This window comes from Notothenia rossii, assembly GCF_949606895.1.
Source record: "Notothenia rossii genome assembly, chromosome: 4".
In the NCBI taxonomy this organism is placed as follows: Eukaryota; Metazoa; Chordata; class Actinopteri; order Perciformes; family Nototheniidae; genus Notothenia; species Notothenia rossii.
The window spans coordinates 81,544,755-81,616,843 of NC_136902.1; the positions used below are offsets into that span (position 1 = coordinate 81,544,755).

The 72,089-nt window shown below is 41.1% G+C and overlaps 1 protein-coding gene and 3 long non-coding RNA genes across 4 annotated transcripts; 3 read left to right on the forward strand and 1 right to left on the reverse strand.

Annotated features, from left to right (window-relative positions):
• Positions 1–38,305: 38,305 nt before the first annotated feature.
• On the forward strand, positions 38,306–47,923 carry fzd4 (frizzled class receptor 4). Its single transcript, XM_079679630.1, has 6 exons — positions 38,306–38,903; positions 41,982–42,119; positions 42,316–42,702; positions 43,291–43,436; positions 44,017–44,264; positions 44,466–47,923. The coding sequence occupies exons 1-6, from the start codon at positions 38,640–38,642 to the stop codon at positions 44,882–44,884; spliced, it is 1,602 nt and encodes a 533-aa protein (XP_079535756.1). The 5' UTR covers positions 38,306–38,639; the 3' UTR covers positions 44,885–47,923.
• Positions 47,924–56,022: 8,099 nt separating this feature from the next.
• Positions 56,023–57,395, forward strand: LOC307037264. The gene is made up of 2 exons (XR_013807644.1): positions 56,023–57,075; positions 57,293–57,395. It is a non-coding gene; the product is annotated as an uncharacterized lncRNA (long non-coding RNA).
• Positions 57,396–60,012: 2,617 nt separating this feature from the next.
• LOC307037626 lies at positions 60,013–61,013 on the forward strand. Its single transcript, XR_013807730.1, has 2 exons — positions 60,013–60,693; positions 60,911–61,013. It is a non-coding gene; the product is annotated as an uncharacterized lncRNA (long non-coding RNA).
• A 192-nt stretch (positions 61,014–61,205) lies between these two features.
• LOC307037625 lies at positions 61,206–63,154 on the reverse strand. Its single transcript, XR_013807729.1, has 2 exons — positions 62,786–63,154; positions 61,206–61,916 (listed from the first exon to the last, which is right to left on the reverse strand). It is a non-coding gene; the product is annotated as an uncharacterized lncRNA (long non-coding RNA).
• Positions 63,155–72,089: the final 8,935 nt, after the last annotated feature.

A 72,089-nucleotide genomic window follows, 5' to 3' on the forward strand; every position in this document is an offset into this window, starting at 1 on the left:
GTAGGTAGAGCGACCAACAATTTGATCAGTTGTTGCTCTGCCTCCTGAACTAGTTGACTCCCAACAACCAGTCTTGCTCTGTCTAAATGTCCTGTCTCTTAACCTTTTTATTCAACATGGTATATGTGTAAAAATGACATGGGTTGCCAGCGAGGCTACCAGTGTCGTGGTAATCTAGTTTCAGCATGAGTGCGACAAAGACACATACTCCTTTTCTCATCTTGGAAAGAAAACAAATATCAAACTATTCCTTTAAAGCTTTTAATCCATGTCTACCAGGAACCTGCACTGACAACCCACCCAAAGAGCAGGCTTGGAATTAGGCCCCGTCCACATGGAAACGGAGACGAAACAGATTTCGAACCAAAGTCGATTTCAAAAAAGTCTTCTGTCCACACGGAGTCGGCTCAAGAAACGTGTCCGTCCACACAAAACCGCTCGAAAAAGCTGAAGACGCTGTAGTACATATGCCGGGCCTGTAGGTGGCGCTGTACTTCCGCCACAAAATACACTAAAAGCAGCGAATGACGATTATTATTATATTATTATTGTTGCTGATGGTTGTGGTAGAGGAGCTGTAGATTTTGCACTAAAATCTGTATCATGGTCAGTAGCGTCTGGAGCACGAACGCAACCCTGTGATCCACCATTGTTGTTGTTGTTGGCGAAACGCATCAGCAATGACGCGGGGGTGAGCAGGAGAGGTGCGAGGCGGGGCTATGGCGTCATAGTTTCAGGAAATTATCGTATAGGGTGTACACACGGAGCCGCAAGCGTTTGGTCTCCAGACTTACCCACTTTGTGAGCCGTTTTCAAAGTGTATCGTTTTCGGGCTCCGAATCCGCGGCTCCGTTTCGGCTTTGTGTGGACGAACCTTCTATACGATAAAGAACGTTAGCGGATAGAACTGATATCGTCTCCGTGTGGACGGGGCCTTAGTCTGTATAGAGAAAATACAAACTAACTAACTATTTAAGGTCCATGTCCATGTGAAGAATAACACAGATTAACCACCAGACAACCTTTCAAATGTAGCTGATGTCTGCCTGCTGCTGTCTGGTACTGTGTATTCTGGGTGCCTGCCCAACTATTTGTCTGCCTGACTGTGTTTTTAATGACTGTATATGCATACTGCTGTTTACTGTATTGGGTTACAAATCAATTATGACTTTGAATTTCTATATGATTTAACTGCAGTAACATCTCACACATAGCACTAACGGACCAATTATAGACTTGTGAGTCACTTATAATGAGTTTGAGATTTGAAGGAGTAATAACATTCTGTTGGCTGAGTTGACCCGGGAACTTTTTGGGAAACATACCCTGGGACGCAGAGGGGGCAGAGGTTGGCTAAAATAGGGACATACCATCGTAAGTTGACCATGAGAAATTCTCCATGTGTGCTAAAGTATGCACTTCACTGTTTGGGTTTCCGAACAAAGTTTTTGTGTGTGAATATTAGTGGAGACACATGTGTGCATCTGTGCATGTGTGTGGCCTGAGTGTGTGTGTCTTTTTGTATGCCTAATCCATATACAATGAGGGATCTGTATAATATTTCTTGAGCTTCAGCCTTGATGACAGAAGTGCTTTTCCATTAAACTACCCTGCCTCTTTGTCTCTCTTCTTTCTTGTCTTTCTTTAGTTTTTTCTATTTTTCCTAAACCACCTGTCTTTTTCTCTTCCATCTTCTCCAGTCTTTCCCCTGATGTCTCTAAATCATTAATCTCACATCTTTATCTTTTATGAACTCGGTCCTTTCATACTACCTCACTTCACACTGTATCTATCTAATTTCCCTCTCCTCCTGCTTTCCCCCCCCCCCCCCCCCCCCCTCTGTCACTGCCGCTGTACGTTTTCAGGCCTTGTATGTGCTGACAGTCCCAATGAGGTGGTCCACTGGCAGACATCTGAAAAATGTACCTGTGCAATTACTACCACTCATGTGTAGACACAGACACACAGAGCAATGGAGAAAATCAAATTCCACCACGGTGAAACATGTATTTAGAATGTCAACACTTGACACTTAACAGAATCACACCGACAGAATGACATGCACCTTAACTTATCAAAACAAAACACGCACATTTTGACAACTAAGACTTACACAGGTGAAGTAAGATCATGATTGACTGTTTTGTTGTATTTTATTGTGATGCAATAGACAGAAAAACTAATCTGGTCTAATATGATTTGCATTGTTAGTGTTTTATGTACCCATTTAAAAAGATAAATGTGAGGATAATCAAGACTACACAGAGCGCAGCTTGTTTGCTGATGCACGAGTACTGTATGTTATATTATCTGCTTATGCGTGCAACTGTGTGTTTTTGTGTGCCATTATGTCATGTCCAGCCTTTAAGCAAATTTTTTTTTTTGAAGGGTTTGTACGTATCAATTGTCACAAAACAAGGGGAAAGAAGGCATTCCAGCGGAAATATTATGTGTGTGTGTGTGTGTGTGTGTGTGTGTGTGTGTGTGTGTGTGTGTGTGTGTGTGTGTGTGTGTGTGTGTGTGTGTGTGTGTGTGTTTTCAGTGTGTGAGAGTGTATGGGAGTGAAACAGAGACAGAGGCTATCATATACAGCCTTTCAGGAAGAGCCATTGTCTGTCAGGAAGCTTTATATTGTCAACCGTGCCGAAATAACAGAATAGGGGACATCCCAACGGAAGTGTGTGGGTGTGTGTGTGTGTGTGTGTGTGTGTGTGTGTGTGTGTGTGTGTGTGTGTGTGTGTGTGTGTGTGTGTGTGTGTGTGTGTGTGTGTGTGTGTGTGTGTGTGTGTGTGTGTGTGTGTGTGTGTGTGTGTGTGTGTGTGTGTGTGTGGGTGTGTGTGTGTGTGGGTGTGTAGGAAGCTTATTGTGACAGTAAACTAACATGCTCGGATAGCTTATACCTACAAGCAACTCTTGTGACAACTGATGAAGGCCTGACCTCGAAAAGATTGAATGTGAATATGAACGAAAAAATCTACAACAAATCAAGTCAGTGCAAATTCAGCACATCATATATAGACCTATATGTTAGGGTAGATATTGTGAGTGCAGGCATTATGGAAATTGAATGAGTGCAATTTGTTTACGTCTGTAAAACAGCATAAAGTCACACCGACATTTGAAATGGTCAAATTGTGTAACAAAATAATCTAATTTAAATGGAAATGCTGCAATCTGTGGGATCACTACAGAGTTTGAAGCTATGCATATTTTTTTGAGAATGAGTTTGACTTTGAGATTACTCAAATTTGCGCTGCTAACTCAGAAAGCCATCCTGACAATTCTAACTTTAAGGGGAACAGAATGTCAAATGGAGTAAGCTATCTTTAACAACTGTCTTTCTTTTGTTTTTTAATGTCCATTCAGCTTTGCAACCTAGCTAAAAGCCTAGCTATTGATTAGTTCAAACTATCCTGTCCTATCCTATTCTGAATTTGTACCAAAGTTGATGCTTAACAAGAGCTTCACCAAGACATACATTATAAAGTTGCCAGCCTGTACTTTTTATTTGTACTTTCATTTTAAACCCATCATATGATTAATGATCTGACATGTTACAACTTCAAGAGGTCTTGAAATAATTTGCTGTAAAGCTTTTAGATTAAAACACTTGCTCTCAGCCACAGTGAAAGTGAGACCTATGGAGCCACCGAAACATCGTTAGAGCTTTGAGGTATGCAAAAACCCTCCAACCATAACAATAGGACCAGAGGGGCAGCGAGCCGTTTTAATTGCCCGAAGCACTCCGTCCATGCTCTGAACCTTTAGACGGCCATATCCACCATTTCAATCTGCACTCTCATTCACTCTGTGCCTCTCCCTTTCTTTAACTCCCCCTCTTCTTTCCATCCTTCTCCCTCTCTCTTAACTAGCTCTCCATTTCTTTGGCTTTTAGGTCTTTATTCCATTCAGCCTCTCCTGTGAAACCAGCTAACTAATTCATCTCCAGACAAATTGCCAATCAGCTGCGAACAAAGAGAAGAGGAGAAAAGAAACTGGTCCTCAATAGAGCTGATCGCTGTTTTACTAAACGTTCCTTCAGGATAAGGGGAGGGGGATAGTGCCTTTAAATGTGTGTTTTTCTGTGTGTCCGTGGGGTGTGTATAATTTTAGTTTGTAGGGGTATTTGTAAGTGTCAGTGGGGGTGTATGTGTGTGTGTGTGTGTGTGTGTGTGTGTGTGTGTGTGTGTGTGTGTGTGTGTGTGTGTGTGTGTGTGTGTGTGTGTGTGTGTGTGTGTGTGTGTGTGTGTGTGTGTGTGTGTGTGTGTTCATTAAGGTGGTGTGTGTCCTCATCACCCCTCCTGCCAGGGTTCAGCACTTTCTGTATGCAGAGGTTAACGACCTTGCCGTCCAATCACATTCTCCTGTCAGGGCCCCGTCGCCAACAGCAACAGGTGGTCTGGCCAATTGGTATCCTGCAGAGCGGAAAAGTAGGGGGAGAAAGAGATGAGAGGATGAAGGATGGAGAAAGAGTGAATGGAAGGACTGGATCATGAGAGCGTCGTTTCAACGTAGTTTTACTCCTAAATTACTTTTGCGTGCCGTCTTGTCGTCCAGGGTTCTTAAACTCTGACCACAGATCCAGATGACGTTCTTTGTTAGGTTCATTAAGCAAATCCAGTGCTCAACACTGATGTGGACCCACCTGCAGTCCATCTTGTGCCCCAAAAAACCGACCTTTCTTTCATTGCTGCAGCTATTTATTCACATGTTTGCTTGAAATGAATGACACACCAACATTGATATAAAGTCTCACTGTGTGCACTGATCAATGTATATAGCCACCTGAAGCAAAATAAGTGCTGCTAACCTTATACTTGTCAAACATAATGTATCCTATTCTACATCCCAAAATCTCATTCCGATTTGCAGGCATTTAGAAGCCAAAGCTTGCCCACATTTTATCTTCCGGTGCCAGAATACAGCCAAGTGCCCCAACGCTCCCCAGCCTTAATCAGCCTGACTCAGATGGCAACCTGTGGAGCAACTTTAGACCAATTATAATCATGTTGAGCTGTCAAATGACTCAGTGACTCCAATAACAAAAAGACAAATTAACTGCAAACTTTGAGTGGGCAATTGGTCTATTAATGTTTCAAATCATTTTTAAATGGCTTGAGTTTAAGTTTTTAAGTTATGCATTTATTAGAGAGGGCATTTATGGGTATGTGATTGAGAGCAGGCTGTTGTTGTAATTTAAAATGTTATGAATCTGCATTTCTTTGTGACGAAAGATGTATTTCTGCATGTTGAATGAATAAAAGTCTCTAAGAATAAATAAGTGCATACAACCGTGCATGATAACGTTTTATGTCGAAGATATATTTTAAACAGCAATTTGTCAGGGTAAAGAATATGATCATTACTTATAGCTGCACTACTGTAATGAAAACATGTCTAACCGAAACGGGGCCAAAACCACAGCTGAAAAAACTCTTGCAGTGTCCTGTTTCACTTTATATACATGTCAGTTATGTTTTAAACATATATAATGGTCAAGGTCAAATAGCTGAGCAGCTGCATTTTAAAGTGGGTTTTAAAAGAAACCAGGTTGTTGCAAAGCAAATTATTTCCTGCCTTAACTTGAAGTTCCCAAAATCCCGGTTCCTTGTGTATACACAGCAAATGTCACAGGAAGAACATGTGAGAAAGGATGGCTAAAGGAGGGGTACAGGAAAGGAAAGGGTGGAGCAGCTACAAGTTTAATAGCTCAAGTCTTTCAGTTCATAATCACAGTGATGTCTCTCTCTGCCTTACACCTTCTTGTCCTCCATTCCTCAAACTCTCTTTCTCTTAAGCCACTAATTAAGCTGCTAACAGTCATAAAAAGAAGAGGGGGAGACAAAAGGGCGAGGAGAAAGGCGGCATTAGTCTAGGCTGAGTGCCCCTGTCTCGTTAGATAGAGAGGGGGACTGAGTGAGACTCCAGCATCTGTCTGATCATTAACTCAGTTAGCCAGACGCGCCTATAAAACCTGTCACCCCTCCTGCCTTTTCTGTGTACTCTTTCACAATCATCGAGCGCTGTCATATCTACAAGTACTAGCCTTCTATTTGTTTTTCCTGTAAACCCTTCTATCTTGTCTGTCTATTTAAACACTGCCCATAAGGTTTACAATTCATATCAGCTCCTGGTTTCTGTTCACACACACACACACACACACACACACACATAAAAACACAAAGACGCAACCGTAGCCCCTCCCTCTATACAGACTCTATAGGAGAACGCAGGGTAAGGTATCACCGCTATGAGTTCAGCATTGTATTAAATACAACAGATTGTCCGAAGGGGAGGAGAGGTGGTCCTTTACATGGTTGTACACTACACACAAACTCAGACACTTGTTTTCTCACAAACCAGATAACAGAAACCAGATTGTAGAAAGAAAAGGCAGATGTGGCAGAAAATTCTACGAAAGGAAAGAAAAAAGCAACAATAGCTAGTGGTAATGTGAGATGAGGAAAGACAGTTTGGAAAGTCTATGAGAGCAGAGAAAGAGGGAATGTTAATGGACACAAATTCAAATTTTACCCAGCTTTTCCCAGATATTGAATGCAGTGTAACATCCAAAACAGAAGGAAGTGAGGGCAGAAAGGGGGCAGAACATCAAAAGAGACACACAGAGAATGAGAGAGACTGAGATAAAGAGGAAGGAAAGAAGGATTTGGGCCTGTTTCCCGAATGTGATAAAATGTAGGAAAGCAGGCAGACTCAATGTAGGCCCCAGAGCTCCTGCTCTCACCATTACCCCCTGACAGACTGTCTGTGCGTGCAACCCAGTCTCATGGCATTTCGTGTTCACCAACACCATTTTTAATCTATTGATTCTGTTCACCAACACGATTTTCCCCTTTTTTTCGTGTTGCACAGCACGATTTTAAAAGCAATGTATTTCTATTGGTAGTCTCACGACATTACGTGTTATAGGAAGACCGGAAGCTGTGTGGTTCATAAAAGCATGTTCTTACTCAATATCAAGCCACAATTATTGCTTTTATTTTAAATCGTATAATTTCGGACATTTGTTGCCGTCTGTGAGGAAAATAAATGGGGCTGAGAGCCTCAGGATACTGAAATCTGTATATATGTAAATCTTTTTTTCCTTCTAATTTTTTATTCTTTTCAAAATAACACACTGTTATTTACTCACCAATAACACACAATTATCCTTGTTTTTATTTATTTGTTTAATTCCATAATCTCTGGTTTGTTTGGCGTCCGTCAGGAACTGAAATTCAAAATAAAAATAACCGGAAACAGATGTACGCATTTCGAGTTCAGGATGGCTGAAGACACTACAATACCCATAATACCCAGCTATCGTTTAGGACTACAGTCCCCGTGATTAATCTTCAAGCTCTGGGATTGGATGTTGGAATGGCAGTGCGCCAAGGTTACGCCGAGCGTCAAACAGCTGTTTGAAATGGAACGAAACCACGCCAGACTATCCAAAACTGGAATCGAAGGCCCCCCCAGGACTACACATGCTATGGGACGTCTCTACTGAACGTTTTCGTTTTTCCCACAATTAGAAGTTGCCAGTATTAAACACATTGGTGTTATCAAATGTAAAACATATAATTAATAAATGGGTGAAAATTGCTTGTGTCCATAATGCGCAGCATTAATATATACCCACATGACAGCTCATTGTTACTTTGTAATTCTAATCCACTACAATTTAGAGGTTAACCTGGTATTTTTACTCCACTACATTTATTTGAGTAACTTTGCAGATTCTGATTAATGATGTGAAATATAAATAACCCTCACAGAACCATTTTAAAAGCAATGTAAATAATAACAAATTAGAAGGAAAAATAGATAAAAAAATACAGATTTCAGTATTCTGACACAGAACGATTTAGAAGCAATGTATTTCTAATGGTAGTATGTTTCGTGCCTGCACCAAATAATAACAAATTAGAAGGAAAAAAAGATGACAAAAAATACATATATTTCAGTATTCTGAGGCTCCGAGCCCCATTTCTTTTCCTCGCGGACAGCAACAAAACTCAGACATTATACAATTTAAAATAAAAGGGATAGGGTTAGGCTTAGGGTAAGATATTGAGTAAGAAAATGTTTTTATGAACCACACAGTTTCTGGTATTGCAAGACCCGACCGGACAAAAAGACGTGGTGCAGGCATGAAACATACTACCAGTAGAAATACATTGCTTTTAAAATCGTTCTGTGTGACACGAAACAAACTCGAAAATCGTGTTGGTGAACACGAATCAATAGATTCAATTAATTTCGTGACCATAACATGAAATGCCGTGAGACTAGGTTGAATAAAAGGTTGGTGTTAAAGTAGGTCAAGGTTCAAGGTTAATTTATTTTCATTTAACAACATAGGGTTGCGCACAGAAATGCAGTTGTAGTCCCTTAATGCTAGTAAACGGTCTGTATACTTAGTCAGAACTTCTTGTCGGATGGTCATTTATCTTTGAAAACCCCCTCCCCTCACACCCTGATAAGATTGCATTTGGAGGCTCAGTGTCCGACCATTTATGCAACCAAAACCAAAGATCACACTGTAATTGGCAAGGTGTGTGGAAATAGGAAGAGAGCGAGGGTTTGAACTTCTTTCTATAGCTCTCTCTGAAGTGGTTCTGTCATTTGACATGTAAAAAGGTGAGTGCAACACTTTGGATGATTTCCCAGGAGAGACTGTATGAAAATGCTGTTATTTCTATATTCAAGTAGAAAGTAAGTGAGCACTTTTCACGTTTCCCTCTTCCTACTGCTTTAATTTGGGAAGACACAAGACCTTAAATGGACATCTAGTGAATTTATTTTTTGTCTTTGTGTTCTAACAGCCCTGGCCAAGATTACATCTCACCCCAATCACAAATGGACTCACAAAACACTGTGAAACACACAGACACACACTCACACACACATACACAGACACACACAGACACACACACACAGACACACACGTCTATAATTATTATTCACAAGATGTCCAAACAAACATTCCTCACACCAAGCAGGGTAGAACCAGGATCAAAAGTGAGTCAGTGAGTGTATGTGTGAGTGTATGTGTGTTTGAGCCTGTTCCTGGTTTAATGCTATAAAAGCACATATATGGTATGTAGACTACTGCCTTGACAAATCTCCCTAAATATCTACATTTTATGGGAAAACCATAAAATGTTGACGTACCGCCAATGTTTAACAAGTGTCAATCAGATTGAACCCTTTATAAACAGTTAATAAAAGTTAAAGTATAAATCTGACATCTCTCCTTTATCTTTCTTACACACAGATTCACAAACGCAGGCACGCACACACACACACACCCACACCCGCACCCACACCCACACCCACACCCACACACACACACACACACACACACACACACACACACACACACACACACACACACACACACACACACACACACACACACACACACACACACACACTAAAACAAATAAACTTGAATACAGAAATTCATGGACTATTCCTTTTGTCCGCAAAAGTACAAATCATGTGATGTTTATAAGCAGGTTTATGAAGACGTGTGACAACAGTGAATGATACTAGAGGGGGTTTTCCTAAGACTTTGTCCAATCAGGACGCCGGAAGCCAAACCCTTCCGTTTAAATACACACACATGCATGCAAGCACACACAAAAACACACACACAGAAACTAGATAAATAAGCAGAGCTAAAGCAGTATGATTCTCCTAATCTTTCTTACATCAAGGTCGGTGCCTGGCTCTGCATCGCTCCCCTGCTCATACACACATACTCAACTACGCACTCACATCCATACACAAAAATCAACATAATATGCATTCCGTCATACATTTCTGTAGCTCGCTTCGTTCATTCGCTTTTCTGCATCATGTGTATTAGGCAGGCACATGCCCATAAAAACGCAGACATGTGTTTTGGTGTCCATTTATAAATGTGTATGTGTGCGCATGAAAGTGTATGCGTTTTTTGTGTGCACGTGTGTTGGGGGAAATGGGCTAATTTGTCTGTGTATCCTGACCATGTTCATACGCGCTGCTGCCGCTGCTTTAATGAGGAACACATTTGGGCTGATATTGCTTCCACATGTTGTGGAGACGGGAGGGGGGCTTTTAGAATACAAACAGTGCTTATTCAGCACACTCATGGATACACACTAACACTGGTCTTTTAATTGTACTCCATCTTTATAATTGTTAAGGATATAATTGGGTTAATTGGAGGGCTGCAGTAGCAGTACAACACAAAGAAAACATTAATATAATCCAGCCTGTACAGTCACCAGTACACACTGATTTATAACATAAAAAAGGTTTAATCAATGTTAACACAGTAGGTTACTGTAACTGTGTAATTGAGAATTACATATTTTATTCAGCAAAGCGTGTGCACTGCAATGTTTAACCAGCATGCGTGCCATATCGCACGAGAAAACTTAGAGCTAAACTGCTGAAACTGCTGTTTACTGAGGTCCATAATGTGCTAAATGTGCCCTGAAATGCGATTCCCAGGCAGTTTCTTTTTGGCTTCCATGTATATAGATCCTGACTTCTTCAGCTATGGCTCTAATCCTACTAGTGCTGCCTGGGCGGAACTTACCATGGGAAAAAGCATGCACATCAGGTAGAAGATCATTGTTATACCTTACCAGTCAACCCTATCGCCTGATAGGAATGTTGATATTGTGCAATTCTGCAAAACCCCAGATTATATGTATCTAGGAACTGCAACCTCAGTATAGTTAAGGATATGGGAAGATTGTGGTTATGGAAAAAAAGGTCAAGATTGATGTCTCTCGTCATAAAAGCTGGAGGTACTGCATTTCAACGCACCACCCTGACCTCCAAACCTTTACACTCTTACTACATTAAGGGAACAGAGCTCTTGGACCTTATTTGTGTTATGGAAACTTGTTCAATATAAACTTAATTCCTCGGGACACACAAAAGAGTAATTGAAATATTATATGATATTATAATATACAACAGCATTAGCATACAAAGCTTGACAAAAAACAAAAGGACATAAGAAACCAGGTAATTTTGAGAAAACAAGTAAAAAAACATGTCTTATAGGCAAGAAAAACATGTCAAGCTTGCGTCAAATAAGTTTGTCTATTATAGATCAGCCAACTTTTGACATCCATTTATTTATAACAAAGGACAGAAAGTACATACAAGGCCAAAATCAGATTACAAATTGGATCTAAATGTAACCTTTTGGGTGACAAGGTTTCTGAGGTTACTTGGTGTGTGATGTCATTTGAGAGATGATAAAGACCTCTCAGTTTGACACACACATAAAGGATGGATCTGATCTGCTGACAAATCATTCATTGTCAAAGAGGAATGACAGAGGGAGGCATGGCGGAAGAGAAAGAGGGAGAGGTTGTGAGGGAAAGAGAGGAGAACGGTTTTGAATAAGGATTAGGGGAAGGGAGAGAGGAAGTCAAAGGACGAAAGAAAAACAGAGAAGCTAACATGGATAAAAAGACTAGGGTTTTTTGTTATCTGAGGGAATGCAGAGAATTGAACGTCTGGACATGTGAAACAGTGCAGACCCACACCCCGAGCCAGTTCACTTCCCCAGGAGAAGATATGGAAACAGGGGGTGGAAAAAAAAAAGTATGGTGGAAAGGAGAGCCAAGGGTAATGTTGGATAAAAGATATGTCGATTAACTCTTAAGGGGAAGACGGAAATAAAAAAGGACATCAATAAAATGGGAGACATTAGAGTGGGGTTGAAACCAAGGTAGTTTGAAGGATATCGAGCAGCAAAGGGGACAAGATGGAGGGGGGAGGTGGAGGAAAGGAGAGGAGAAAATGAAGGAGAAGAGGAGGAGGGGGTCATTAAAGAACTCTAATGACCTGCTGATTGACGAGGGGCCCAAACTCTGACCCCAAATTACTGCAGAGCCTGAGAACTAGTCCTCTGTTCTGCTAGTGTGTGTATATACAGTGGGGCAAAAAAGTATTTAGTCAGCCACCAATTGTGCAAGTTCTCCCACTTAAAAAGATGAGAAAGGCCTGTAATTTTCATCCTAGGTAGACTTCAACTATGAGAGACAGAAAGAATCCAGGAAATCACATTGTAGGATTTTTAATGAATTAATTGGTAAATTCCTCGGTAAAATAAGTATTTGATCACCTAAAAACAAACAAGATTTCTGGCTCTCACAGACCTGTAACTTCTTCTTTAAGAGCCTCCTCTGTCCTCCACTTGTTAACTCTATTAATGGCACCTGTTTGAACTCGTTATCAGTATAAAAGACACCTGTCCACAACCTCAAACAGTCACACTCCAAACTCCACTATGGCCAAGACCAAAGAGCTGTCAAAGGACACCAGAAACAAAATTGTAGACCTGCACCAGGCTGGGAAGACTGAATCTGCAATAGGTAAGCAGCTTGGTGTGAAGAAATCAACTGTTGGAGCAATTATTAGAAAATGGAAGACATACAAGACCACTGATAATCTCCCTCGATCTGGGGCTCCACGCAAGATCTCACCCCGTGGGGTCAAAATGATCACAAGAACGGTGAGCAAAAATCCCAGAAGCACACGGGGGGACCTAGTCAATGACCTGCAGAGAGCTGGGACCAAAGTAACAAAGGCTACCATCAGTAACACACTGCGCCGCCAGGGACTCAAATCCTGCAGTAACAGACGTGTCCCCCTGCTTAAGCCAGTATATGTCCAGGCCAGTCTGAAGTTTGCTAGAGAGCATTTAGATGATCCAGAAGAGGATTGGGAGAATGTCATATGGTCAGATGAAACCAAAATAGAAATTTTTGGTAAAAACTCAACTAGTCGTGTTTGGAGGAGAAAGAATGCTGAGTTGCATCCAAAGAACACCATACCTACTGTGAAACATGGGGGTGGAAACATCATGCTTTGGGGCTGTTTTTCTGCAAAGGGACAAGGACGACTGATCCGTGTAAAGGAAAGAATGAATGGGGCCATGTATCGTGAGATTTTGAGTGACAACCTCCTTCCATCAGCAAGGGCATTGAAGATGAAAGGTGGCTGGGTCTTTCAGCATGACAATGATCCCAAACACACCGCCCGGGCAACGAAGGAGTGGCTTCGTAAGAAGCATTTCAAGGTCTTGGAGTGGCCAAGCCAGTCTCCAGATCTCAACCCCATAGAAAATCTTTGGAGGGAGTTGAAAGTCTGTGTTGCCCAGCGACAGCCCCAAAACATCCCTGCTCAAGAGGAGATCTGCATGGAGGAATGGGCCAAAATACCAGCAACAGTGTGTGAAAACCTTGTGAAGATTTACAGAAAACGTTTGACCTCTGTCATTGCCAACAAAGGGTATATAACAAAGTATTGAGATGAACTTTTGTTATTGACCAAATACTTATGTTCCACCATAATTTGCAAATAAATTCTTTAAAAATCAGACAATGTGATTTTCTGGATTTTTTTTTCTAATTTTGTCTCTCATAGTTGAGTTATACCTAGGATGAAAATTACAGGCCTCTCTCATCTTTTTAAGTGGGAGAACTTGCACAATTGGTGGCTGACTAAATACTTTTTTGCCCCACTGTAGGTGGGCATCAGTGTAGAGGTGAAATAGAAATTAGCAATTCTAAGCCACACTCAAACTTCTGACACACCCCCTAACATATGCAAGGACACACACACATTTGAAATACATTACACTGTTTAAATCCAGCGATTGCAATCATGCAAACATGATTAAATTATGCATTCTTCAACGCTTACGGGTAGAGTAATGTCAATGTCGAAGAGAAAGGCAACCTGTTGCACCTAAGGTGAATCTAAAGTTTGCCAGCTGTCTAGAGATGTTTTTGGTTAGCCTGTAAATCATAACTGTCAGTGTGTGAGCGTACCGGCTCCAAATCACTCATCTACATTTTTTTCAAGCTCATAGAGATTTGAAACCAGGTTACTTTGGGTTATTAGAAGAAGTTTCATATACTATTTTCTGGGATTAAACCATTGTCATAACATCATGGGTTTTTTCTACACGTATCTATACTAATTGAAGCCGCTGAACTAACACATTGTTATATAAGCAATGGATCATATGAGAACTTGAATGTTAAACAGGCCAGTCAGGACACCACAGATCAACTAGTACTTCTTCCCCCGGGTTAAAAAAAAACTGTTAAGGCGAATATACTTTAGTTACTGGCTTGTGAGGCATTAAGTAGCCAAAGAGCCATGTTCCCACTAGAGTTAATGGCAACCTAAAAACAAATAAAAGGAAAGTGAACATTGGACTCAGGTGGATACAAACACACCTCTACGAGACTACTCACGTACCTCTTAAACTGCTGGAAATGTAAACAGTTTGATAGCCAACTCGCTGTATCAAGTTCAAAGGCTCTTTTATTTACAGCTTTAACGGGTTCTCCCCATAAACTGTTATTTTGGGTTGACATGGCTTTTTAAAGGCTGATGTGTAGTGGCCATACATAGGTATATCAATTGTTTTTCTAAAAATATTCAACCTCTCTACAGAATGAATGTGGACATTAAACAACAGACAAGATGTTTGGAAAAGCAGCAGCATGTGCTATGTAGCTGTAGACATATACAGATGAAGAAAAATACAGAGATCTGTCCTCTGACCGATCAAGACACACACACACACACACACACACACACACACACACACACACACACACACACACACACACACACACACACACACACACACACACACACACACACACACACACACACACACACACACACACACACACACACACACACACACACACACACACACACACACACACACACACACAGGAAGACATAATATACAGAAGCAGCCAAACATTTGTAGCCAAATGAAGACCAGATGAAGCAGCAATGAGATACTGCTGAAACACATGTTCACACAAATACACAGACACACACACACGCACACAGACACACACAGACAAATACACAATCCCTAAGCTTGTGCCCATGCTTCATCTAGAACTGATTTCTCTACAGCCCCGATCTTTCTCCCATGCATACACAAACAAGTCGCACAGCAGGGGCAGCAGCTTTGTTCCTGCATTACAGGCCTGTAAAGTGCAGAAATCTGTTTGCACCTGGTTAACATGCAATAAAACGTCCACTTTTCCACTCACCCCTCGCCTGCTTTCTTCTCTTTGTGAGTAAACAAACAAAGTTGTTCTTGTTGACTTACACAATCCCGCCCACTCTTCACTAACTTTATACTCTGTGGGATTCTGGTGCATATTTAGCAGCTCATTAACATTTTCTGCCAACTGTACTGTCTATTACCACAAGCAAGAAGGGTGGCTGTGTTTTGTGCTGATCCATAAATCAGGAGAATACCATTTAAACCCGCCTTGACACCAAATACAGTCAACATGTTGAAGTATCCTCGGGCAAAATACATAACACTAAATTGCTCTCATAGGCATGTCTATGGTACTGGAGTTTGTGTTAGTCACTGGTAAAAAAAAAAAAGGGTCAGCCAGCCAAAAAACAATGTAATGCATAATTTGAGCCTCCCTTATTGCAAGGGAGCCTGTTTACTGCATAATACTGTCTTCATGAAGCAGAACATGTCAGAATGAATGCCAAGGGAAATTAAATGCAATTCAAAATTCATTCAAAATTCAACAGAGAGAGAGATAAAGAGAGAGAGGGTGCAAGGGGAAAAGACAACAAAAAGTGTGTATATGTACATGTTTCTGTGCGTGTAATTGATAGGAGGATTTGGCCCAGAGCACAGTATGACCTCATTGCCTGCCTGATTTTTCAGCGTTCAACGTTTTACACAAGCTTCGGATCAGGTTAACATAGAAGGCTAGCAGACAGACAGACGCACACACGCACGCACGCACAAACATATTCAATCTTCACCATTACACCACATCTTTCAACTGCTTAAGAAAGCTATTCTCCAAAGCTCAGGCCAACCACAGACTGCTTTGAGAGGGCAATTCTGTGGCTGTTGACACATAAACACACACACTTCCACAGCGGAGAGATACAAGCACACAGAAACTGAAGAAACACGCGGGACTAAAAGTGCACCCAGATAACATCTTAAAACAGCTATTGCTTATGGTGTGTAGTGTTGGATAAGTGCTGAGAAGCGTTGAATGTTACCTTAACAACATACAGGAGGGAATTGGCTAGAGAGGTACACAAGTGGAGGGACAGGGACCAAACAAATGAAGAACGAAAACAAAAACCGCATTATTATATACGTATGCCAAGTTATTTTGCAACATCATTTTGTTACTCAGAAATAGAAGATCTGGGGCCGTATTCACTAGGGATGTGCATCTCCATCACTGAGGCCGATGCGATGCGCATCTCGATACGTTGCCACGATACGATACATTAACGATACCTTTGAAACACCAGGCGATGCGATACGATACGATTCACCCCTGTTGCGATACAGTTCGATACGATTTGATTCAACATTATGCGATTCGGGGCGATACGATGCGATTCAACACGATGCAAAAATAATGATACTTCAATATGGTACGACAGAGGATTTTTGTTTTATTCCTTATATGCAGCAAATCATACATTAACAAAAAAGTGCTTTACATATTTGGTACTGCACATCCCATCATGCCGTTTATTTTTGTACCTTTAAAAGCTCTCCAGAGTACAATTGTATAACACCTCACAGTTAAACAATGTAAAGATGCATTGCTCATGATTAACAATGTGCAAATAACAGCTACCATAGAGCAATGCCCATACAGCTGCCAGCCTGATGTGCTTAACACTCAAAGGCTAACTCACCAGTGAGCAGAAAGCAGTGGTTTCTATCTGAACAATAAAGAAAACAAATAACCTTTCACAAACAGGTATTTCATAACTGCTTACAGTAAGGAAGACATTTACATTATTATTGGCCGTCACAGGCTGCTGTAAGCTAAACACCTCTCTCTGACAGAACACCTCACTGAATGATTTAACTCATATGTCTCACTTTCAGGTTTCTCTTTTCAGCCGCAGACCCCACGTCGCCTCTTTATGTGCGTCGCTAAGTTCCTCGTACTACTTGTGTACTTTAAAGCGGCTCGGCATCGTTAACAATTTGCGAGTGATTTTTGAAGTTGACCGTCTGTAGTAATAGTGCCGCGCACATATACCATCAGGACGTTACTGATGGGGTGCGGCTGCGGAGTGATACTGTGTGTATGCAAGTCCGCATCTAGGACGGATCTATGTATAATGGCTGTAGACCTGTTAAGTAATAAAGATACCTCATACAAAGGTCTACGGATACCTTATTACTCTCCATGACCTGCGGTCAACTATATAGCATAAATGACTATTACACCGTCTTTCTTGAACAATCCGAAGTGTTGCCAAACGTTTGATTTGTAGGTATTCTTCGGTGCGCTGTGTTTCTCTTTCTCCTCAACTTCCGTGTGTGTTGATAACTGAGACTCTCGTTCTCCGTAGTGGCGAAGCAAATATCAAAGATCGTCTCTGCTGAAAGTTGACAAGATAAGGGGATTTTATATGAATGAATCGGTTTTTTACCGATGCAAAGACGCTACGCAATCGATGCATCGCGAGTTCAACCCAAACTGTAGCCGATGTGCACTCTTTCAATCGGTGCACTCGCATCTTGAACGTTTATGCCGGTGCACCGATGCGAATCGGTGAATCTTAACATCTCTAGTATTCACAAAGCATTTTATCTTACCGCTAGGAGTGCTCCTAACTCGCGCGAAAACATTTTACGTAGGAGTTTTTTCTTAAAAGTTATTCACAAAGCTGCTGAGACCTACTCAAACTAAGGATAAATCACTAAGAGTGAACTAAGAGTGACGCGCCGTTGCTATGGATTACGTTGATCCTCGTGCATGAGTTTTGAAGCGGTCAGTACGGTGATTGGTTGTTCAGAGCAGGCGGTCTCGGTGAAACTCATCCGCAATATCCCACAAACGAGCCCACTAAATCACCGAAAAACAGGGAAATAGCCTAGGCTAGAAATGTATTCCTATCAAATAGTTATGGACAGTGCAGTTAGCAGAATACACGCATGATGACAAGTTTGGGCCGACCACGATAATGACGTTGCACGTTAAAGAGAGAGAGCGAACAGTAAAAATACGTAAATTGCATTAAATCAAGGAGGCAATTAAAAGCACCCTGCAAACTATTATCCAATGAGCATATTTCCAGCACTTAAACAATTTCAATAACAGCCCATACGCCGTTCAAGTCCCCCTATCATGATGAATGAAAGTGAATACAAAGTTAAACGCAAGTGACACCCAACTGGTACATGGTGCCTCTCAAAAAGCTGCCCCAGACCGCTCTCCATTAAAATACGCGAATCATGGGTAGATCCAGGCCACTTTGCAACAATATCAAGAATGTTAAAAGTTGCATCAAAAACAATCTGCGTGTTGATGGAATGTACTTTCTTTCTATTGACGAACACGTCCTCATCTTTTGATGGCACAATTATTTTTATTTGCGTCCCGTCAATAGCACCGACCGCACCGGGCATACCTGCAATTGCCATGAAGTTGGCTCTGATCCTGTGTAGTTGTTGATTGACCAAAGGAAACCGGATAAACTGTTGAATGATATGTGGTCTAGAGAGCGAGTTGATGGTTTGGTTTATGGCACGGCTGACTGATGGTTGCGATATTCCTAAATCGGCGGCATTGCAAAGTTGCATTTTCCCTGTTACTAAATATCGTAGTGTTGCCAAACATTTTATTTCCGGACTAATCGGGTTATTCCTGTTAGTCGGGGATGTTATTGCATCCCGCACTAATTCCACAAAAAGTGTGATACCCTCACGATTTAGCCTATATCTCTTGATCAATTCACAGTCTTCCATTGTCTCCAAAACATTTCGTCTCGCAGCCATTTTCCGATTCTTTGTGAATAGGTCTTACTGAGTTAGGAGTCCTCTCGAGGACTTTTAAGCTCTCCTAAACTTAGGTGCTACTTTTAGGCCTAAAATACTTTGTGAATTGCTCTTAGTGAATAAAATTAGGATTCCTAAATTTAAGACTGACACACCCATTATGTTTAGGAGTTTCTTCTAAATTCGCCAGTTAGGAGCTACTTTTAGCCCTAAGATCCTTTGTGTATACGGCCCCTGGTCCTTAAGACGTCCAGAAAGATTCTTCTGAGTATCATAATAATACAGGACCACATAACACACTACTTACCCGATCCAAATTCAGACAATAGATGCAAAACTCACAAGATTTCACACCAATGATCAGACTTGGACTAAAAAACAACAGCTAAGTTGACCTGAGGTGATGCAATGTAGAATAAACTATTTTGCATTTAGATTGGTACTGAAGTGCATTTGTATGGCAAAACTGTTTAATGGCCCATAAATGACATCCAACATTTGAAAATAAAGAAAGCCAGTGGGTCCTTGGTCCCCTAAAAGGAACTTATTGTGTTGAGTCTATCTTTTCTAAGGGCACAGATGTAATCGTAAAAGCAAGAACAGTGACAACAAACATAACGCAAAGGTTACAACAACCTGGAATCTTTTCAGAAACAAGGGAATTAAAGGGTCATGAATAAATGAGAGTGAAAACCGAGCGATGGAGGCACACAGCCAAAGACCTGCGGGGTTTGAGGGGCCCTGCAATGCTCCCTTTGGCTTCTAAGGTGAGAACAAGAAACCCACATGAACCTGACACAACTCTATACACACACACACACACACACACACACACACACACACACACACACACACACACACACACACACACACACACACACACACACACACAAAGTCTGTACAAGCAGATGGTGGGATGGCGGTAGGGCTGGCAGTCATGTTTACTTTCTGTTTGTTGTGCTTTTTTTTCCACTTAAGACATTGTGGGATGTAATTGCTCTCCTGGCAGAAAGCTGGCAGCGTTTGACGGGAGAGTTTGTCTGTGTATCCATGATGTATGACAGACTTCACATGTGTGTCCGTGCACCTTGTTGCTAAAACATGCAGCTGCTTTTGATGAAAAAGTATGTACAAGATGAATGTTAAGACAAAAGAGGCGTCACCAGTAAAAGCAGTCTTAGACAAAGATTCAAAGATAAAGAGAAACAGAGAAGAGGATTTCGGAGGGTAATGAAGGAACAAATGACCCATCCCATGTAGAGAAGAAGGGAGAGCCAGCTGGATAGATTCCCAGTTTGTACATTTATGGCAGCAGAGTACTGAGGTGAGACTGAAAGGAGAAAGCCAGTACAATATGGGAGAGCAACACATACATGCACCATGATGAATACATTGTCAATTTCACCCATCTATCAGGGGCGGATTTGTAACAAGGGAGCTTTAAAATGTCAAAACTTAGTGAGAGATTACCGTGATTTTAGAGGGAAAACAGGAGACAGGCCAATGAAAATTGAGGGGTCTAGCTACGTTATCTCAACATAGACCTATTCAGTCTGTTGAACTGGAGATAGATATTATAATTTCAACAATAGCCAGCAAGCCTAAAATTCACCAGAAATAAAAATGTTTTCCGACTTATGGATATTTTTGTAATTGGCCTCCACATGTATATATTATTATATATTTCATTATTATTGTTAAACACTTACAAAAACTGATTAAGATGTGCAGGATAGTGTTATTGAATAAAGTTGATCATACAAAGCAGGGTTTTGGGCAAGTTTCAGTTTCTGTCGCAACATGAAATTGCAGTTTTTAATGCTTAGGGATTATTGTATCAGCCTTAATGACCCTTAATCAAACCACTGCTCTATACAAGTTTACACATTTCCATTTGAAACCTCAACTTACAAGAATGAATACAAAGTGAATTCAGGTCCTCGGAGAAATGAACACATTTTACAATAAATAAGGAAAGTGTTAAAGACAAACAAAACATTTAAAGAGAAAATTACAGAAACAAGAGGTTCCAAACAAGATGTAGAGAGGCATAGAGAGTAGTTTCCTTTTTTTGACCCAGGCACAGCTGGTAGTACAGAACATGTTCTCTCTGTGGGTAAAGAGAAGGTAGGAGGCCTCCTTCCCTCTCCACTAATCACACTTAATGATTCAAATCGGCCTAAGAAATACCTTTGAAATCAAATCCACTTACAACCACACAAAAGTGCACACATGGACTCAGACACATACACCAAGCTACAGCTAAAGACACACAACACAAGGCACACTTTTACCCAAATTCACATTCTCACACACACACACACACACACACACCCCCCCCCCCCCACACACACACACACACACACACACACACACACACACACACACACACACACACACACACACACACACACACACACACACACACGCACACACACACACACACACACACACACACACACACACACACACACACACACACACACTGTGAGCACAGAGAGTGTTTGTTATGGAGGGAGATGTATCTGAAGAAGTGTGTTAGCCTGGATGTTTCCAATCCATCAGCAGGCCTCTAACTAGCGATGCCGCAGCTAATTGCTCCTAATGACCTCATAGGCACAGGCGCACACATGCACGCACACACACACACAAAGTGGCACATGTACTGTAAAGGAAAAAGAAGTTGAGCCAACTGGTGACCATAAAACACTGGCCTGTCAAACTGTGTGTGTGTGTGTGTGTGTGTGTGTGTGTGTGTGTGTGTGTGTGTGTGTGTGTGTGTGTGTGTGTGTGTGTGTGTGTGTGTGTGTGTGTGTGTGTGTGTGTGTGTGTGTGTGTGTGTGTGTGTGTGTGTGTGTGTGTGTGTGTGTGTGTGTGTGTGTGTCTAAGTAAAACCCTACAGCTACATCAGGCTCCTATGGAGGCATTTCCTGAAACCTCTACACAGCACAAGATATCCTCTTTCACCCCCACCCCCAAACACACACATCCAGAAACAGAGAAACTGTAGCCCCCTTGCAAACTTCAAAGTAATTTGCTGTAGGATAAAATAAAGCTCTACTTTTCCATTTTTCAAAGATGTACTGTGTGTGTAAGTAATGAAAGTGTATTATTGTTCTCTTAGAGGGTTTTTATGGGCAGGCAATAGGCAGTGTTTGTTTCTGAAATTATTTTATAGTGTGTAAGTGTAAAACCTCAGTGTATGGTTACTACGCCGTTAACAATAAAGGAACTCTCCGGATGCTAAAGAACCAGGTTCAAATTAATCAGAAAAGTTATTTAAATGTTTACCACCATCCATACACAAACATAGCAAAACCTTCACAAGTAGGTCAGGATTGAATTTATGTTCATTTAAATGTGAAAGTGCCTTGAATAAACTTGAAGTGCACTTGGATAGCGCAAAACTCCGCCAACGCCAAATGGCTGATTTCGCAATGTGAACAAAATTCAAAATCAATTGGTGTATCTGTCAGTTACTTAGATAAGCTCCAAAATGTAATGGGCCCAAGCTTTACCTATCCACCAAGTTAAATTAAAAACTGCCCACAAACAGACAAAGAACCAAACGGAACAGAAAACATAACCTCATGCTGAAGGTTATTGAGTACACTCATTCATTTGCACACAACATGAGCCAGAGAGCTTTGAAGTTTTGGTCATAAACCACAACATTTTAAAGATACTAATCAGTTAAACAAAAGACAAAATATTCTCATAGAAAAAGTAAGTGCATGTGTTTGTTTATATGCCTGCCCCCCCCCCCCCCCGCCCACCCAAACACACACTCATGTGCATTCACTCATTGACAACAGCACTTCTGCTTCTGGGTGGCTGTTCACACTATGCACTGGCATCTGCAGCTCTCTTTCTCACCCCCGCTAATCACTTCATTATGGATTTTTATGGTTACCAATAATAGGTGGTACACAGAGCTGTGTTTCTTCAAAACAGGCCTCCAGGACGATATAAACACCCTTGTAAAGTAATATAATGGTTGGATGCCATTATTTCAATCCTCATGCAGAAACATGTTTTATCATTTATGACACACAGATTCTTTAGACTGATGAACAACAACAACAACAACAAGTTATTTTTAAATGTTTTCGTCTTTTAAAAATATTTCAAAAGGATTTTCAATAGAAGTTATCTAGTACTGTGACTTTTTGTGGACTTCAGCTTGATGCTTACCAGACTCTTTGGCTCTAACAATATCTTGTGTTACCAATAGTGATGTCATAAAATTGGAGGATGATATGCTGTTGGGATTTGAGTATGTCTGTCACAGAATTATGTATATCCTCCTAATCTTCAACATACTATTTGATTGTTTATCATCCTAGCAGAAAAATAAAACTCATCTGTGAATAACAGGATAAATACCTTGATGAATTGCCAAAGAGTCAGTCATCCTAAGAAATACAACAGAATCAGTAGTTTCAGGAACATTTCCGCCATTGCTACTTGCAGCTTCCTTAAAACTGGTCCAATACAGTTCAGTTAAAGGGAAATCACACCCAATTCTGGCTACGATAGCAATTAAAAACACCAGTGCAATAAACATAGTGCATGTAATCATTTCCAACGAATAGTTCAAGTCAGCCGCAGTTGTAAAGTAATGCTTGGATTTAATTAGAGGAGGTATTTTGCCGGGGGTAACATTATAGACTAGTGAGGAAAAAACCTACCCATCTGATTTAAGATGCAATGGCCAATTGATGCAAAGGAGATGCACACTCATACACAGAGATGCCTCCTCTTGTAGTTAGACTAAAGGTCGAGCTAATCAAGTAACTTGAAATAAAATCAATAACATAATTTGAGCACTGTCTTTGGATGCTTTACAACGCCATACCCAGGTTAGGCGACAGAAATTATTGGAATACTATACTATATGTCTGAGAAGAATTGTAAAATGTATTGTCTCTATATACATTTTAGAAACAAAGTTACTGGTGTGTTAGTTTGTGTAAAGAAAAAAGTAGCATGTAGCTGGATGTGTAGCAGAAACAGAAAGAAAAGATTATCAGGCAGCAGTAGCAGCTTTGAAAAGAGACAGATTTATGGGACTAAACAGACATGTATATAAATCAGTGGTTCTCAAAGAGGGGGGCGCGCCCCCCCTGGGAGGCACAGAGGCATGCCAGGGGGGACGCGAGAGACCAGGAGGAAAAATGGTTATTAAAAAAAAAAAAGATTAAAAAGATTAAAATAAATAAATAATCATCATTTAAAAAATTATTGATTCGAAAATAATACGATACAGTACTATTACGTCTAGGTCTCTGTGTTTCATTAAAGCTCGGCTCTGTGTGTGTGTGTGTGTGTGTGTGTGTGTGTGTGTGTGTGTGTGTGTGTGTGTGTGTGTGTGTGTGTGTGTGTGTGTGTGTGTGTGTGTGTGTGTGTGTGTGTGTGTGTGTGTGTGTGGAACGAGCCATTTTGTGTGTGCGAGCGAGAGAGAGAGAGCGCACCGGTACCGGAGATCGTTGTTGTTAGCTTCTGGTGCTAGTGAGCTACGCTAACGGATATAAGGAGTTTTTTCAACAACAAAGTGGAGGAGAGTCCTCTCCTGTCAGACTGAGAGGCTCAGTGAGCTAAAGGACTCTCTCAGTGTTATCTCAGTGGGTCTCAAACGTTTTGGTCACCATTAATGTGAACAATTATTTCCGAGGCACACGTTTATATGATCATTATAGTTATAAAAAAATAAGAGAATAAATGAAAAACAGGTATGAAATACTAAACTGAACAAAAATATAAACGCAACACTTTTGTTTTTGCTCCCATTTTTCTTGAGATGAACTCAAAGATCTAAAACATTTTCTATAAACACAAAATAACCATTTCTCTCAAATATTGTTCACAAATCTGAAAAAAATCTCTGATAGTGAGCACTTCTTCTTTGCCGAGATAATCCATCCCACCTCACAGGTGTGGCATATCAAGATGCTGATTAGACAGCATGATTATTGCACAGGTGTGCCTTAGGCTGGCCACAATAAAAGGCCACTCTGAAACGTGCATTTTGGCTTTATTGGGGGGGTCTGGGGTGTCCGAAAACCAGTCAGTATCTGGTTTGAGGGTTAGGATTAGGGTTAGGGTTAGGGTTATGTTGTGAATCGAGTGGCCTGTGTTCATCGTCCATAACATACGCCTACCCATACCATAACCCCACTGCCACCATGGGCCACTCGATTCACAACATTACTGCAAGACATGGCGTTTAGGATACATTCATACAATTTACAATACTTTGTTCCATTTAATCAGCTTGTTTTTTGGGTGTGGAGTTCTAAGCTATGTGAACCAGTCAAAAGGAACACACTCATGCGCACACACACAGACACACACACACACACATACATCTCCTTGTGTTGAGTTGGGAAAAGCAGGCCGTCTGCCAAATTGCAGTCAGACAAAATGGCTGCAGCCTTGCTAAATACACTGTGGTCTGTGGTGGTGTAGCACTCAGTTAGACAAACAAACACAGCCCACAACCACCACCGCATTCAGAGAGTGTGTGTTTTCGTGTGTGTGTGTGTGTGTGTGTGTGTGTGTGTGTGTGTGTGTGTGTGTGTGTGTGTGTGTGTGTGTGTGTGTGTGTGTGTGTGTGTGTGTGTGTGTGTGTGTGTGTGTGTGTGTGTGTGTGTGTGTGTGTGTGTGTGTGTGTGTGTAAACATAACCAAGTCTTTGCATCCCGTATGTATTCCCGTACCTTAGTACTTGCACGGTATTAATGCATTAGCGTGTGCCAATGTATTTGTGTGTGCAGAGGTGTAAGTGTGTTCACTTGCAACTATCAAAGCCAAAACTACACTCTGCTGCCAGGATGGAAAGAAAAGAGAAAGAGGAGAGGGAAAATAATAGCTATTCACAGCTTAAAAAAACAAACTCTTCCAATAAATGTGCCCCCAATCCCCATCTGCCGCCCCCTTTTTCTTGTTCCGAGCTGCTTTTATGGGTGAAATTAGTCGTCCCCAACCCCCTGACAGGGCAATAAAAATCTCTGCCAGGTACATACACTTCTACTAGGCCTTGGAGAGCAGAGAGCTGAGAAGAAAGAGGAAAAACAGAGATGGAGGAAAAGAGTAGACCATGGGGGAAGAAAGAATTGAGGAAAAAGGAAGAATGGGAATAATATGAGAATAGTGAGAAATAAGCAAATGGTTGGGCTAGGAATAGAAATGTGAGAGTTGAAAATCTAAACGACGCTAAGAAAAGCATGAAGAAACAAAAGTAGGGTAAAATTGGGAAAAAAAGAAGGAGAGTGATTGATCGAGGAACGTTGAAGAAGGAGGCAATACTTTTTGAGGGGAGAAACAGCAGAGAAAATGACTTTTACATCTGTGGCCAAAAGTCCCTCTGGACGTTTTAACACACAGCAACATACGGAGACAAAAATATGCACACACACTGAGATTCATCCTTGACTCTCTTCTGAGAGTTTTAAAACTGAAAACATTACATCCTGAATTGCACATAGATTTGAAATATGCATAGAAAACCTTTTTTCCACATGGAAGGAAACGGAGGGATGTGGAAATACATAAATTCTGAGGGGCTTTTGACAGCAGCCAGGAAAACAAGATGACTACTTGCCACTAGTGACCTCATCGGGGTCAAGGATCACACACCCTGAGAAAAGAAGCAATCGGAAAAATCTAAAAAAGATGGAGGGGGATGGTTGATGGGAGAAGAATAGTCCCTGGCTGTTCACTACTTTGACTTCCATGATACAATGCTTTTACACAACTTCAATCTGTAAATGTTTATTATTCATATTTCCAAATGTTTCCATTGGCCTAGATTGTGGTAATTACAGTTATCATCAAGTTGAAACTATATCTGTTTATTGTAGAAATAAGCTAGTTCACATCTTGACATGAACGCATCTTCATCATAATAACTTGTTCCCTCAAGTTAACATCATGTTCTCCTCCGCTTCCTTTGGGACATCAGAGACCGCATATTTTTCAAAACAGATATGCTCCTACCTAAAATGGAAAAGTATGTTCAAGACGATAGTTGACCGTTAAGGGAAGACTAAATACTAAATACCTTTTCCAGATCCAGACACTATCTTCTTAATCCAGCATGGATTATTGGACCCTATTTGCTCTTATACTTCCACTTGAGGCATAAGTTATTTTAATTAGTTCTGGAAATGTTAATCTAGAATTCCTTTTCACCTGTGTTATGTTCCAGTAAAAAGATAAGATGTTTGCAATCAATCGCAGGAAATGCCGGTAGGAGTCAACAGCGCTATAAACCATGTCCATGAAAAATGCCTCGTAACACATTCCACCAAGCCTCCTCACTATGTTGTGCATGGGAAAATGGGAAAATGTCAGAAGGGTGTGAGGATAAAAGTTTAACTGTAATACTTTGGTCTATAAAGAACTGTATCCTGTATCAAAAAAGTGATGGGATAAGCACCAGAGGCAGAATACACAACTTCTCTGAAGCAGTTAGTCATAATAACACAACACATTTTGATAAAAGTTTAACCATACAATGAGTTAATAAGAATAACGTGCAAATACAACACAATAGTGTCACACCGCTGCCGCCTAACATCATTATTCTGCAGCTCACAGAGAGCTTTATCTCAGTCCCTGTCTGCTTCAGTCAGACAGACAGGGACAAGTGTAATTGTGGCTTGCGGCTTTGGCTGTGCATTCAAACGGAAAAGCAGCTTGTCCACATCTCTGTCGGTGTGTCAGCAAGGTCCATTTGTCTTCTAGGATGTGTGTGAATGTGTGTGTATAGAAGGGCTCAGTGTACATGAAGATTACGTCTTTTAGCCACTGTCGTAAATCTGGTAGTGGTGAGAAAAAGATGGGACACATGGACACACACACACACACACACACACACACACACACACACACACACACACACACACACACACACACACACACACACACACACACACACACACACACACACACACACACACACACACACACACACACACACACACACACACACACACACACACACACACACACACACACACACACACACACACACACACACACACACACACACACACACAGAAGTCAAACCACAAATGGGCCGATGGACCTGGTATGGTGAGAATGCTACGGCGGGCGCCCACTGCTGCAGTAAACTTGAATGAGCCATTTGTATAAAGCCCTTTCCGAGCACGCACTCACCCTCACACACACCATATGCTGAATGATATATGACTGTAAACCCACATTGGGTATCAAAACTTAACACCCACATGAGTTGAAACTGTACACACAAGCATTATACGCTCAGATAGGCATAATCACCACAAACAAACATCACCGCTCTGAAAAGCTCTTGTTAACATCAAGTATTTAAAAGCTATTTCATTTTTATTTTAGTCAAATGTAATAAAAAAAAGAAAAAAGATGTCAGAATTCAACTGAAATAACACTCTGGTACAAAGTACTGGGATATTTTTAGAGTTTGTGAGTGCAATGCATATGCATTGTTTTTAGGTTATTTTTGTTGAGAATGTATGAATGAGCGGCAAGAAAACAGGAATTGGCGTAACCTGAGGCCAGGGGCTGAGTCCAATACACAACCCAACTATCAAACAGTTTGTGCGTCTGTGTTGTGACCTGTTGCCTGTTAGGAAGTGTTTGTTCAGTGTTTGCATAGTTAATAGAGAAATAATCTAAATGTTCCGCCAAAAAGGCAGTGTTTTGCCTTTTTTTCCTTCAGCAGTACAAGAGAAAATACTGTCTGGATGAATTACTAGAACCTGCTTAATGTTGCATTAGTGCTGCATTCATGTGGTGTGGGAAACAGAAAATTACTTTCAACTGATAAAACTCAAGTAAATGCCCCCACTAATAGACTACACTATCAACGTGATGTTTTTGAGCAATAAAGTATCAAACATCTTCTTTGTAGTGCAAGATTTGTTTCCACATTGCGATTGTACACACCAAAGTCCACTCACTTCAAAACTGAAAGGGGAACGTCAGAGAAGCACTGGAATGTGGTATTGGCCTATGATGAGGTATACACTCTCCAGAGCCGATGTAGTTTTGATAAAGATAATACAAAAGTTATACCAAAGTTGCTAATGTTTTAAAGAGCCAGCAAGAACATTGTGTCTTACTTTGACACTTGCATTAAATCCACTCCCTACAGTCCTTGTCTACATTTGAACAGCTTAATAACACAGTGTATCATGTACACACACCCGCATAAATATTAAGTGAATTTGACATTTACAATAGTAAGTACAAAGGTTATCTTGTAAACATAAACAATCACCTTCATGGAAACTTGATTGTAACACCCACTTTAAATATTTGGACGGTTCTCTCGTGCGGTTTTATGTTTCTACTCTACAGTATTTTTCTTTGGAGCTCACACACACACACACGCACACAGTGTGAGTGTCAGTGATTAAGTCACAGGACACCATGCAGGCTGTCTCTCAGGAGCTCAGCTCCTGCGAGGCTCTGCAGTCTGGGCTGGCATGACCTGAGAGGGGTCAAATGTGAAAAACAACATGGTTAATTTCTTATGCATTACACTTTTGTATAAGTCATATTTTTGTGCGATCAGATCTCCTTCTGCACAAAACATTATGTTATTCTACTTTAGATCAAAACAAATACTCCTACATCATGGTAGTTCAGATGTTTCTTTGTAAAGTACTTTTTTAGTTTGTCACAAGTGTATTGCAGAGAACATTACCTAAACTGGGAGACGCTGGACTTGGACTCCACAGCACTTGTTGTCCATGGCTGGAGCAGACCCTGGCAGTGTGCCCTTCAAAAGGGCGTAGCATTCAAACAAACAAACATTTATTAAACCAGCTGTTTCAGGCCTATTGAGCGATGGCCTTCTGCTTCGAGACCATGCGTCTTCCGTACTAAGTTGCATTAGCTGCTTGGACCCTTGTATAACAGCGCACTTCTTTTTTGTCTTGGTTGTAAGGTGGAACACATCACAATAGCACTAAACCACTAAGGTCCAAGTAGATCAAGTAAATCCTCAAATTGAATTTTGCAATAGCGGCTGATAAGGAAGACTTGAGCTGAAAGGGCAGATTTAAGAGCTTTTTCTTTAACACTATGCTTCAGAGGATTTGTCCGATGGGGTATAACATTCATTGGGTTGATTTAATCAGTTTATCTAACAAGTTAGAATTGTGAAGACTTTTTACCAAGAATTGCACAGCATAACACAATATCAACCATTGTCAAAGCAAGATATAATTCAAAACATTGGCTACAGTTAGGCCACAGGCTTAAGAGTGATTGAACATGAACAGTGTGTATATTACTATAGAGATAACATTGTATGTGTGAGTGTTTGTGTTCTTGAGTGTTGGTCTGTAATCCCACGGCACGGTCAGTGTTTACTTTCCCTCTGGAGACATGAGTTCTATTTCAGGGAGTGGAGCAATAAGACGGGGAAGAGACAGGTGCCAAGGAAGTCAGCGCAGAGTCTATGAATAACAAACTGAAGGAGAAACGGATGATGGCGTGTTGGCGGTGAAAAGCAGCTCCCTTACAGAGAACACAACTACAAAAACAATGATTCACTTTTGAACTTGTTAATGTTATCATTACTCTTTCAATTAAATCCCATTATTAAGATGTGATCAATATTTTCTTAACTTTATTTACCTCCCTCTGATTCCACAATACCGTCTATTTACATCCAAGTAGTCGCTCCCTTTTTCCTCTCTAAATATCTCTCACTGTGTGGAAAAAACATGGCGCCCACCTCTCGTCTGTGCGTACAGTAAACATTTTCTCTTTCTCAGCTGCATGTTGGATAGCAGCCCATTTCAATGCAGCAATTGCTGGAACATTTCCACATTCTTATTAATTCCATTTTGCCATAATTAAAAAACATCAATGTTCAATCTGAACACAACACATGCACAAACGTACACACACCTAATGCATATTCTGTATGCATGTGCAAGCTCTACATTCTCCTCCGATAGTGTCACCGTGGTACTGCACAGTCCATGGATGAATTACGTTCCAAGGAGAAGCAGGCAAACACACACAGTCATGCTAGAGAGGTTGCCAGAAGTTGACTGTCAAGTGGTAATACCAGTCAATTAGAGCCTACAAGCTTTTATAAAAAGGATCAAAAAAAAAAAAGTATCTTGGCTCGATGCGAAAACATGGATCATGGAAACAACACTGTAATGGCCACTCACACTTCCCAGAAAGTCCCTACTATAAAAAATGATCACATAATTTCCAGGCACCGGTCAAACTGTATGACACTTGTACCTCTGCCTCTCTGCTAGTCTAAACACAGGATGTAAGGATTGGGGATCTGGAAATGTTACTTCCATTCATTTCTTTGCCAAACAAATGCATGTTTGTTGAGGTATTTCACTAATCCCTCTCAGGAAACACTGAAGGCTCCAACAATTATTCCATGCAGAAACAAATCCACACTGCATTGGTGCATACAAAAAGGCATGTATTCACATATGAAACACGCTTCAGACATATAGTGAATGCAGGCACACCCACCCACACGCAAATGCAGCGAGCAGGGAGATAAATCAGTCTGTGAACAGGGTTACAGAAATCCATATTATGTGCTTACTTAGTTTCAGCACATTAATAAAACTCGTCCCAGTCACCAGTCAGGAGCAGAGGAGAAACAGCTGTGTCTACAGAAGATCAGGAGAAGGGGGAAAGTACTCCCCAATGCTCTGTGGGTATGGGTGTGTGTGTGTATGTATGCAAACTTTATCGTGATTTAGCTTTTACATGATATATCTCCTTCTGAGTAAGGACTACAAAAGCACACAGACACAGCACAATGAACACATTCAGCAGCTTCAACACCTAGCCAATTAGTTTGCCCAGCCTACGTAGTTGACCTCTGTGCTGATATGCTCTGCTAAGAAATGTTTTTTCATCCGTTAAGCTTTGCTGTCCTGACATTCCTATAAATCACAGGAAGCTGCCGTCAGCTGGCGATGCAGATGTTGGATGGATGGGAGACGACTTTATTTTTTTCTAAAGTTAAATTCTCTCCCACGCAGCCATATATACCAATGGGGACCATTTTTCCAGGCGAGCACATCCATCCGCTTCCCAACTGGATCCTTACCACCTGCTCATGAGACTTCTGGGAAAGACCCATCAGCTGCCCAAGGCTGGGAGAGGGGAGTCTGCTGTTACAGACGAGCAGGGTTACAGGGGTTAACTCTCCAACAAGAGGCCGATTTACAGCCACGGACAGGAACCATCTATCAGCACTCTGTGGGCTGTCACAAAAGGGCCGGATCCATCTGCCTTGGGCCAAAGTCACTGCTCAAAAACGTGCCTTATAGAATTAAAAATGAATAGACGAGACACTTCCTGGTGCATGGTAATGACCTGCCAATGCAGCTCATTTAATTATCCCGAAGTTTTATAAGCATTTTTATGTGGGATATTATCCATACAGATTTATTTTCACGAGACTATGATTAAAGAACATAAAAAGGTTGAAGATTGAATTTGGAAACATAAAATATGTACTTTAAAAGGCCTTCCTCTGAGATTATTCATAACTATTTGTTATAGTGCGTAAGTGGTGTTTAGCCACAAGCAAACGAGCAAATAAAATAAATACATGTAGTCCAGAAGATTTGTATTATCTCCTTAGCCAATATTTAGCGCACATGATGAACTGTTATCTACTATTTGTGGTTGAGACAGAAGAATGCACAACACATTCAGAGCCAGGCCTAAACAGAAGGGATTTTCTTGGTAATTCTCTGTGGTGTTCCTAGAAAGAAGATAATGGCTCAATGAAATGTTTCTAAGAATTTCAATTTAGTGTCCAAAATAACAGAATTTGGTTTGATAAAAAAGTAAAGGGTAAAAAATATATAATGAAGAAAATTAAGGAGCAATATAGTTGCACTGTTTGAGATGTCACCTCTTTACAATGAACATGGATCCTACTTTAATTTGAAAATAACCTGCATTAAAGGTGTTTTGGTTAAAGTTCTGGGGAATTGTCTAGGTGTGGAAAGTAACATTTCCCATCAAACCTATGACTAGAGCTTATTTCTGGTAAAAAGTCATCAGTAATTGTTTTACTAATGACACATTGTGCTGACAAAGTCAAAAATATGTAGTCATTTGGGTGAAAAATGCAGAAACTGTGCAGTATGATGGTGTTGTATTCAACATGAGCAAAAACTGCTGTAGTCTGTTTGCCTCAAGGATCAGCATTTCATAAGCAACAGTTTTTCCAAATAGTTCAGACTAAAAGTTAAAGGTCCCATGTTGTGCATCCGGTTATTAACCGTCCCCTTGTGTGTTATGAAGCTTTTTCTGCATGTAAACGGTCTGTAAAGTCACAAACCCTCAAAGTACACCCTGTAGCGAGTAAAGCTCTAACACAGGAAAGACCTGTCTATGCTGCCCCAGAACGCCTCGTTGGAGATTTATCTTTTTCCATTTTTTTCTTCCTGGGTACAGTGACGTGACCATACCCAAATGGACCAATCCGTGGAGCTCCTCACACACACTTTCTCAGCGGCGAAACTGTGGCGCGCTTACACTGTAGGTGCGCCGCGTTTGGGGGTGCAGGGGTGCGGGTGCTAGTGGAGCCTCGCAGATGGGGGTGCTGCAGCCCCCTCAGCACCCCCCCTTCCCACGTCCATGGTGCTCAGGCTAAGTTTCGCGATGTCTCGCAGACCCCACGCAGCAACCAGGAAATGACACCAGTAATACAGCTCACACTGTCCTCTCCTCACAGCAGAGAGCCCCGCAACGTCCCGCCAACACGGCACCCAGCCCCCACGCAGCATTCTCATCTGTTTGTCATTACTGGTGTCATTTTCTGGTTGCTAACAAACACCATTGTAACACATAATCACTGATATTCCGCTGTAACGGTGGTGGACTCATCAGAACAGAGTGGGCGAGCTGACCAATCAGAGCACAGTGGGCTCATAGAGAGGGGGGGGCAGGAGCTCCAACAAGCCGTTTAGGACAGAGAGTGAATACACATACTATACAGAGATGCTGTATGAGAAACCAATGTCATTTTGGAACATTGAACAATGTAAATCTATTCTAGTAGACCTCAAAAATTGAATTATGATCAGTAGAAATGGCCATGACATGGGACATTTAAGTTTAGAAATCCCTTTGCATGGTGCAACATATTCAATGAGCCATTGATGTCAAAACACATGGGAGCTGTAGGTAACTGAATTCTGATTCTGAAGTGTAGCAACATTGCCCATGTAGCCTCAGCTGCACCAGCTTGTCCATCTTAGTACAAGCAATATAATCTAATTTTGGGAAATGGAAAAAAGACATGGTGAAACTGCAAATCATTGGTATTGTTGCAGGAAAATAAAGCCCACAGAATGACTATAGTAGAGAAACAATTGTTGCTCAAATGTTAAAATTGTAATTTGGACAAGCTGCTCAAGTGAGGAAAGAGGAGCAGAAGACCGGCAGCATGGTGGGAGTGGCAGTGAGCGAGATGGAATAAGAGCGGGAGAGTGACGTTAAAGAAAGAGAGTGTGTGTGGTTGTGTGTGATACTCCACAGCAGGGTAATGTGAGCCTGTGGTCCCAGAGGGGACAGATCACCTGTAGAAACCCCCCCCTCCTCTCTATCAAATGCCCCCAACCCCCATAATGACATAAGCGCCCTCCCCCACACATGACACCCCCGCACTTTTCCAAACACCTGCATTCTCATGAACAGGAGCTTGAAAATACCAAATTCATGGAAGCAAATCCAGACAGCGTCAGACAAACACTCCCACACGCAGAATATTTGCAGTTATGCCCACTTACACCATTCCAAGGAGTTGGCAGGCCTATTAATACCGCACTTCAAGGACTAAGGGATTGGGCGTTGAGCCATAGGATGCTATCTGGTGACTGATACACACTTGTGTCTCTCTTTCTGTCCTCGGGGTACTGCCGTTCAGTCTGCCTGCCAAGCTGAAAGGTTAGACTGGTTGCATTCCCACAGTAAAACCAAGCTGGCCTAAACAGGGCTGTGGTCAACCTTACGTGTTTATGTCTTCATTTAAAAAAAGAAGAGGCAGTGTACTAAGAGAACTGCATACTCAATAGAGTCGCACATTGACTCCGTTCAAAGCTGTTACCCTACGGTGAATTTACTGAAGTTTTCAAAAGAGTTTCAAAACATGTCATTTTTGCATGAAAAATGCAACATTCCTCTCAAGATTAAACTAAAATAAATATGTAAAAACAAACAGTTATAACAGTGCCAACCATAGAGAAACTTAGACACAAATCTAATCCAGCCTATTAAATCATTATCATATCAGTGCTGCAGCTGATTTAAGCATCACACACTTTCAGCTGTCACCTCAAGTGAGACTGCATTATTACAGCACAAGTTTCCCTCACATATTCAAGGTAACCAAGATGAGTAATTGATATACAAAGATTATTTTGAGGGTGAAGTATTCCTTTAACTAGCCTCTCCTTCCCAAAGACAGAAGCTGTTTATAACAATAAACTTAGTGTTCACTTATTATATGTGCCCAGCCAGAGAACCTCATGTGCCTGCACATGTTGTTATATGTTATTGTGGAAGTAACAAAGGTGGCAGTGATGCAGAGTAGGGATTAGGGAAGTTAAGACTGTGAGGAGATTTTGATCCAAGGCCAGCAAGGGCACATGTCCTTCCAAAGGCAGGGCGCTTAAGCATTAAACCATCAAAATGTTAGCAAGGGTGGTTAATTTAGGAAGGAAACCGCACCATTGAGTCCCTTCTTTTGGCATCAACATGATAAAGGAATCACATGAATGTTGAGTTGGAGTAAACTGTGTGGCATAGATAATTAGGAAGCCCTGACTCTTTTTTGCTTGGCTTACAGCAGTGGAAATCAGCCTTAGTGGACTGCAGAAAACTCACACAGACATCATGCTGCAATGGGTTACATTTTACAATCTAGTTTGATAAAGTCTCTAAATATAGACCTACTGATGAAATGCTGCACACATTCACAAATGATAATTGTAGTTGATCCAATCGCTGCCCTCATTGACATGCACAGCTGAAATTCCTAAACCCTCCTGAACCTCCCACTTCCTGCTATCCAAATCAAGTTCTTAATACACTATGATTGGAAATGTCCTGCAGCCTACAAGCACCTTTTTCCATACAGTCACCATCAATTAACTAGAAAGCATAAATGTTTGTGTTATGCTTGCATCAACCCGTATATTGGCAGTCTGATTTCCTCTTGCAGGTTTGGTCAGAGTGAGTTTAACATAGAAGTAGGATAGCCAGAGAATACACTCCCAGCACTAAATCACAAAAATATTATACAGTATTGTTCATACTAAGATGATCTTTTTTTCTTTGCTTACCAGCCAAATGTCAATTTAATTGGCCTGTTTGATTATTAACTCAGTGGTTTTATGGCCTAAAGGGTAAATGTGGTCATTATCCACTCAGTGTGATGGTCATTAGTCTGGCAATTCCAACACGTTGTCTACTCACCCCTGCTATTCACACTCTACTGTGAAAGTAAACAGTGGGATGGAGTGTGCTGGTGGCTCGGGCTGATAATGTGCTGCTGAACAGCTTTACCTCACCCTCATTTATCTTATTACTTGTCTGACTCTTTTTCTTGTAAAAGTAGATAAAGTATTACGTAGTATTACCCCTTTTCTCTTGGCTTAAATTAACAAACAAATGAAGCTTTGATTTGATTCTAAGTTTTCTCTATTTCATGGTCCCATTCATTTCTTTCCATGGCACACACACACCACGCCCCTGATAATCATCAGCTCCAGGGCACACTCTATTGTTTCAGCTCAGTGCTAATTACTTCAGGTCTTGACCCCAGGTTCAGCCAAAGAGCAGTAGAGGGGGATGGTGCGTATGCCAATGTGAGTGAGCAGAGGGAAGATACGTGTGTTGGGGGTCGGGGGTGGGGTTTGCTGGGTGGAAAGGTCATTGCTGCTGCCAATCAATTGTCACACTGGATTTGCCTAAAAATCACACTATAATCCAGGAGTGAAAACACAGCAGCACTATGAGACCAGGCTGCCAGAGTGCTGCTGTTTTCAGGTATTAAGTATTAATGGAAGGCTTTTATCAATAGCAACTCCTGGAAATATCTGAAACACAAATCCCAGGAGAAAAAGGGATATGGAAATGATTAGGCCCGAAGCACAACATAATTTGTTAGGCTGCAACCCTGCTCATTTCTCTTGTCTCTGTCCAGGTTTTTTTTTGCTGGTTTCTCATATTTCTCTGCTTTGTGTCTTGGGCAGAAGAAGATAGATGAGTTTGAGATCAAAAAGGCATAAATGATCTCACCCAAATTCAGTTGTTTCAAAGGTTCCGAACTTAGGGGAAAATGCTGAAACAGACATTAAGAAATAGTTTGATTTCAGGATTTTCCCCCACACTGTCATGGATGCATGTACGTGGAATCAAATGGTATCTAAAATAGAATAAAGCATCAGTTTCCATCTAGTATAAAAGTAAAGTATATATTGGTCTGAACATTAATCTCATCTGATTCTTGCTCCATTTAACAAAAAAGTGACATTGGAATACAGTTGCAGGCATTTGTGGTATTTGAAATGGCCTGGAGCTCTTAAGTTGAGTTTGATTACACCTGGCAGCCTCAGAACTGTAAATCACTTGGAAGAAAACACAAATCAAGTACTCCTTGAGCTCTCCTCCTCCCAAGATATTTGCAATAAATCCAAGCACTTTCTCACCCAAGTCCACGTTTACAACACAGAAAAGCCAAAACAACACATTTCAGTTCTAGCTTCATGCTGTAAAAGAGAAGTCTTCTCCCAGGGTGCCACAAGCAAACAAAACCTGTCCAGTATGTGCATTCATTGCAATGCTAAACAGATTTCCAATGCTTCAGCATCACTTAAGGCCCTACTTTCAATTACAATGTCACGGCCACTTAGAGCTGACGGCCCTTTAGACAGGGAGAGTGGAACCTGTGGTGAATTCCAGACAGGCTTTAAAGACCATTATAGGTACTTTAAATATAAAATAAAAACACACTCACGTTTTCAAATGCTTATTTTCTAAAAATACAGCCAACATAAACACATGTAAGCCACATCAGCCAGTATAAATAGATCTGTTCTGGATATTGTCAGAATTAGTGGGGAAGCTCGATTATTTTCTTTGCAGGAGGAGAGTGGTAAAAGAAGAGAATAGTAAGTAAGAAGAAAAGAAAGAAGACAGAAAAGGAGAAAATACTGAAGGAAAGGAGAGGAGAGAAGATGAGACTGAAAATGGGGGAGAGGGGAGGAGAAGAGGGTCGCTTTTCTATTTTTCTCTTGGATCCCGCCCTCCTGGTCAGTGGTTGGTCAGGGAAACCCAACTCCCGCGCACGGATTGGTCGGCTCTCCTCTGGACGAGAATAACAGTCTCTCCTCGCAGACACAATAAAGTTTAGAGCTGGACGCTTGCAGGGAGTAGGTGCAAAACCACAAACGCTGTATCCCGAGGCTGCGCTTCACTTCTACGGACTTATTAACGGAAAACAACGCGAACGGACAGCGGGATTTACCCCAACGTAGGAGTTTTATTGAAAAAAGATTATACGCTCCGATCGCGCAATGATTCCCAGCTGTTTAAAGGATATTTTATTCTACTGAATGGATCGGAATTGGATAATATAGCAAAACGCACGGACTACACGCGCTCCAATCTTCCTGGACTATTCACACCTCACTTTGCTTTTGAGGAGGATATCTCCTGTGGCAACATTTGCTGAAGTCAGGCGCTCAGTGACCATGCCCGGGATGATGGTGTGGTTCAGCGGGGCAGCACTGCTCCTCCTGTCCGGGCTGATGGCTCCGTTCGCTATGGTGCTGGCTTTCGGTGATGAGGTGGAGGAAATGACCTGTGACCCAATCCGGATCAGCATGTGCCAGGGTCTGGGTTACAACGTCACCAAGATGCCCAATCTGGTCGGCAACGTGCTGCAGTCGGACGCCGAGCTGCAGCTGACCACGTTCACTCCACTGATACAGTACGGCTGCTCCAGTCAACTCAAGGTACTGGGAGGATGTGAGAAATGCATACTGATGTTAGAATAGATCATGTTATTAAAAGCGCTCAGGGAGGCTGGGGCACATTTAGGAACACTGATCCTGGACTTTAAAAAGGCATGGCTGAGTCAAAATAGTCTTGCTATATTTGTGTGTGGAGATGTGTAGAGATAGAGATGGGAAGAGTGTGGTTCCAGAGCACATGAAAGGGAGCTACCAGCAATAGTGAATTGTTAGAATGATGGAGCCTGTGATAATGAGGAGGATTTTTAATATAGGTTTGCCCCCACAGAGTTAAAATTAGCAGAGGGGTCCCTGATTTCATCCTTCCCTGCTGTTGCGCCAGGCTGGCATGCTAATTTCAATAGAAATGTCCCCTCTGTCTGTTGACATTTTGAGATCATGCCCCAGACAGCAACAGCTGAGTCTTCCATGTTTTATACTTGTCTCCTTGTTAACAATGGTGCCCTCAGTGTGCTCAGACAAATGCTGCCTGTTTGCCTCATGCACCATGTAAGAAACAAATTGAATCCTCTTTCCCATCTTTAAGATTTTACTTTAGATTATAATTGGAACAACTATATTCAACAAAGATCAAATTGTCTGTGAATGGCATTTAGTTTTTAGGTGTATTACATGTATTTATTTGAAGATGTCCCACATGTAAACACATCATACCAAGATATCTGAATAGAGACATGAGATCCAGTGTTTTCTCAGATGTGTCTTAAGTGTCCAGTTTGGATATGTGTTAGATATCTATTACTATTTTTACAACCTATTCAGAGATTTGTGTGTGCACAGGTGTTTGGGGAAAGGGCCCAAAAATACTTTTCCATGCTAAATTAATAAAGTGCTTAAAGACATTTGTGTGAGACAGCCAGACCGAACATGGAGCAACTGCAGCATAAAACTGTCCTCCAGCTGAAAATTGTCCCGTAACATTAGCTATCCCCCCTCGCCCCCCCCCCTCTCTCTTTCTCTCACACACACACACACACACACACACACACACACACACACACACACACACACACACACACACACACACACACACACACACACACACACACACACACACACACACACACACACACACACACTTGCGTGCACGCTAAAGAGGGAGGAAAGGGGAAAGGGTAACCGTATCCCCCCAACATTTGCTCTAATGGGAGGCTTCCTGACAAGTAACCGGAGCAGCTTTTAGCAGTGAAGTGACAGCACTCAGGTTACCAATGGACGGGGGAAACACCCAGAAAGTGATACATTGGTATAATTCACTGTGGGAAATATCCAGCATGGTATTGTATCTCATTTAATACCTTCTGCTTTTGAACAAACTTTTTTAAATGTACAATCACACAGACAACCCCTCCGGTAACTTTGTTAGGTTCTTAATTTAACTTGATTGCAGTCAATCCATCAGCAGATTACTCAGGACAACTCTAATACTTGTGGTTCAGTTTGCGAACAAAGATTCTCTATTTGAGAAAATTAAAACTGTCCTCAGATCAGGACAGTCTGCTCTATTTACAGGAGATAGCTGCTACAGAAAAGATACTGATCAGTGAACATTGTAACAAATTGCGTTAAGAGTAAATTCCCTCTGACTTCGATAACTTATTTTGACATAGTTTCCCACAGTCAGTAACACAGTTAATAATTTATTTATCATGGTTTAGAACTTTAGACTAATAATTAAAAGCAAGTCTGTTGTTTTACAAATATAGAAACGTGTTCGGCCTGTTATAAAACCGAAAAGGTAATTTGGTCTCTATTTTTTATTCTATACTGTAATATTTTATTATTGTTGTAATTTTTTATAACCCAAGTTATTGTGGTGCACAAAAGCAGACTGTTTTATGTTTACTTGGCAAATACATTTTCACAGAAGAAGGTTGTATAATGGTTCTCAGTGTATTTATTTCCCAACCTTGACACTCTTCTTAGATTCATGTTTCATTTGGGCTTAACTCAAGATTCAAGTTGGGATTTCTTTAGCTGGAGATGGGCTACAAGCCCAGGCATTTAGTTCTCATTGTGGTCCGGCAAATATTTTGGTATTTCTGAAATGAAAAATGCTAGCAAACTCTCCACAGTTTTAGTATTTAAAGTCAGCAATCACACTTTCCCAGTTGCTGGAGCGCATGCTTGTTTTCTTTACTTGAAAGTAGCAAATTGAAATGTTCTTCTCTGTATTTTTCTATCAAGAGCCTGGAACAATTTTATACTGCGGCTTCAAACAGATTTCACTGTAAAGGCATGAAATTACCTTAAATTGCAACCTTTTGTAACCGCAGAATACTCACTCCTTCACACCGCTAGCATCAATCGAGTCAACTGTGACTTCAGATGGTTCACTATCTTTACAACCCTGACTTTACATATCTATTTCAAAAAACCATTGCCATGGGACGGAGAAAACTGAGCCTTGGATTAGGGGGGGATTATGAAGCATTACATGGCACATGCCCTCAGTGTTGTCAAGTCCACAGATTGTTTTTAAAGATGTGGAGATGTATGTCTAACCTTGGAGCAGGTTAGTGTTGGCATTGGCGTCGTAGAGTTTCTTTTCAGAAGTAAAAATAAAGAGCCACCACTAGAAGAGCTGTTGCAATGTATTGAGAGTGAAGACAAAGAAGGCAGAAGTAAAGTAATTGGTATAATGCAAGTAGATGAAGGATAATCATGGGGGAGTAGAAGGTGTAACCTTTAACTGTAATCCTGATAGGCAACACAGTATACACTTATTGAACAATCTCTACTTCACTTTCATGATTCTGTCAAAGCTTACAAAGCAGTTCACTAAAATATGACACACTTTATTGGATAGCTGTTGCATTCTTCCTGCATTTTCAGTTAAAAGTGTTTCTTGTATACTGTCATTTTAACACTTGCGTTTTTCCTTAATACTGTGTTTTCTCTTTATAAAAAACAGAACAGTTGTTTTTTCTCTACACAATATCATCAGACTAATCTAATTTTATGGATTTTTGCTCTGTAGTCACTCTTAACTGTATGCAATGAGATCTCACTATTTGTGGCAAAATGTTTAATTTGTGATCTTTTATATTTTTTCTCCAGTTCTTCCTGTGCTCAGTCTATGTGCCGATGTGCACCGACAAGGTTCCCATCCCCATTGGTCCCTGTGGTAGCATGTGTCTGTCCGTCAAGAGGAAGTGCCTCCCGGTGCTTCACGAGTTTGGCTTCATATGGCCTGAGGTAATTTAAATCATCACAACAACAGCCTGCATGTCTTCCCAAATATAACTTAAGGATGAAGTTGTGTGATGTGGAATATGTTTAATACTAAACCAAAGTCTTTGAGAAAATCAGCACAAAATGCTGTTGACAGTGTATCACATCACAGCCATAATGAGCAAACAAAATGACAATTAACACCATGTCTCTTCTCCAGGTGCTGAACTGCAGCCTCTTTCCACCGCAAAACGACCACAACCACATGTGCATGGAGGGCCCGGGGGACGAGGAACCTCCCTACCAGCCTTTTCGTATTCCTCCCCACCCGGAGGAGTGTCAGGCACTGGGATCGGAACCTGACCAATATACCTGGTTAAAACAGTCCGAAAGCTGTGCTCTTCAGTGTGGCTACGACAGCGGGCTGTACCGCCGAGGGGCCAAAGTCTTCACCGACGCCTGGATGGCGGTGTGGGCCGTGCTGTGCTTCCTGTCGACCACTCTGACGGTCCTGACCTTCCTGTTGGATTCACAGCGCTTCTCCTACCCTGAAAGGCCCATCATCTTCCTGTCTATGTGCTGTAATCTGTACAGTGTGGCCTACCTGGTAAGTGTTCAGTTTTATACTGGCCCATTTAAAGTGGAATGTTTTGAGAGAATGAATAACAATAAATCTATAATACATAAAACACAATTTAGATTATAGTAGCTTTTTATAAATGTAATAATTTGTGAAAAAAAATGATGTTGTATGTTTGTATTTTGCTAGAGCGGTATGTCGATAAATGTGTTATACGCTTTTATCGTATTTTTACGAGGGACACTAGATTAAACTTAAAGGTATGACAGCCTAGTAAGCCAACATCTGCATGCTTAGGGTTTTCCAAGCTTTGTCCAATAAATTAATTCAATCAAATCTATTAAAGCCAAAGAACTGGATGTTCTGTCCACTGTGAAGCACTTTTGATTGCAAATTCAGTATGAAAGATGCTATCCAAACCAAGCTTATTATTATTAATACAGATATTCAATCAAGTAATGTTCATTTACATGGAAACATTAGATGTACCATCTGGATATAATTGGAAATAATCATATTGTGAATATGTATTTTTCTTTTAATAAGAAAATAATCTCTGCTTACCATAACCCTAACCCGTTTTCCCTTTTTCTTCCTACTATCAATTTCCTGCAGGTACGCTTGACACTGGGGAGGGAGCGTGTTTCCTGCGACCTCGATGCCACTGCAGTGCCGATTCTGGTGCAAGAAGGGTTAAAGAGCACCGGCTGTGCCATAGTCTTCCTTCTGCTCTACTTCTTTGGTATGGCTTCCTCACTTTGGTAAGTTAAAAAAACACAGAAACACTCACTTTTCATCCTATCAATCTGCGCGTCTTTGTCTCATTGTCATCAGCTGTTTTGAATGGACTTTGGTGGAACAATGGGAACACGAGACTTGCATCCTGTTTTCTTTAAAGTCTAACTATCCTGTCTCATAATCTCTGTACTAGATGGATTCATTTCCACACACAAAGGCTGCCTTTGTAAAAAGCCACTTTTTGAGTTCATAGAGCACTTTATTTGCTGTCACAGCTCTTTCTCTTCCTTTTTCCTCGTTTTCCTGTTGGTCCTCAGTGTTTCCTTTTCGAAGAGCAGAATAGTGACATCACTGCCTCCTATAACATGATCACAACCCTCTGTTATTCAGCACATTACTATCCCATGATGAGGTAGACACTATAGAGTGCGAAGTTAAGTTTTGAGCAGTGGTTAGTCCAATATTGCAACAGCTTCTAACTTCCAGGAAACACATAATTGTTATTGGCAACCAAAATGAATGCCAGTTACAGAAGACAATCTGATACATGTAAATAAGAGCAGTGTTTTGACTTTTCACTCACTCTTCCTGCTCTCTCTTTAGGTGGGTAATCCTGACCCTCACTTGGTTCTTGGCTGCTGGACTGAAGTGGGGCCATGAGGCTATTGAAATGCACAGCTCCTACTTCCACATAGCAGCCTGGGCCATCCCCGCTGTTAAAACCATCGTCATCCTCATAATGCGACTGGTGGATGCAGACGACCTAACTGGACTCTGTTATGTTGGCAACCTGCAGCAGGAAGCGCTCACCGGCTTTGTGGTGGCTCCACTGGCCACATACCTTCTAATAGGTAACTACAACATGATAGTACAATCAGGTTAACTGTTTCTCTGGGGTTTTACCCATTTGTAGTTAAGAACTAATAGCATACCAACATTTGACTCACTAAGACCAAGTTATCATTCTTAAACCTGTATAATCAGACCTTATTCAACTGTCATTGGGTTTTCTCTATCTGCTGGTCTTAACATGACGCTTTTCTGAACCTCAGGCACTCTGTTCATCTGTGCTGGCCTGGTGGCTCTTTTCAAGATCCGCTCCAATCTGCAGAAGGACGGCGCCAAAACAGACAAGCTGGAGCGTTTAATGGTGAAGATCGGAGTGTTTTCTGTTCTCTACACTGTTCCAGCATCGACCGTCATTGGCTGTTACCTCTACCAGCTCTCTCACTGGGGGGAGTTCAAGGCCAGCACCCGGGACTCATACATGGCATCAGAGATGCTTCGAATCTTTATGTCACTGCTTGTAGGCATCACATCAGGCATGTGGATCTGGTCAGCAAAAACCCTCCACACCTGGCAGCGGTGCACGGCCCGCCTCCTCAGAGACAGTAGGGCGAGCCGGGGGGGCAAGAGGGCACCGGGCGAGGGCTGGATCAAACCGGGGAAAGGCAACGAGACAGTTGTGTGACAGAAATAGAGGAAGGGACATAAATGGACTTCAACATTCTTCTCTGTCAATTGCAGAAACTGACTGTCAATGAAGAGGACCGAGAACAAAATGAGAGGGAGTAGCAGGAGCTTCTCAAGGAAAGGCATTGGATGTAAAAGGCATCGAAAAAAAGCTTGCCGAGAGCATTCCCCTTCTCTTCAAACTGCCTCTAACCGGTGTTATGGAGAAGAAAAGTGGAGGATTGAGTCGTAAAAGTAGCAAGAGTAGCCTCTACCTCTGTTAGACTTGATTTTCCCAGAGAGATGAATAAACCGGAAAAGGAAGGAGAAAGAGAGATGGAAAAGGCAGGAAAATGCAATCAAGACACAGCGATAAGCTGTGTAGCATCACGTCGACCTCTCTGCCTCTCTTTCCTCCCTGAGCAGAAGAGACTGAACCCGCTGGAGACAGTTGGCCTCATCCAATGTGTCTTTGGAGGGTCTTTTGAAGTTCTGAATTTTACACTGGAGGGTCCTGGTGCAGACATTGTACAGATGAAAGTTGACGTTTCCTAAAAGCACCTGACAACTTGAGTTCCTGTAGGGCTTTTAGTTCCATATGGGAAAATCAAAAATCAAATACCAGAACAACCGCATCTAAAATATAAAACATGGCCTTCAACCTGTGATTTGTTACATTTTTGTAAATGATTACCGTTTCTAAAATATAAAACAGCAGGGGATTGTATTGCTATTGGGAAAGCAGCTTTGAGCTGTATATGCACTATAACTTTATTCAATATGTGTCTATGCGTGTCACAAGTGCATTACCAGGGACGGCAGTGATGTAATAGAAAATCATCACCCAGCATATTAGCATGCAGACTTTAACAGTTTGGTCAGGTTTTATTGTGAAGGCTTCAGAAAAATAACTTGTGTGGTTTTATTCAAATTCACTTTTCTTGCAAATATTTTTAACGGCAAGAGCAATCGATTATTTTTCCTGTCTTAGGTTAAAGGTGGGGTAGGTAAGTTTGAGAAACCGGCTCGAGATACACTTGTTGTTATATTCCATGGAATGCTCTTAACATCCCGAAAGCAATGAATATCTGAAGTGCTTTGACAAAAAATACATAAAAAAATGTCAACTGTGGAAGCCGTAGTACTGTAAAAAACACGACCAATCATCTGAGCCGGCCCGGCTAAAATAACTGGATGGCCTACCTGCCTGTCAGCCTTCCATCTTGTGCACAAACTTATATTGTGCCCTCGTTGGTCATGTACGTGTTCGTGTGTGTTGGAGGAGGGGCTCTGTAAGGAAGTGGCAGATTTTTTCCGGCTGTGTATTTTCAAATTCTAGCGCACTCGAGCTGGTTTCTCCAAAATTACCTACCCCACCTTTAAGTCTGTGGTAGCTATAAATACGTACCGCAATGAATACTGGGAGGATCCCAGATCTGCCTTTTATTTACCCGTTAATATGAAAGCCGTAAGGCTTCTGGGAAATGTAGGCGTGTGAGTTTTACCTCAGTAATCTACGAAAATCACAGCTTACTTCCACTAATAAGCGCTGTCTGTTGAAACCCTGTACTGCATATGCTCTTGAGTTACCACAAAGTGGGAAATTAAATGATTCCCTCTGTCCTTGTTTCCAAACATCGGACCCTAGACAAGCTGAAGAGTGAGAGGTTATTAGACAATCACTTGCCAAAAGAAACATTATGCAATAACAAAGAGCTATCACTGACAGAGTGACACATGCATTTGCACAAAAACATTTATGCAGGTGAATACACAGCAATCAGTTTCCACAAATCTCAACCGCCATGGGCTATTATTACTATCATAATGATAATACCTATATTGAGACAATATCTGCCTCATTTTGTCTCTTTTCTTTCTGTCTGTTTTTTGTCCGTGTCTCTTTGGCCCGCTGCCTGCCTGTCTCTTTAACCTTGTCCATTGCATCATGGCTCATTTACCAGACAATCAAGTCATCCCTGGAAATAATGTTCTAAATGATATTTCAAATCTTCATGGATTACAGAGCCATGACTTCTTGTTCATTGTCTGTAGTGGTGCATTTCCATGATAATGGGCATCTCCCAACATCTGAACCTTGCAGTTCTTCTCTATGATTGCTTATAGTGCCAATTAAAGTAGTTGTTTCTGGTCTTACTGCTGGACCCACCAAAAATGTGCAACTGCTCCAGTGCACTGTATATTTGCCTGACAATCTATCAAGCAAAGCTCTTGCGTTTCAGTGAGTCTTTGAATGTGGGCCATGTGTCACATTGATTTCTACATTTAAGTAGAGACAAGAAAATGACTGGGCTGTTTAAATGTATAAGGGGTAAGAATAAGTTGGTGTGTCATTTGAAACCAGTTAGTGCCTCATAAAGTCCTGTCACAGGTATTTTTAAGACAATGTTTAGATTGGGACGGAAAATACAGTGTGTATTTCCATGGGCCCAAAATATGCTTAATGTAACAACACCCTTATTGCATTTAAACATACTTTTGGAAAATCATAGAAACCTGAAATACCAGTGTTACTCAAACCATGATACATGGGCACTCTTATTACATTTCCAAAGTCAAACAAACCTTACAGAGAGAACCCCCAACCACCTCCCCTCTGAGCTAATGCCGTTTCCCCTTGAAACTGCCTTAATGTACTGGCTCTCTAACCAAGTATGACCATGCTGAGCTTCAGGTGACATTTCCAAACAATCACCGTGCCTTGAAACATACCGAGTGTGCCCACTGCCCAGCGTAATGAAGATTGAGAACCACTGGTGATACAGATTTCTTACTGCTTTTCAGGACGCCCAGAAATGTGTTATTGTTAGGGATCAGTTCACCAACAGTGATGGTAGTCCTCAAAGGTCTAGACTGTTTCGTTTGTGTAGAAATCTCCTTGTTGTGATGATGTCATCAATGTATTGTTAAGAAATTGCTAATTTATCCTTGTAAAAAAGTGACAATTTTTGTTAAACTTAACTGTTACTTTACTGTTATTTAAAACACTTTTGTATCAGAAGATGATGATGAATAAAAACGTTTTGGTTTCCAATAATGTGGATGACATTTTATGTGTTTTAATGGATACAAGAAAATGGCTCTTCCAATAGTTTTTCAGACTGACAATTTCAAATCATAAAACACATGTTAACTGTCACATAAGACAAATAACAGCAGTGTTTGCTACCTTTGCTTGTAAAATGATAAAGATCAACTATTTGCTAACTGCCTTGATGATTAAAAACTAATTGGTTCAAGTCTCAATATAATTAACAACCAGTATCATAGATTCATGCATTAACAATAAGAATGAATCGGCCTACAATGCATGTCTCAGTTGTGTTAATTTAATGGGTTGAACAATGCTGCCACCTCTTGTCTGATGAGACAAATTAAACGTTGTTGCTTTATCATATAGGAACTTTCTCTACACATATATATACAGCTGCTACTCCGTTTAGATCTTTCTCGCATTTCTTTTTAAGCGTTTCTTTGGCTTAGGCTGAGAAATGCTTCATAACCACTAAACTTGTTTGAATCCACAATGGAAACTCAGTAATTACTGTGTAAACATGCCAGTACCATCCATCACATCTCATTAGCTATGAACTTGCAACATCCCCTACACACACGCTAACTCGCTGACAGTACACACACACACACACACACACACACACACACACACACACACACACACACACACACACACACACACACACACACACACACACACACACACACACACACCTCCTCTTGCTTCAGAATTAGCTGAAATTTGGGTTTTACAATTACACTCAATGCACGCTAGACTCTAATTTACCAAAACATGGGTAAAATTGCATCAGGAAAAACTGATTAATTCTGGGCATGCTTACAGTGTGTGTGTGTGTGTGTGTGTGTGTGTGTGTGTGTGTGTGTGTGTGTGTGTGTGTGTGTGTGTGTGTGTGTGTGTGTGTGTGTGTGTGTGTGTTTGACAGAAAGAAGGAGAGAGAAAGAGATTCCAAATATCTAAGTCTGCAGCTCCAATTTCCTTCCTGTAATTTACTATGAGTGAATTGAGTGTTTGTTTAAGAGCTCGCTGAAAAGCCTGAGGTAAAAGGAAAGTGACAGCATCTACGGCTCTATTGTTTCCAGATGTGGCTTTACCACACACACACACACACACACACACACACACACACACACACACACACACACACACACACACACACACACACACACACACACTCCAAACTAAAATTCTAATTCGCACACAGAGAAAGAGGAGTTACATTTGTTTGTGTGTGTGTGTGTGTGTGTGTGTGTGTGTGTGTGTGTGTGTGTGTGTGTGTGTGTGTGTGTGTGTGTGTGTGTGTGTGTGTGTGTGTGTGTGAGTGAGACACACAACTGAATGCCACAGATCATTTTATATCCAGGTTTCTATTTCAGTGGTTATTTAGAGATTTAGTAACCTGTCACACACACATCTTTCACTGCTGAGAGCTCACCCTAAAGGCTGATTTTCCAACCGTAAAAATAACAGAAAACTCCACTTCTAGCTTTAATTATTATTACTCACATTGACAGATTTACAGTATTACCTCAGGATATTCACTCCTGTGGTAAAACACACATGTCCACCAAGTGACACGCACTTGTTGCACTCTGTTAGAAGACAGCATGTTGGTATTCCTTTTTTACAACGCTGAAATGTGAAAGGGCCCTATTAAAATTCTTTGGACATATATTCCTGGGAATGTATTTTACTCTGCATGGAAATCTGTGTGTGTGTGTGTGTGTGTGTGTGTGTGTGTGTGTGTGTGTGTGTGTGTGTGTGTGTGTGTGTGTGTGTGTGTGTGTGTGTGTGTGTGTGTGTGTGTGTGTGTGTGTGTGTGTGTGAGAGAGAAGGAGGGAAAGAGCGAAAGATGTGCTGAAATAAGCAGAAACTCACTAGAAACAGAAGAAGTAAAAGAAAATGTGGAGAACAAAATAGAGAGGAGAAAGAAAGTATGAGAGATTGAGCGTGAGGAAGGGGAAAGGAAATCTGTCATCCTCCAACAGCAGAATGCTGCAGCTGTTCCCTCTCGGCAATGTTGAAATCGTTTCCCCATTCTGCTCAGCGTCTCCTCTGCATGAATAGTTTTGAGTAATGGCCACCACTAGAGATTCTGGGTGACGTAGTTGTCTTTCCCCGAGAGCCAATTTGGTGCAAGAAGGATTTGTAAATCCCGGTCCTCCGGCCAAACAAGTAACGAGTTGAGACTGCAATCCAAAAGTCCAGCCAAGAGGGGATTGGAGAATTATCCACATTAGGCTGTAAAAGAGAGCGCTTTATACATGGGGTGTGAAGAATTGGGATTCATTTCATTTTACAGAAAGATGTTCTGCATGACAGGGTTTATTATGGATTATGTTTGATAGGGTAAACTGCACGAATCATCAAGGAAGTGCTAGGAAGTGTTGATTGATTAAGTGGTTGCATATATTTGCATTGAAAGACCTATATGCATGTGTTTATTGTTTAATGCTATGGTTTATGCAAATCAACCAAATGTCTTCATTCATTCCATTCTATTAAGATGTTTTTCCCTCACAAAGTATACATATGTAATCAACTGAAAATACAACATTGGACTAAACTTTGTATTTACAAATGACAAGTTGATGCTGTCAAGGTTACACCCAGACAAGGCAGATACTCTATGGTTACATCCAGTGCCCTTTGTCACCACTAGGTGTCACTCTATGTCCAGACCACACCATTGTAAGCACATATTGGTGAATCAAGAATGCATCTCTAGGATATATTTGACCCACTAATTAAATCCAACACATTACTAGGAAGCCTTTTGTTTTTTTAAAGAATAGCAAGATTTTTTTAAATGAATTTGATGTTACTTTACATTGATATTTTTCTGTGACTTCTATTTCTCTTCATTTCTGAATTTCTAACTATTATACATGTTGCAATATAAATCATATTACTTTGTTTTCTTCACTACTTATCACAGATATAGTTACTCATTACTCATACGCATAAGACCTTTAGCCAGCAAGATGGATGTGAAGCTATTCTGCTAATTACGTAATGTTATCAAACCCAATGTTCAAATAATAATGATGAAGTGTAAGTTGTTCTGCCATAATAGGAACAACAAACCAACAGAAGGGTGAGAGAAATGTTGATCATGCACAGTTCATACACGCCCACACAGTTCTGTGAGTGTTAACTAGGTAACATGAGTAAAAACACACTGTGTGGGTGGACTATGGGTGGGGCTTAAAGAGACTATACAGTATTTTGTTGTGTTTTATAGATACATTATTTGATCACTATTATAAAATAATATTTGTTCATCTATCTCATGAAGCGCATGAAGAGCACTCAGGGGTGCAAAGCATTATATAGCCTGTACTGTTGGAGGTTAAGCAAATGTGTTAACAATAAATAAATGCGGTACCTTCTGGTAGAAAGGCAGAGATTCCATGTTATATCAGCAGGACATTTGTCAACTTTACAAATGTCAACTGGTCAATACAGTCTCCTTCAGAGAGAGAGGAAACATTAGAGTGGGAGATAGAGAGGAGGAGCAAAGTAAAGAGAAGGGAAAGAAGGAGGAAATGAGAAAGAGAGAGTGGCAGTGTTGTGTGGTTATGGGTAAAGGTCTGAGACAAACATTGAGGCAAGCGTCTAACAAGCGGAACATAAATTATTCCTTTGTTTTCCCTCAATCAGAAAGTCAGTGTGGCAAGCCAATTGACTGGAAATGACTCACACAAACATAATCTATCTCCAAGAGCCCGTCTGGGTTTGTTTCCTTCGTTTTTTTTCCTATGCTGCAATGCTAGAGTACAGAAATAGAAGGCATAGAAAGACCTGGCTGCTCTGGTACAGTAGGTCAGTTTGTTGAAGTCATGTTTACTCCAGGTTCTGCTGGTTTGCTTGAACAGAAGTCAGTTCGTCTGATCACTTCTTCCAACTGCCTGCTATCCACCTAACCCTGAGACCTAATGTGAAACATTTCTATGTTCAATGTTCCCATGACATTACACACTTGAAAGCTTCACTACTTTTATTAAATGTAGGGCTGTTTTTTTCTGTCTCTTTATATTTGGCAATATTAAACACGTTTGAACTCAATGTAATCCCTATAGCCACATATCCTATTACTTAGAGATGATCATATGTAAAAAATAAAGCAATGAACAGCCAAATTTGAATAAGACACGAACAATGTGTGTGGATGGCTTGTGGGTCTGCATATTGTGTTAGCAAGTTAGTGACCATGTCATGTTGGACATAGGGCGTGAGTGTGTTTCTGTTCCCTCAGTGGCTCTGCACTGCCAGTTTGAAACTTTTTGACGCCTGAATAGCAATGAGACAATTAGCTAAGGAGTATGATTCAGGGCTCACTATGTCCTGCTTATTAGAACTGCTCCAACACACCACAGCTGCACCCCGGTCACACATATATTGAAATTAAATAGGGTACACATGCTGCGCGCACACACATATACAAACTCCAAAAAAAGACACAAACTGTAACAGAATTCTCAGATAAATGCGTGCAGAATATGGGGAAAGAGACAGAGAGAAGGGAGGGAGAGAGGCCGGGGGGATAGAGAGAGCGTTTCATGTGTTATCAGCCACGTAACAAATAAACACATGGTCTGTTTGTAAAAGTGTTTGCCGCATGAAAAAATAATACTCTACAGAATCCATCACTGAGTATAGATTTTCTCTTTTAAACATTTATAAGGAACTTCATCTGATGCTAATATGTTGTACTCAAAATTCAAGTTACAATTCTCTGCAGTGTTACATTATAATAAAGCTGTTGATGGTTGATCAGTATGGGTTTAACAACAGCGCCACATATTAATTCCAACCCCATTCCACATTATCAAGCTCAACAAAATGAAAATCCAAGTGAAACAGGTTTATGAAGGGCCATTTTGAGTCACAAAAACTGTCAAAAGTATAAATGGCACTTTTCATTTTAAGGAATAATAAAACTGGATTAAAGTTATAGCCACCATAATCGCAAACAAACTCTCACACACACACACACACACACACACACCCCCCCCCACACACACACACACACACACACACACACACACACACACACACACACACACACACACACATACACACACACACACAATTATAACAATGTGTAAGTGAGTTTGTGTGTGCTGTGCATGTTTTTTTTTTTTTAGTATCAATTCAACTTTGGTCTCAGGTAGCAACAAGTAGTTACACTATAATGTGTTTACAGTACATCACACATAATAAGAAGATTGTTTGCTCCCAGCTATTTCTAACTATGACGATGGCACTGCTAGAAAAGCCTGAATTGAGAATAAGGTTTGCTATTGATGTATGGTTTCACAAATGTTCATTTAAATGTAATGCCAGTTGCCATCAGGATATATATCACCAAAACCAACAATATGAAGTGATTCAAAGGTCGATTGAAGAGCTTTATAATTCCTTTGATGGCGTAAATATATCTCAAACAACGTAACTGACATCACGGCTGCTTATGCTTCTGTTTTAATGATAGTGTCGTCACAAAAGCAGCTGATTAAAGTAGCTCCTTAAAAAGGTATACCCATATTCTTTCATTACTTAGAAACACTCATTCTTAGAATCTGTTTGTGTATCACTGCGGCTTCTCAGGCTGCCTCTTTGTTTGGTTGAAGCTTTCTGTGCCCTTTATTCTCATTATTTTGTTATCTAATGTATAGTACAATGGCAGTAGCAGCCAGCGTTTCTGCAAACATCACAGCTGGCAGCATTCTTATTAAGAGGTGAGAAAATATACTGAGAATATGTTTTTTTTCAGCCAGGAACCAGCTGGGCCACTGTTGCCCTGTCAGTGAGAATAATGCTGTTGTATGGTCGCCATTACGCAGGACATAGAAGAAAAATTGATTTGTTTTTCAGAAAAACATGAAGGATGGAGATTGCCATGTTCATATTAGGTTGCATACAACTCTATAAAATTGAGTAGGTTTGTGTAAAATCTACACTCTAATTATGATACCCCTGAAAGACATTAGCTTGTACAGTATGTGTGTTCACGCTCGGATAAGTTGGGAAGAAAAAAACATTTGTAAATTGGACAATCAATCCATTTTTCCTTTTCACACACCACTAACCCACTACATACTCCACCACTATAAAGTTAGGATGCAGACCTGCTGCTTTCCTGTCGACTATGAATCGAATAGTGTAGTTACGGGAGTGGGAGAATTGCCAAAAAGCCACACTACCAAATAAGAGCATCTCTCAAGAAGAAGTGGAGCATCATGGGAAAGCCACATGCTAGTAAGAAATTATTCTGCAGATATTTGCATTGCACAGGGCCTGAATTTAGTCAGTTGAAATGTTCCTGACTAGAAAGGTGTTGTATTGTTTGTATTCAATTATTATCATAACCTCTAGAGCGGCAACTAACAATTACTTGTATATTTGATTAGTCTGCCCAGGATTTTCTTAATAAATAAATGTGTTGGTTGGGCTATAAAATGTCAGTATTTAAGTATTTAAATGTTGTGTTTCCATTCAACTTACCCTCTAAAACCCAAAACAATTCAAACTATCAGAAAAATTGAAAATAATCACATCTTTGAAGCAATGATCTTTGATTAATAATCCATTTCCAAAATGTTTGCATATTAACTCTTTGTCAATCAACTAACTTCGGTTCTAATAATCACTTGGGGTTGTCATTATATATTGGTTTATATTTGGTTTGGCACATACATTCCCCCTGGGGACAAAAATCAGATACCATTATATCCTGACTTGTTCTATGCAGTACATTCCCTAGGTAGGAGCTTTTACCTGCTCGAAATGCAGACCTGTTAGAACAAATCCTTACACATACTGCAGCATGTGTTCACCAAGAAAGCCACCGGCTCGGCGCTGTTGTGACAAGAAACGCTTTTCCCCGTAGACTGCAGAGAAATATCACAGTACAGGTGAGCGCTTCATTGCGCCGTCATTCTTCAAAGATGCCACCATGGGGCTGTCAGAGGAGGACAGGGTTTCTGGCTCTCATGCAATACCACTTTGAAAAATGATTGAATACTCTGTCCTTGAAAGAAATCCCTACTGTGACCACTCATCGAACTCTACCAAGGAGAAAACCTGAGTATAATGTCACCAGTCCCAAGATTTAAGACCATGACATTTTAAGCTAACAGAGAGCTGCTGAGGCGATAAAATGGCTGACATCATAGTGTACAATACTTTCAGAAAAACATCAACTTTAACATCGTGGCCATGAACAAAATGTCCATATATATACAGTATATATATATATACACAGTATATGTGAATGTTATAATGTAAAACAAATAGATCAGGAAGCCACTCTATTCACTAACAGTCCTTCAACAATACGTTGGTGAAAAAACAAACAAAACTCTGTGGTGCCATATGGACGGATCTCTTGCGTGGCAAGAGACTGCTGATGTAACAAACAAAAAGTAGAATAAATATATCATTACCTGTACCACCTGGTAAGACTCTACACAAAAATACTAGATTCTAAAAAAGCATTTGGTGTTTTTAATCAATAGCTCAGCCTTGTGCTGATGTCAGTATATTCTCACCCTTCCATATTTCTTGGGACACATAAGCACAAATGACTCACTTTAGTTGCCTCCACATTATCTCTCCTTCTCTAACCATTCAAATGTGTTTACTTGTGTGTTATTTGACTAATGCAACCGGCTTCCTACTTTCCTTGAGCTTAGGTGTGACTCAACCTCAAAAGTTTAAATATTGCAGAAGTTAGATTTCAGATGAATGGCATTTTCTAGAAGTGCAGTGAAATTGTTAGATTTGGAGGACATAGGTCATATAAATAACTTGCAGCGCAGACCCCCACCAGGGCTAATTGTCCATTCACGTGATTGCCGAGTTGGGGAGTCGTTCTTCTGAATTTGGTATGTTGGCTTAAATTGTAATGTGGGAAGAACATGGAAACTAAAAAGATGTGTTTATGGCGAGCCGTGACTTTTATACCTAGGCCCTCTGACCCCCACCCCTTCCCTCGAAAAAAAGAAAAAAAAGAAGTTATTACTCGTATAGAGTGGCGAAGTCCCTCCCCCTCCGGTGGACCTCCATGGGACCTTATTTCGGAAAAATTAGGTATAGAGAGGCGAAGTCACGCCCATCTACTTCCGGTCCATGGGACCCCGGAAGCGAAAAATTATACATTGAATTCAATGGAGAGAGAAAACGTATCTTTTGATCCCGTTTGAATTGTGCCACGAACTACACATATGATGTTTGTCAATCTTAAACAATCATTTCCATGTCAAAAAAGTCACATTTTGTCGTAAAACTGTTGAAATATAAGACTATGAAAAATACGCGACTACAAAGACTACAAATCCCAAATCCCATTCTGGGTCGCGTATGTGATGTCACAGCCAATAAGGCTCCAAGTGGTTGCGACTCATAATTAAAGCGAAGAAGAAGATTTCATAACTGATTTATTCCCTCCAATAAATATAAGAGATTGCTCCAATAAATTCACTTTTACAAGATGCCCGTGTGCTTTGTACCATGTTGTAATCACAAAAGTGATCATACCACTTGCTCGTTCTATCGCTTCCCGTCTGATGAAAGGACCAGGACTCGCTGGATCAGACATATCAGGTAATATCATAGGTAATATACATGTTGTGCATGGAACATAGTCAAGTTAGCTACCTAGCTAGTAGCAACGAGTAGCGAGCACGTTAGTTAGCATTACATTACTTAGCCTTGTCATTTTTAGTAGCCTTACCATTAAGTTATTATTTTATTACATGAAGTACACCAAAATGTTAAACTGTAAGAGTAGTCATCATGGTAAGTATTTTGTGAAACATTTGAAGAGTAGCCTATCGCCCCCTCAACCGGGTGCTAAGGAAGCAGTTCAGGGAGAGTCGAAGGAAGGCAGGCAGGCAGGGAGCTTTGCATGACATTCTTCTGGACGTGTTTCATTGTGATAACAGTGAGGGTGAGTCAATCTGTTTGTTGGAAAGACAGTAGTTGAGTGATTACTGAGAGAAAATTATTAAAATAGATAATTATTCAGTGTTGTTACTTTAAAGTGTTGTTACTGACCTTTTTCTCTTTTATTTTCTTTACCTCACCTGTAACTGCTGAGACCCTGAGGAACATGCACACTGACCTGCTCTGGCAACCTGATTTCCACTGTACGTAATAGTATTTGGTTATGGTATATTATTTATATACATCAAAGGCACAATGCACCCCCCAGAGAGACACATGTATTGAGTGTGATATTTTGCATAGGTCATGTGAAATCATCTTTACATACTAGAAAACTGTAGGAGCGGCAACTTGTTTTGAAATTGAATTAATATCCGATAATAAAGTTGATCTGTTTTCTTTATTCTTCTCTCTTCCCAGCTCCATCCATCACCGTTCTCTGTTCCTGCAGGTCCTGCTTGCTAATAAATGCTTTATTTTTTTACACAATTACAAATAAAGTCAATGTATTGTATGACATGAAGTTGTGCTTCATTCTGAGTCAATAATAAATTCATTCTGCCTTCAACTGCAAAATGATTGTGGACTGCACCGACATCCATGTAGCTGCCCCCCAGTAAGATGAACCAAGCAAAGCTGACACTCAACATACAGCTGTGCTCTTAAGTTTACATGAAGAATTTGTGAAATATTGGTAATTATTTGGAAAAAATTACTGACGATGCAGAAAACTTTTTTTATTTAGGAACAGTGGTCAGGTGAAGCATTTATCACTACATATGTGTCACACTTAAAAGGCCAAACACACCTCGTTTACAACTCCCCAGTTGACAGCCATGACTCCGTCTAAATTGTACCCCCCAAGCACCCTCTTCATGAGGGACGCGCATGGAGTGGATGAAAGTCCCGACCTCAGCACAGCACCAAAATTGCTGGCTGTCAACCTGCCCTGCCTGTGTAACTGCCACTGAGGATTTGTCTGCTGTCCTACGGTGGCTGTCTGGATGGCAGCTTAATGGTCTCTGCTCAGTCGCATTGAGGCAAGAATTGCCTCAAGTCCCCGACTCCCACGCTCCTTCACCAGCTCCGGCACGTTGAAAATGGCCTGATGTTGAGGCTGCAGCTCTGGCTCAGGTGACAAAAGCCATGCCATGCCACGCTGCGCCCCTCAGTGCAGACCTGAACCAGTCTACTTCCTCAGTGGCGATGTCTCTGGCCAGTGGGTTGTATGTCTCCTCTTGCGGTTGGTAGAGTTGAGACACCGGCTGGACTACTTTTGAAGTGCCAGGCTTCCTCCACTGGCACTCAACTTCTGTGGAGCTGATCTGCCACATGGCAAATATTGCCAATGCTGCAGCGTGGCTGCATTTGTACATCCCCCGTGCACAACCACAGACAGCGCTCTGCATCGCGCCATCCTCTCCCATGTAGATCTGTACAAATAAAGTAAGTACCATGTTTGTTAACATGCTATAATAGATTGAATGAGCAATACAAGGATGGTCCAGATCTGGGGGTGGGAGGGTTTATTTTTCCATTGTTTTGTCCTCTTGTCTGATTGTTGTTATTGTTTGTTTTTTCTGAAGTTTTTGTAATTTGTGTTGTATTGGTTGTGATTGTACATTGTATTTTTTTTTTAAATGTGTATTACATTTTTGAAAAACATTTGATCAACAAAAAAGGATTTGGTCAGGATCTAGACTCAGTGTGTAGTTTATGAATTAATCAATGCTCTCTACATTAGGAAAACATACCAGTGTACCAGAGGGAGTCACACACAGCTGTGCCTAGATAACCAAACAAATTGACAAGATAACCAAAATCCTTGAATCTACACACAGCAAATAAACTCAAATGACACAACGAGATGTAAAAAGGAGATCACACATATAGTCGATATAAAACTGGCCGCTTCAATCTGAAGAGCAACTAAAACAAAACACGGGAGTATACCTTGTTCTTGTGAACACTAATGTTATCCACAGCATACACACCCGTATACAGTACACCCGTTCTAGGTTCTGATTGGCTCTCTAGGTTGGCATTCTAGCTTCTGACTGGCTGTCCAGGTTGTCAATCACAGCCGTGGTTCATATTATGCTAGTCGACTCGTAACATCGCTAAACTTTTTTTCTTGACGGTTTTCTCAGTCAACTAATGCTATTGATAATAGTAACATAAATTAACACAGCCCTGCACACTGCAGTCATTATATGCCGGGTCTGTGGTTCATCATCTTCTTTTTCATTCTCCTCCTTATTGACTGACATTAACGTTAAACATTGCACTCATGTTACTCACCGAAACCTTGTAAAGCCGGTCCCGCATGCTGGCTCTTACAGAACCGACTAACTCCCCTTTCGTGTATGTACAGCTCTCAACGTGCCCAGACTTGTAGTGATTTTCACCTCGTTTTATACTTGTATTCTCATTCTGAAAGAATGAGGTGAAATGTTCCAACGTGACGGTCATCTTTGTGTTGGTGACGCGTATTGTGCGGGACCAGAGACATGTAGTTCACTGAGCGGCTTAACATACAAAAATGTGTTACTTCACAGTTTTATGACACATTTAAATTTTTTTGACTTGCAAAATGTTCTTTTAAATTGACAAACATCATATGTGTCATTCGTGGCACAATTCAAACGGGATCAAAAGATACGTTTTCTCTCTCCATTGAATTCAATGTATAATTTTCCGCTTCCGGGGTCCCATGGAGGCTCCCGGAAGGGGAGGGACTTCGCCTCTCTATTGAAGTCTATAGAGAGGCGAAGTCACGCCCATCTACTTCCGGTCCATGGGACCCCGGAAGCGAAAAATTATACATTGAATTCAATGGAGAGAGAAAACGTATCTTTTGATCCCGTTTGAATTGTGCCACGAACTACACATATGATGTTTGTCAATCTTAAACAATCATTTCCATGTCAAAAAAGTCACATTTTGTCGTAAAACTGTTGAAATATAAGACTATGAAAAATATGCGACTACAAAGACTACAAATCCCAAATCCCATTCTGGGTCGCGCATGTGATGTCACAGGCGATAATGCTCCAAGTGGTTGCGACTCGTAATTAAAGCGAAAAAGAAGATTTCATAACTGATTTATTCCCTCCAATAAATATATTGTAGATTGTTCCAATAAATTCACTTTTACAAGATGCCTGTGTGCTTTTGTACCATGTTGTAATCACAAAAGTGATCATACCACTTGCTCGTTCTATCGCTTCCCGTCTTATGAAAGGACCAGGAGTCGCTGGATCAGACATATCAGGTAATATCATAGGTAATATACATGTTGTGCATGGAACATAGTCAAGTTAGCTACCTAGCTTGTAGCGACGAGTAGCGAGCACGTTAGTTAGCATTACATTACTTAGCCTTGTCATTTTTAGTAGCCTTACCATGAAGTTATTATTTTATTACATGAAGTACACCAAAATGTTAAACAGTAAGAGTAGTCATCATGGTAAGTATTTCGTGAAACATTTGAAGAGTAGCCTACTGCGCCCTCCACCGGGTGCTAAGGAAGCAGTTCAGGGAGATTCGAAGGAAGGAAGGCAGGCAGGCAGGGAGCTTTGCATGACATGCTTCTGGACATGTGTCATTGTGATGACAGTGAGGGTGAGTCAAGCTGTTTGTTGGAAAGACAGTAGTTGAGTGATTACTGAGAGAAAATTATTAAAATAGATAATTATTCAGTGTTGTTACTTTAAAGTGTTGTTACTGACCTTTTTCTCTTATTGTCTTTACCTCACCTGTAACTGCTGAGACCCTGAGGAACATGCACACTGACCTGCTCTGGCAACCTGATTTCCACTGTACGTAATAGTATTTGGTTATGGTATATTATTTATATACATCAAAGGCACAATGCACCCCCCAGAGAGACACATGTATTGAGTGTGATATTTTGCATAGGTCATGTGAAATCATCTTTACATACTAGAAAACTGTAGGAGCGGCAACTTGTTTTGAAATTGAATTAATATCCGATAATAAAGTTGATCTGTTTTCTTTATTCTTCTCTCTTCCCAGCTCCATCCATCACCGTTCTCTGTTCCTGCAGGTCCTGCTTGCTAATAAATGCTTTATTTTTTTACACAATTACAAATAAAGTCAATGTATTGTATGACATGAAGTTGTGCTTCATTCTGAGTCAATAATAAATTCATTCTGCCTTCAACTGCAAAATGATTGTGGACTGCACCGACATCCATGTAGCTGCCCCCCAGTAAGATGAACCAAGCAAAGCTGACACAAAGCTGTGCTCTTAAGTTGACATGAAGAATTTGTGAAATATTGGTAATTATTTGGAAAAAATGACTGACGATGCAGAAAACTTTTTTTATTTAGGAACAGTGGTCAGGTGAAGCATTTATCACTACATATGTGTCACACTTAAAAGGCCAAACACACCTCGTTTACAACTCCCCAGTTGACAGCCATGACTCCGTCTAAATTGTACCCCCCAAGCACCCTCTTCATGAGGGACGCGCATGGAGTGGATGAAAGTCCCGACCTCAGCACAGCACCAAAATTGCTGGCTGTCAACCTGCCCTGCCTGTGTAACTGCCACTGAGGATTTGTCTGCTGTCCTACGGTGGCTGTCTGGATGGCAGCTTAATGGTCTCTGCTCAGTCGCATTGAGGCAAGAATTGCCTCAAGCCCCCGACCCCCATGCTCCTTCACCAGCTCCGGCACGTTGAAAATGGCCTGATGTTGAGGCTGCAGCTCTGGCTCAGGTGACAAAAGCCATGCCATGCCACGCTGCGCCCCTCAGTGCAGACCTAAACCAGTCTACTTCCTCAGTGGCGATGTCTCTGGCCAGTGGGTTGTATGTCTCCTCTTGCTGTTGGTAGAGTTGAGACACCGGCTGGACTACTTTTGAAGTGCCAGGCTTCCTCCACTGGCACTCAACTTCTGTGGAGCTGATCTGCCACATGGCAAATATTGCCAATGCTGCAGCGTGGCTGCATTTGTACATCCCCCGTGCACAACCACAGACAGCGCTCTGCATCGCGCCATCCTCTCCCATGTAGATCTGTACAAATAAAGTAAGTACCATGTTTGTTAACATGCTATAATAGATTGAATGAGCAATACAAGGATGGTCCAGATCTGGGGGTGGGAGGGTTTATTTTTCCATTGTTTTGTCCTCTTGTCCGATTGTTGTTATTGTTTGTTTTTTCTGAAGTTTTTGTAATTTGTGTTGTATTGGTTGTGATTGTACATTGTATTTTTTTTTAAATGTGTATTACATTTTTGAAAAACATTTGATCAACAAAAAAGGATTTGGTCAGGATCTAGACTCAGTGTGTAGTTTATGAATTAATCAATGCTCTCTACATTAGGAAAACACATACCAGTGTACCAGAGGGAGTCACACACAGCTGTGCCTAGATAACCAAACAAATTGACAAGATAACCAAAATCCTTGAATCTACACACAGCAAATAAACTCAAATGACACAACGAGATGTAAAAAGGAGATCACACATATAGTCGATATAAAACTGGCCGCTTCAATCTGAAGAGCAACTAAAACAAAACACGGGAGTATACCTTGTTCTTGTGAACACTAATGTTATCCACAGCATACACACCCGTATACAGTACACCCGTTCTAGGTTCTGATTGGCTCTCTAGGTTGGCATTCTAGCTTCTGACTGGCTGTCCAGGTTGTCAATCACAGCCGTGGTTCATATTATGCTAGTCGACTCGTAACATCGCTAAACTTTTTTTCTTGACGGTTTTCTCAGTCAACTAATGCTATTGATAACAGTAACATAAATTAACACAGCCCTGCACACTGCAGTCATTATATGCCGGGTCTGTGGTTCATCATCTTCTTTTTCATTCTCCTCCTTATTGACTGACATTAACGTTAAACATTGCACTCATGTTACTCACCGAAACCTTGTAAAGCCGGTCCCGCATGCTGGCTCTTACAGAACCGACTAACTCCCCTTTCGTGTATGTACAGCTCTCAACGGGCCCAGACTTGTAGTGATTTTCACCTCGTTTTATACTTGTATTCTCATTCTGAAAGAATGAGGTGAAATGTTCCAACGTGACGGTCATCTTTGTGTTGGTGACGCGTATTGTGCGGGACCAGAGACATGTAGTTCACTGAGCGGCTTAACATAAAAAAATGTGTTACTTCACAGTTTTACGACACATTTTTATTTTTTTGACTTGCAAAATGTTCTTTTAAATTGACAAACATCATATGTGTCATTCGTGGCACAATTCAAACGGGATCAAAAGATACGTTTTCTCTCTCCATTGAATTCAATGTATAATTTTCCGCTTCCGGGGTCCCATGGAGGCTCCCGGAAGGGGAGGGACTTCGCCTCTCTATGGAGAGAGAAAGATTATCTTTTGATCCCGTTTGAATTGTGCCACGAATTACACATATGATGTTTGTCAATTTAAAAGATAATTTTGCAAGTCAAAAAAATAATGTGTCTTAAAACTGTGAAGTAACACATTTGTTTGTGTGAAACGCTGAATGAACTACATCTCCAGTCTAGCAGAACAAGACACGTCTCCAAGATGGCCGTCACTACTGTCTTGTCAAGAAGAATGTTATGCAAAGTCCTGCCTGCCTTCCTTTGATTCTCTCTGAACTGCCTGGTCTTTTTAATGTTTAATGTGAACCACTTGTGCAGATAGCGTGAAGTAGAAAAAATCGCAGATGCTAATGTAGCATTAGCATTTCTCCCCCGGGCTTAAATTGTGTATTATAGAATGATCACACTGGTGTGACAGTAGTACTCTTCGAAGGGTTCACGAAATATGACTACTACTCTTACTGTTTAACATGTTGGGTTACTTAATGTTAATTCATGTTAAGGCTAATAAAAATGACAAGGCTGTAATGCTAACTAACGTGCTAGCTACTAGCTAGGTAGCTAACTTGATCCAGCCACTCCTGTTCCTTTCATCAGACGGGAAGCGAAAGAACGAGCAAGACCCATTGCTGGTATGATAACAACCTGGTACTAAGCACACAGGCATCTTGTTAAAGTTATCTTATCTTAGCCATCGCCATATAGATAGATTCTATCTATATGGCGCTGATCTTAGCTATCTCTTAGTGGAGGAAAACAGTTATGACATCACTTACGCGACTCTGGGATTTGTAGTCTTTCTAGTTGCGTATTTTTTAGAGTCTTATATTTCAACAGTTTTACGACAAACTGTGACTTTTTTTACATGGAAATAATTGTTTAAGATTGACAAACATCATATGTGTAATTCATGGCACAATTCAAACGGGATCAAAAGATAAGACTTAAAAGTATTATTTTTCCGAAATAAGGTCCCATGATCCGGAAGTAAGTGGGCGTGACTTCGCCACTCTTCAGCGGAATATCAAAACAATGGCCCAGGGTGCAAAACGCATCAATGACAGCGACCCTCTACCACACAAAACAATACCATTTATCTAAACACCTATCATGGCAGGGCACCCACAGCCAAGTACCAATTACAAATGAATTAAGTCGGCACGGCGGCCCATATTGAAAATGACTTAGGCCTACCTTTGATGATCAAATCACTTAAACACAAAGCCCATCCTCCTGTCCTTTTGGGTGAAGCACTTGATGGCGGGTCATGCAGCTGATTCTTTGCCAATCCAGTTTATCATTGTAACTCAATCTTTTAAATGACTCGGTTAATAATTTCGCAACGATGTCATCACTATCACTGACATGAGCCATCATGAACGAACTTAGGCTAATCATAAATATATCGATCATAAATCTATCGATTATGTTTATGATTAGAAAATTATAAAAGTAGAGTAGACATGTTGCTGAACGGGGGGGGGGGGGGGGGGGCGCAGAGGCATGCCAGGGGGGGGCGCGAGAGACCTGGAGGAAAAATTGACTATCTCAGTGTTATCTCAGTGGGTCTAAAATGTTTTGGTCACCATTAATGTAAACAATTATTTCTGAGGCACACGTTTATATGATCATTATAGTTATAAAAAAATAAGAGAATAAATGAAACACAGGTATGAAATAGCCTACTATATGACAGTAAAACAAGAATAAAGCTTAAAAGGGTGATTTGTAAAATATCCATAAAGAAAAAGTAAATCTGTTTACATTTCTGTTTCAAATGGTTGTTGAGAGATGTATCCATAGATCTCTTCATTTTGCTCTCAAAGTGCACCAGATTGATGCATTTAACTTCAATATTTAAAAATAAATCTTCTCGTGGGAGCTTGCCCCCGGACCCCCCTATGTGAGGTCCACACACCACCTATAAAAATAGCACGTTACCCCTGCTTACACCTATATGCCGTGAGCTGATTATCGAGCCTTCATTGTAACAGTCGCGGGTAGACTGTGTGTGTGGGTGGGGATTGTTGCAGTAGAAAATTCCACTGTAGCGACCGGTACATTAATGGGAAACGCTAAATGTTTGAGCACCCTCTATGAAACGTCAAGCTACCCCACAGCACCCCCAAAAGAAATCTCTGGCGCAGCCACTGAGCCTGACTTTTTTTTTTCTCCAAAGGGGAGCCTGACAGAAAAAGTTTGAGAACCACTGCTATAGCGGGCCCTCTGTGAATGTACAGAGGGACCAACAAGCTCTCCCGTCTTCACAGTTACAGAGACGGCATTTAACCCTTCACATTTCAACAGAAACTGAACAGACAGATTTGAAGGATTTATTTCTTTGGAAATGTTATTTTAAATACAATTAAATCAAGTTATTTTTGGTAAAACTAATGAAAAATATAATTAAAAAATATTGTAAAAAAAATATTTTATTTTTTTTATTTTTTTTGTGTTTTCAAATATTATTTTTTAGAATATCTTAGGCCCTCAGACGGCACTGTGTTTAAGTACTATTCCGATCTTAGCTATAGCTTTGCTTTTCTCTCACTTGCACTAGACATTTCATGACCTGTATTATTTAAAAAACCTTCAAAGACAGAAAATGTCAACTGATGCAAATGGAGGAAATGGCAGACAGGTTATCCCCAGAGGAAATGGTCAATTACTTGTTGAAAGGCAATGACACCATGAGTCATGTACTGCATCTGCTAGCCTCTCGCCCTGATGCCTCCCATCTTCCTCTCAGTTAGGTATTGTTGCCCCGGCCCTGTGATGATTTGATAATAGCCAAATAAAATGCCCTTGGAGCTGACAGCTCTTTGGTTCAGAGACTAGTGGTCTAATAAAAGCTGACACTGCTACATCTGTGGTTACTTTATTAGGTATTGCTTTGGGGAGGGTACAGAATAATCATAGCATACATTAACTTTATGAATACAAAATGACTTGGTAACAGCTGGCTGTGTGCCGTCTAGAGGGCCTGGTTTAATGATGTGACTCGAAGGAAATGTCCCTGGTATCCTTTCATTTTTATTTTGTTTATAAGGCTATCAGAAGTACATCTGATAATCTAAGTAAAAAAAACTGGTTTGGCATCTTTAAGATATGCAGCATCACTGTGCTACTTCCAGAAATGGACATGATTAAATCATATTGGATCAGACATTAGGATGCTCATTATGTCTAATATTGAGCCTCGGTCATGGCGGGCCGCTCCCTGCTGTCTATACTGACTCCAACCAGAGGGTGATTAGTGGGCAGCCCTGCACATTTCTTCCAATGATCCATGCTGATGACAGAAACATAAGCCTCCGGTCTTGTTTAACAACTTCAGAGTTGATCGCCAGCCCAAAGAGTTTTGGCACTAATTGTAGTTATAAACCATTATGTGTCAGTATAATGGGTGTACTCTGAACAGTCCAGGAGCAGCCCATTTAAGCTGTTTGCTGTATATCGGTATTTCATTTCCCACTTCACTCTGGCTCTTTTGTTCCTCTGAGAATAATGCAGCAAATTCCCTGAGCCAGTCAATGTTGTCACGTTCAACATTACATTATGCTCCAGCTTAGGCTGCGCTGCCCGGTTCCCTGTAGAAACTGCCCTCATCTCTCAACCCGTAAATGTTAAGCAAACATTATCTTTTCTCCCCGTTAGTCCTGGATGATTCTGGAGAGTTTAAGGAGTCTTTGCAGGATCGTGCAAAGCAAGCAGAAAGTAAGAAGGGATCTTATTTCACGGCATATTTTTAACGTCTTGAAAGCAAAAAAATCAATGGTAGGCTACATTTAAATGTCAGACAAAGCGTTAATGTAACTGAAATGTCAAGGAAATTGACATTCACTCTCGCTTCCCAGGTTGCTCCACAGTGGTACACACAAGCACAAAGACTCCAACTTCCAAAACTTAAACTTAATTAAACACTCACACTGACTGTTCTCTACATTTCGATTTCTTTTCACTTCTCACTTGTTCAAATCTGTCATTTCCTACTACATAGTGAGGACAAAGATGGTGATAACAGTTGATCAGAAGTCTTTCCCTCAAAAAGTCTAATAATTGCGTTGTTGGGTGAAACGCACCCACCATTCTCATCTCTTTCTATAGGCTACACTCCTCTCTCCTCTCCTTTACAATCACCTCCCATTTCGAACAAATTCTTGTTCCACGTTTGTAATCTCCAGATGTAGCCTACTCAATCTTTTCGCCTCCCACCTCAGCCTCATTCCAGGTCATCCTCTTCGTCCTCTCCTCCTATTGAGTGCTGCTTAAGGCCCGGACACACCGGGCCGATTTCGGCCGTCGATAAATGTCTGGCCGTCGATGAGCGTCCTGTCGCCCTACTCAGATTGGTGTGTCCAGCAACGTCGTGTCTTTCTGTGTTAGAGTTTTACTCGCTACAGGGTGTACTTTGAGGGTTTGTGACTCTGCAGACCGTTTACATGCATAAAAACCTTCATAACACACAAGTGGACGGGTAATAACCGGAAAAGCATGACATGGGACCTTTAAATGTTTCCATCTTAAGCTTTGTTAGTTAGTTAGTTAGTTTCGTAACGGACGTAATGTAACAGTTGTAACGGTTGTAGCTTTTCTCAGACGCAGAGGGATACTGACTACAATTCTACCCGTGATATACGCTCATTATATCACGGCTAAGAACCAATCAGATTGCTTGATTTGACTTGTCCGTTTTATAATTGTTGTTTTATCACGCAGTCTGTCTTCCGGTTGCCTCTTTTGAATTAAGAATACACACTAACGCCTATTGCTGGTAAGGAGAGTAATTGCCACTCACGCATGCGCAGTGCGTACGTGAGGCGACACAATCGGACGTGTTCTTTGGTGTCAGTTTGGTGTGTCAGGGCCTTAAAGGCCATCATCTGTCTTCCAGAGCTCACTGCTGATTGGGACCACTGGGAAATGGCAGTCTGAGACGGTAGAGTGACAGGGCTGCTTTGTGAGTGGGTGTGTCTGTGTACAAGAGGTGAGAGGAATACAGGAGACTGAAGAGCATCTGAACATAGGGAAAATAAACTCTGGTCCTCATTTAAGTTGAACTTTTCTCTTCTTGTTATGCTCCATGTTTCTGTCAAACAGACACACACTCACATTCAAACTCTCTCTCCCTATCTTTCCAATAACCATGAAAGAGTTGCATGCATTATGCATGAATGTGGAAGAGGGGAAGAAATAGACAGGTTAAGTGTGTGTCTTCGTGTCTGAGAATACATGCTGGGCAGTGCAGTGTGACCTATCAGTTGTAGAAGTCAACTCTAAATCCCCTTTAAGACAGGGACGTGGCTTACATTGATTCCTGAGATACATAAGAGTTGTGTGAGCTCAATGACAACTGTGGTTCACTCTTTATGTTCACTGGCACATAACAAATATGTGTCTGTGTTTATTGCTCTGTGTCTCGATGTTTGTGGTGCAATTTATTCAAGCAACCTTTACTGCCGGGAAGCTCATTTAAGTTCAGCAAGAAGAAAAAGGTATTAAAAAACAAACTTGAATCACACTGCAAACTTTAAAACGTATTACTGCACCAAGCACTTAAATCCAGGCAGAAAGTGTAGTTTATATTCTAAAGGCAGGTCCTTTGCAGCCTACTTGCAAACAACAGAATGCTAGTTATAAAACTATATTACTCAAAAGAGCCTCACCAAAAATCAGGAAAAACCATGCAAATTCACGACAATAGCCAAATATCAACAGGAAAAAAGCCTTGGACATCATGTCTGGTGGAACATAAATTTTAAAAAAGCATCACCAAGGCATTAAATACAAGCAAGATAATCACACTGCAGCTGCAACCAGCAAAGAGGGAGCACAGTTTAGGCATAATGCACTGCACAAAATCACAAAAAGGGGTGCTCTGTTTTGGACACTGAGTTAATTCACTTGTAGCTACTCACCTGTTCGAACGCGGCAGTCTGTAAGCACCAAGAACCAGACCCGGCGCCAGAACAAATCTACAGAGAGGGCATATGATTTTCATGGGAGGGCACACAAAACCGTCATGTGCCCCGGCACAATATAGATCGTATCAAACAGCATGGCCAACAGCATTGCATAAAGACGCACATCTATCGCAAATAAAGGGCAACATAGAAACCACTTTTGAAACATTGTGTGCGTGGCGGCACAAACACTGGTAAATCATGAGCAAGGCACACATTTGAAATAAAAACATAACAGCAACAGCTTTGCTTGGGCCTTAAACTTGGGCAACCGCTGACCGGAGCAGCAAACCTAATAATACAGAGCGACACCACATTATGCAGTGCGTACTAGTGTAACTCAGCCCCCGGGTTTGCCGAGGTCAAGCTATTAACATTAAGGCGTGCTGCTGCAACGGCTGGTGCAGGGTCGCCAGCAGCACCGTCGGCTGCAGTTCTTTCCTCACGTTTTATTTTTAATAAATCCTTAGACCTACTTGTGGTTTTAAGCAAATTTCTGATGTCCATTTTTTCATTTAAAACAGAAATGGGAGTCGAAAGAATGCACAATAAAAAACTAATCCAAAAATAGGCGGCAGAGTAGTGTGACGCTGTGATGTGGACAAATCACAAAAGACACATGAATTTATTTGACGTAGCCTACGATTTTGTAGTTACTATCTGACATCACATACTGTACATCGTAGCATTAGAGTTCAAAGTTTATTTATAATTAAAAATATATATAATATTGTTATATATTAAAAGAAACGTGTTTATTGGGGGAAGGCAGGAATTACAAATGGGTGGACCTGGCCCTCTCTGGCCCTCCCACGGTGCCGGGTCTGCCAAGAATATCAAACTAAATCCTCCCTCTTCATTGCAAAACCATTGCGTCATGTAAATAATCCACTTTGGCCCGTCGCGCCCATTGTTTTTTAAAGTTTAAAACACGAATGTGAAGCTAGACGTCATCCTCATTAGCATAGCCACACCCAGCATGCACCTGATTGTTTGTTAGCTGTGCGACATAGCTGTGTATCCCTGTAGGTGTGTTTGATTTGTGTCACTTATGGCGCATTTCCATTACAGCGCGGAGCGCGGTTTAAGCGTGCTGTGCCCGGCCCATTTTTGGTTGCGTTTCCACTAGGCGTAGTTCCGGCCAGCGGGTACTTTTTCACAGTTTTTCTGACTCTCCAAAATCGAGGTTCTTTCCGGGCCAACAACCGGGCTGAGTATGCTAAACTAGTAAGAGAATCGCTGGCAACTACAACAAAATGAACATATTTTACCGTGATTTAATCGTAATACACATTTCAAAATGATGCCAAAGTAACAACATACTGATACCGGTGAGTAAAAACCATGAGTTAATGCTTTGACAAGTCTGCCGATAAGACGGCAGGTGAAAAACCTTTTAAAATGCGTGTTTTCTGAATGGAGATCGGCTAAGCTGACGTTGTATATGCTCCGACCGTCCACACTCACAACGGCCTATACAAACATAAATAAACCAGCGACTGTATTCGCCATGGCACAGACAGTCTGTGGTTTGTACTTGTTTAACTTTTGTCTAGTTTCTGAACAGATATGAAGAGCTGTGAGCTCTGAGGGCTAACAGCTAACGGCTGATGTTGGTTTTGTGTTTCGCATTGAAGATGACGTCACGAATCCGCCAAGACTGCGTTACTATAGTTACTACCCCAGTACCTAAACTGTAATGGAAACGCAGCATAAAGTGAGCCTGGCCTACCAAGGCCTAACTATACCGTACTAAGCCGTGCGAGGCCCTGCAGTGGAAATGCACCATTAGCGTCCCAGCCGGGTGGTGCATGATTTAACCCTTTTGAATATGCCAAGGCGTAAAACTGTAAGCCTTGAGCACAACCCATACGTATGACCAGGGCCGGCCCTAGACTTTTGGGGGCCCTAAGTGAGCTTTGGCTTGGGGGCCGCCCTCACTCTAGCGCGTGCTCACTACACACAACACGGAACCGACTTTTGTCTTATGATGTTAGCATAAGCACACATATTGTATAAATAATAGGGCTGTCAAGTTAACGCGTTAATAACGCGTTAACGCAAAAAAAAATGTACGCCACTAATTATTTTAACGCGATTAACGCATGTGTATTTTTTGTCCTCGGCCGCCCCGTAGTTTCAGAGCACATCGAGTTTAAAATACCATCTACAAGCTGATGCTGACAGCCCCGCTCCTGCCGTCCGCTTGCAGGCACCGACTGGCCATCGGGAGGACCGGGAGGGTGTGTGTATGTGTGGCGCAAGAGAGACCTTACGTGTATTGTTGTTGTTGTTGTTGTTAACATCTGGTGCTAGCTAGCTGCGCTAACGGATATAAGGAGCTGTTTAAATGAAAACAGAGGTGTGACATTTCGCCGACAACTGCGCCGAGCACTTCACTTCATGCAGGCAGCCAGACAGTGGGACATTGTGGGAAAAGTCAGCACACTCAGCAGCACGGATAGTGCGCGCAACATGATTGCAGCGTCCAGGCAGCTCCCGTTCGAGCATATGCCTTGAGTTGCACATAGCTCCAACGATCCATCACACACACACGCACACGCACACGCACACGCACACGCACACGCACACGCACACGCACACACACACACACACACACACACACACACACACACACACACACACACACACACACACACACACACACACACACACACTTTGTATTGTATTATTGTATGAGAGAGGTTCCAGGTTGAATTGAGGTGAATATTTGTAATGTTCAGAGGTTGTTGTGTTTAACATTCATGAGAATATTTGTCATTGTTCAAATGATAATAAACATTTGCATAAAGCATATTTGTCCACTCATATGTTGATGAGAGTATTAAAAACTTGAAAAATATTCCTCTAAGGTACATTTAGAACAGATAAAAAATG

Coding starts and splice junctions, on each gene's coding strand:
- fzd4 (XM_079679630.1), top strand. CDS start 38,640: ATGCCCGGGATGATGGTGTGGTTCAGCGGGGCAGCACTGCTCCTCCTG. Junction 42,120..42,315: donor TTGGCTTCATATGGCCTGAG/GTAATTTAAATC, acceptor TCTCTTCTCCAG/GTGCTGAACTGCAGCCTCTT. Junction 42,703..43,290: donor TGTACAGTGTGGCCTACCTG/GTAAGTGTTCAG, acceptor AATTTCCTGCAG/GTACGCTTGACACTGGGGAG.